The sequence below is a fragment of the Solanum lycopersicum genome, chromosome 5 (genome assembly GCF_036512215.1).
Source record: "Solanum lycopersicum chromosome 5, SLM_r2.1".
Classification (NCBI taxonomy): Eukaryota; Viridiplantae; Streptophyta; class Magnoliopsida; order Solanales; family Solanaceae; genus Solanum; species Solanum lycopersicum.
In genome coordinates this window covers 49,232,869-49,304,957 of record NC_090804.1, presented here as the reverse complement: position 1 = coordinate 49,304,957, position 72,089 = coordinate 49,232,869, and the positions used below count along the sequence as shown (strand labels likewise).

The following is a 72,089-nucleotide window of genomic DNA, read 5'->3' as shown; positions in this document are numbered from 1 at the left end:
AGAAAACAAAAATTAATAGCACACTAGGCTAAGGGAGGTTGTCATTCGAGTGTAGTTGATATTGAGGAGGGTTAGACGTGTTCTTAGGTGATGTTTTCGGAAAATAATTCAAGAGTTAAAATTCAAAAAGGTATGGTTTTATCTCTTGGTTCTCCAAGAGAAATTTCTTTCTACAAAATTCAAACGTATGAAACTAAGGTTGTCCCCTTGAATGTTGAACTCCTTGTCCCTAGTCTCCTTCTGATTTCAATCTAAATTAGGTTAGAAATCATGTAGTTGGTATGGTTTCTGGTAGATAAGTGTGAAATGTGATATTCTTTGTGATTTTGTGGTTGGAAATAGAAAGCATGTTCAATGATGTCAACCGAAAATGATGTGGTGCAATATGTAAATGTTTGGTGTTGTTATTCGTTTTAAAGTCTTAAAAAGGTTATTTTTATGGCTGAAATTAACGTGCAAAAACTTTTATAAAATCATGATGTAAATATGCTGGTTTGAGTGCAATTCTTTATCGAATTAAATCTTGAAAATGCACCTAAAGAACTAACTAAAAAACTACTTAAAACGTCTAAACATTTAATGTAAAAGACGTGAGAAAATAGGTGGCGAAAATTTCGAGCATCTTATTAATGAGTTTCGTTCAAGCTAAGGAGAATTTCATTCTCTAACAAAATGAATTAAAATATTTGATATGACTAGGAATTTATCCTGTGACCTCACCATGTTGAAAATTAATTGAATAAGGTGAGAAAAAGGGAATATGGCATATGGGACTGGAACCTATGACCTTTGCTGGAAAATGAATAATGAAAAGAAAAGAAATGAGAGGAGTCGGATTCTAACCCACAATCTCTGAGAAAGTAATGAAGAAAGGAAAAAAATAAAAAAAGAAAAGCAATGAGAGGAGTCGGATTCGAACCCAAAACCTCTCAGGCAGTAAAGGAGAAAGGAAAAATCAAAAGAAAAGGAATGTGAGGCGTGGTATTTGAACCCACGACTTCTTAGGCAAATTTAATGAGAAATAAAATGCAAATAAAAGAAATGTGAGGCTTGGGAATTGAACCACAACCTCTAGGACGTAAGGGATAAATAAAAATAAAATAAAGTAAGGCTTTAGGGGCTCGATCACACAACCTCACTGGTAATGCATAGCTAAGTTAAACTTTAAATAAAAATAAAATAAGGAGGTTGTGGTGGTTCGAACCCACAACCTCAAAGTCCCTAGCGAATTAAAGAAAAACTAAAGAGAGACTGTGGGGGTTTGATTCAACAACCTTATGGTCTATACGAAATTGGAAAAGAGGAATTAAATTTTTAATGAAAAATAAAAGGGGTTGTGGGGGTTCTATACCACAACCCTTCCACCAAATAAGAGGATAATGCAAGGAGAAAAATAAAGATAGAATGTTGATGTTGGGGCTGGATCTAGGGTCCCAATGTCATTAAGACTAAAAATAAAGTCAAGGAAAAATGTAAGTATTGTCCAAGGGGTTCGAATTTGGGCTCCTTTGCCCAAATTCTGTATTGATTTATGAGTCATACGTGAGTTAAATCTTCAAGAATAATGCTGCCCATTTAGATTGAAATCGATATCTTGGAAAACATACAAGATGCATAAGTCTTGTACTACATAATCTTAAAAATATATGAATCACTTAAACGAACTATGAATGAAGCCTGATGGCTTATATGTATAGACCCATAAGTCTAGCATACATTTAAAAATAAGTAAACCTAAGATGTATGTAATGAAATGATGTAACCCTAGAAGGGTTAACTACGAGTGTAAAATACACTTAATGGCCAAGTGCATTGGCAAACGATGAAATGATTATTATGTAGTGAAATTATGAAACCCTAGAAGGGTTAAATAAGAGTGTAAAACACACAAATGGACAAGTGCATTGGCATTTGATGAAATGAACATTCACTCAAAAAATTGTGAGTAATTATGAAGAGAAAATGTGCTAATGTTGATGAATGTTGTGACAACATGATATGAGTCTAATTTAAAAGATGAGCTCAATCTCAAATGAGCCTAAGTAAATGTTACCAAAATGTACTCACCTATGAGAGTGTAAACTTAATGAAGAGATCAGTCTCTTTGAACACTCTAATGAAAGTATTGAGACTAACACACTTAATACTAATGATGAGATGAGAAATCATCTATTGAGCTATGATTTCCTCATACTAGAAGCTAGCTTCCAGGACGGATGAGTTGGATGTAATAGAACTTTATACTGAGCATCGATAGAAAAGCTATGAGCGGTGATGCCTTCTTTCGGGAAGGACGGAGGTTCAGGTAACTCTCATAATATAAGACTGTCCGGCATGCCGGGTATGGGTCTCTATATATATCCTAGTCTTCGAACCTATACAACCAATATAGGGATCTTGTGGGGTTTAATTCCCATGTACGCTAGCATTTTTCGGGTCACTTTGGCGGGAGATTCCACCTCTTTCAGGTGTGGGGTTTCGTGACATTTAATTTCATAATGCTTATATGATCTATATCGGTAAAAGTTAAAATTCCCAATCAGTTAATGAGGCCAACCTGAAATGATGCATGTAATGAAATGAATGATACTAAAGATATTAGGATAGGATAATCAGAAGGTGAGTTAGATTCAAGTAATGACATTAATTCATTCTTGTTCATTGCACAAAAAACCCGATGAAAGTCTTAAACTACATCCTAGGTATAACTGGTGTTTACACTGGCCCATGAATGAAATCAAATGAAGTACATATGAATGAATAAAGCAAACTCTGTGTTTGCTAAAGTAGACTCCCTACTTGAGGTCCCATATGTTGAGCCCTCATTTTTGGGAAGTCTTAATGTCAAGTCCATGATTCCAAGGTCCCATGGCATACAAATGAATGATATGAACAATGTTATGTGTTATATGAATTATGATATATGCTATGTGAAATACGTTATGTGCTGTTTGCAAAATGATATGTTTGATGATACATGTAACAATCATGGCATGACTTTCCAAATCCGAATTTGGCAGGTCCATTGACTTTCCTAATCAAAATTTGGCAAGTCCACTGACTTGACTTTCCACAAATCATATTGTTAGAAAAGAGCTATTCTTTCTCACGCATGTCCTTTGTGTGTTATTGCATATACCCATAATTTGTGTACTAATTCCATGCAAACATCTACTTTCAGGTGTAGGCACAAGTGGACATTAGATCTTACAGTACGACGTTGCATCTATCCAGACGTGGAGCTTTCATCCTGACTTGGTAGGTACTCATGCTTTCTAGGATGCTTTCCCATTTACATTCTATCTTAGTTTTAGGATTGAGCTAGTGGACTATGTTCCTCTAGCGTTTCTCTCCCATTTTTGTTAAGACATTGTATTGGTGCCATTTTGGCAAGTACATCTTTATCATTCTAATAAACTGTTTCTTTCATTTGATGATCTTAATGTTAGATGGTTGATGATGAACAATTATGTATGTAGTCAAATTTTTAGTAAGCATGTTAAGAAACTAAAAGTTTCAAAAAATTTTTCTAAAATTAACCTAGACGAAGTAAGAATAACATAAGTAGGCTTGTCTGCAACCTCTGAAAGGTCAACGATGTCGTTCACGTGTGGGGTCTAGACTCCAATCGTGACACTGCCATCCCTGGCCCTGAGATCGTACATGAGGTTATGGAGAATGCGAGAATGATTAGAGATAGATTGGCTACTACTTACAGTCATCAAAAATCCTTTGTAGACAACGGAAAGAGAGCTCTAGAATTTGAGGTTGGTAATCAATTCTACTTGAGGATATCATCCATGAAAGGGGTGATGAGGTTTGGTGAGAAAGTTAAGTTGAGTTTGAGGTATTTACGTCCTTATGATGTCTTGCAGCGAGTAGGAAATGTTGACTACGAGTTGATGTTACCTCAAGATTTGGTTTTTGTTCATCTAGTATTTCACGTTTCATTGCATAAGAAGTGTCTAGTCGATCCAGCATCCATCCTTGTTATTGAGGGGTTTGGATTTAATGAGAACCTTTCGTATGAAGAGGTTCCTATTGAAATTTTAGATTGTCAAGTGAAGATACTGAAGAACAAGGAGGTTTCCGCCGTGAAAGTCCTATGGTAGAACCACCTTTTTGAGGGAGCAACATATGAGGTCGACATTGATATGAGATACCGCTATCCTCATCTGTTCCATTTCCGAGGTTTGATATTGTTTTCCTAAAGTCTAATTTATGTTCAAGAAACTCTAAGTTCTAAGTGGTTTAGTCAACTTGGTGTGATAGGTCACTAATCGTATGTTTTATAATAATACTATATGAGCTAAAAAGAAGTTACGTTTGCAATTTATGTTGCTGTTTTTGAGTAGCATATATATGCTTTCTTTGTTGCATGATTTTTGAGGTGCATTAAGTTAAGTGTGATTGAGAAGGAAATCCTTCAAAATCAAATATGATGGTTTAGATAGGCTTGAATGGTATGCATCATTCAAATAAGAGTGAATCAAATTTTCCCAAAAGATAATCATTTAAGTATGATGAAGTGACTTACGAAAATCACCCTCTTTGTTCAAATGATGTGTAGTTTCAATCGGGGACGAATGTTCCTAAATGGGGGGGGGGGGGGGGATAATATGACAACCCAAAAATGACTATCCTAAATAAGACCTAAATGTACCTACAATGTTGCTATTCAATTAATAAAAATAAGATTTTTAATTATTCAAAATGGGTGAAAGCTCAGCGGTAAAACCCAAGTTTTACTGAATCTCCATACTCAGATTCGAGCTGAGTTGGAGGCATTAAAGTTTGCGATTTAGGTTCTGCAAATAAGGAAAAATACGGTAGGGGCATTATAGTAACTTACCATGTATATTATAATCTAATTTTATCATTTAAATTGTGTTGAATAAATCAATAACAAACCCCAAGAAAAGGGTTGCACGACTCCTACTAGGAGTGTCCTTCATGTACACTATTAATTAATTATATATCCACAAAACATTTTTCAGCGTTATCTTTCAATTCAAAAACAGAAAAATAAAATAAGTCTACTGTTCTAAGAGTTCACGGCATTCATCTATCAAAAATGAAAAGAAAAATTCGTACACCTAACTGTTTTAAGAAATTACGTAAAAAACTTCACTTGTGAAAAAGAAGCAAGGCTGAGAAGAGAGGTTTGTGCGTGGGTTAGAATATGTTTGTGGCTGATTGTCAAACATGAAAAAGCTATTGGTTTTCTTATCCCTTGATCCCTTTCCTAAGAGCCCCCTAAGGCTCAGTTAAAATCAAATCTAAAAATTAAGATCGTCCCCGTTGCATGCCCCTGTCATTAGATTCCACGAAGGATTGATGCATGCGTTGGTATGACTTCTGGTAGATGATATTAGGAATGATTGTGATTGTGATTGTGTGGAATGTGTGTTCTCGGACAGTTTATGAATTTATTATGTACGCCCTAATGTTTAATGGTACATGTGCACAAGTATGCTATTTTCCGTTATTATGTTTTTATGGTCTACTTGAAGAAATTGTGAATTATGTTTTAGGTAATATTGTGTATTTAAAATCAAGAAGAAATCGTGATGTCCATGAAAAAGAAAATGAAAGTAATGTCCTTAACGAATTGGTTAAAAGTTCATGTAAAACTCCAATGCAAGAAAGTGAACTGAAGACCTATACTAATTGACTAAGTCTTGTCTAACCACTTGAAAAATAATAAAGAAAAAGGGATGTTGCCATTGAGGGTGGAACCCGAGATCTCAAGGTCCTAACACTAACAGAAGAGGCCTTGAATTTAAAGAAAAAAATAGTGTGAGAGAGGGTATTCAAACCCGGCTCCTAAACCAAGTGTTAGAGACACATAAACTGACATAAAATAAAATAATAAAATTGAGGCCACTGGGATTCGATCCCGGATAATCTCTGCCGAGTATGTGAAGATACCTAACACTCTAAATAATTTAAAAAATATGCTGCCCAAGATATTCAAATACGGGTTCTCTTGACCGAAATCGTGAGGCACATAAGTCTTACATATAATAAAATAAAAACCAGCCACTAGGGATGTGCTTGGGTCCCCTGGCCGAATTTGAAAGATGCATAAGTCCTGCACAATATGCAGTTAGATGATCATGAAACACTTAGCAAAATATTATTAACCTGAAAGGGGTACTACCATGACAGTAAAGTACACTAAAGGCCATGTTCATAGCATATGATGTAAGTTAATGGAAAGATGAAAATATGAATGTTCACGTAATAAGGTGAGTAATTATGCTAAACTATGATGCTAATGAAAATGGCGAAAACATGTTAAAAGTGTAAGATGAATGGTGAGACAAGTCTCAACAAAGTAGATGTAAAGGTCACCAATATTACTCACCTAAGAGAGCATTGAATATTAAGAGACAAGTCTTAATCACATTCTATATGTAAGTGTAACAAAAATTAACACTTAACACGTAAAGAAGAGATGAGAAATCATCTAATGAGCTATTACTACCTCATGGTAGAAGAAATCTTCTATTCTGTATGAGTTGAAGGTAAAAAAGGAACTTTAAACAACACACTGATAGGCTAGTTATGAGTGGTGATGCCTTCTTTCGGGAAGGGCAGAGGTTCACATAATTCTAATGAAGATGAGACTATACACCTAGGTGGGTATGGGTCTCCCTAAATACCTCAAAGTATGAATGATAATGAAATGAACGATACTGGAGGTGTTTAAGCAAGACAATCAGGAGGTTAAACCGGATTCAAGTAATGCCATTAGGTCATTCTTGGAAATTGCACTTCATGCTCCTGATGAGAGTCTTAAACATCATCCTAGGTATAGTTGGTGTTAACACAAGCCTATGAATTAATGAAATGAATAATGTGAAGTACGAATGAAAAAATTAAGTAGACTCACTGTTTTCTAAATGAGGCCTTTAGGTTGAGGTCCCGTATGTTGGGCCCTCACTTGACATGTCTCAATGCTACGTTTATGATTCCAAAGTCTCGTTGATATGAAATAAAATATCTATGAAACATGAAATGTATGTTATGTGAATGTATATATGTAGTATGTGTGACATAATCGTAGTATGACCTTCCTATTACGAATTAGGAAAGTCAAGAAACTTGACCTTCTAAAAAGACATATTGATTAGGAAGAGCCATTGTTGTTCATGCATTACCGTTATGTGTTGCTGCATGTACCAATACTTAGTACAAGTTTGTACTAAATCCATACAATATTACTATTTTAGGTGCACGCTCAGGTGGACGTTGAAGGTATCATTGTACTTGTTCGTGCTCAGAGATTTCATCCGGACTTGAGGTCCTCTTGCATTGCAGGATACTTGACTTTACATTTCTTGTTTAGTAGTAGGTTTGAACTAGTAGAGTATGTCCCACTAGTGTTCCTTTCCTATATTATTCAGACACTGGTAATGATGCCATTTTGGCAAGTATTACATATGACATGATATTTTATTTCTTTTAAGTTGTATGTTTCTATAACTAGTTAGTTGATGTATGAGAAATGAACATCCTTACAAATACGCGTTTATATGTTTACAACATGAAATCTACATGTACTTCAAATATTAACAAAAAGTTTTAAATATATGCTAAAATTAAATGTATGAATGTGACAAATGAAAGAACAAGCATGTATGCAACCTCTAAGAGGTCAACAATGTCGGTTGTGACTTGGATCCTAGAATCCGGGTCGTGACATATATATAGACTAAGGGTTATATTAAGTCATTTATCAATCGCCCGAACCAAATTCACAACACAGAACCCAAAACCTCTCACCTCTCTCAACTTTCTTTCTCCCCAATTCCTCCATTGAAGAAGGAAGAAAACTTGAAGAAGAAGTTCAATTTCTCTAGGATTTAAATTCAATTTCGTGGATTAACCTTAATTAAGGTATGTGTTCTTCACTCTTGGGATTCCTTTCCCTAGAAGATCCTTTCAAAGTTGATTTCTAAATTAACCAATTCCATGGGGTTTTTAAATTATAATGGTCTTTCTTCAAACTTCAAAGTGATAATAATTTGTGATTTACTATAATTTATTGTGTATAGATGATTGATTAGTTGATGTCAATTGATGTAATTTATGTAAATTATGTTCCCTTCCACAAATTCCTCAAATCTTTGATCTTGGTTATAAATTGATGGGAATTGAAGAATGATGTGATTATTAGGCTTGTTATATCTATTCTAATTTATGTATGGATTAACTAGGATAAAGAATTGTTGGGATTGGATATAATTCGTTACTAATTAATCATGAACCCTAATTCCCCTGATCCTAGGTTATGAATGGATTTTAACTGGGATAGTGATGATGAAATTAACTTAGTTCTTGTACTAACTACAATTGATTGATTTTAGTACACCTATTACATAGATGTAATTGGTTGATTGATGGCAAGACCATGATTATGGCTTGAGGAGGAGATTGAGTTAGTCTTTATGAACCTAACCTTTACTTCAATTATGATTACTTATGTCTAGTGATGAAGTTAAATTAAAGTATACCTTATGGTGAGATTTCTAGGGTTGGTATGATGTTGAATTTAAATGTGCTGACTATGTGATTATGATATTATGCTTAAGATGAAATTATATAATGTTGGTCATCAATTGCCTATGTGCTTTGTTAGGAAATGGTGATGATGATATGCTAATCTTACATATAAGGTTTTCCATGGAAGGATGTTCTTATACAACTCCTAATGATATAATGACTATGAGTATACAAGGGATTTGACATTAAGACCTAAAATAATTAATGATTTATGAAGAAATATATTTCAAAAGGGACATAGCTTAGCACCGAGTAAGCTTTACAATGGGAGGTATTTTCTTCACATAGAGGAAGATTCACTCTATAGTTCCATATGAGGTCTTCACTCCCCTATTAGGCACGGTCACCCAATGGATTTTCACGAGATGAGGCTCCAATGCCATAGGCATGTAGAGGGTTCAATATATGTCTCGAATTTCTAGAAATATGTTTCCATCATAAGAACACTAGCTAGATACACCTAGAAAGCTATGTTTATGTTTGGATCTAATTTGGTCGATAGACAACCTTCCATCGGTGTAAGGTTTTACAACACCGGATTCGACACTTATCTCTTGTGGACAATGTCGTTGAAGGAAAGATTTCCCAAAAGTAAAATGAACTAATAGACCATACAATAACTAAGGTGACTTGAGAAGTTTGACTTAGCCTAGGTAGGGATATGGAACTCTACCTATGCCTTTCACTAGTTGGCCTTGAGGGAATCCTTAGGACGTTGTTCTTGCATTCTTATAATGCATATACTATAAAGATGTTTACTTTAAATTTTGTGGATCCTTTATGATGTTAGTTTCATTGATGAAAATGCTATTGGTCTATATTGGTAAATATGATGGTGACTCGTATTGATGCTATGTTATGTTGAGTTGGACATTATATGTCATCATTTGTTTGAGTTACTTGACTGAGTAAGTCTATGAGGCTTTGCTTTGTCATTTCACTTGTAGGCTAAATGGTGGGTTATGAATAAGAGTCTTTCCTATATTATTAAGTAATAAACTCCTGTATATGTTGACTTTATTATTACTTGTTGATGTTGGTCTTGTGTGTTACATGGGTTTCACTTATGGATTATGTGATTATTAACTTATACGGGTTCTTGATTGTGCATAAGGCTTTTCAAAGTACTTTAGCATGGTTTTGATAAAATTTCTTCTTTAGCATGATTTCAATTGTTTTATGTGTATATACTCATACTTATTACAAGTGTGTACTAACCAATCTCTTATGTTTACAACAAATGTAGAATTGGGTTGTTGATCTTAGTTGAAGTCAATTTAAAGACTACTTGGATTGTTATCTTTTAAGTTCGGTAGGTCCTCACTTTCTGACGATGATGCGGTTATCTACATATTGAATGTTGTTTAGTCTTAAAGACACTTTGTTGAATGTCTTCCATTTTTGTAGTATGATTGTACAACCTATATTTGGCTATAATTGATGATGTAAGGGCTATGCCTAAATTGTGATACTCTTGTCTAGATGGTTTCATATGAGACAATGTAATAGACTTCTTATGAGACTATCTTATACTATGTATGTGCAATAAAAGTACAAGACTATTTGATCTTCTTATACGAATGGTCTATGTATATTCCATACAAATACCAATTATGTTTAAGCGAGAGGTAAAAGTAAACCTCAATTGTAGAAGAAACGAAAGTTTTAAATTTTCCGCACATTTAACTCATGATATGTAATGACGATCAATAAGAGTCTAGTCTTAGTTCTCTTTGAGGACGATGACGCCGGTTAAGTCTAGGGGGTGCTCCGCGGATGTGACATCATCACTATCCCAATTAACAGTAATTCATAAACTAGTGTTAGGGGAATATGGTTCATCATGAATTCTTCAATAAATAGATCCAAACAGAACAATACATTACCCTAGGCAGTCCATGAATAAATTAGTATTGATAAGAACAAGTCTAACAATCAATTTATTTTTAATACCGATTAATTCCTAAGAAAGATCAATGATTTGGGAATTGGGGAAAGGGGACAAGATGTACATGAAATGGCATCAATTAACATCAATTACTCAACAATTTACACTTAATTAGTCATAAGCAATCACAATTTATTATCAATTTGATGTTACGAAGAAACTCATTAGAATAGAGAAACCCTTGGAATAAGGTATTTTAGAAATAAAATTTGAGAGGACCTCTTAGGGAAAGGATACCCAATAGTGAATAACCCATACTTTAATGAAAATTAATCCACGAAATTCAAGTGAAATCCTATAGAAATTGGTCTCCTTCTTCAAGTTTTCTTCTCCTTTCAATGGTGGATTAAAAGAGAGAGCAACTATAGAGAGGTGAGAGCTTTTGCGTTGATATGAGGATTTTATTTGAGTGAGTAAATGCGAGAGAAAACGTATTGAAAATAAATATATATACCCCGCATGAAATATAGATAAGACCCCTCACTTATGTTAACCCTTTAATGAAATCAAACTTCAAATCCAAATTTTATATTTTCGTCAGGAAATAAGTAAGCGACCTGCCCTTGACGCAAACTTGATATTTTACCAAAAGCCACCCTAGTGTGCGACGCAGACTTTTTTCATCTATGTGTATTTTGGCGACTGTAAGTCAAGTTTGGGTTCTTTCGTGGTCCCCTAGAGCGACCCTTGGGTGGTCGGACATAAACATTTTTTACTACATGTATTTACCTATATAAATTCATTAAACAAGTTTTAGACATCATACACAATTCCTAAACATTTCCAAAACATAAGGACGTTTCAGTAGTTCAATTAGACTAGCTTCCTGACGTCTTAGACGTTTCCGGTCGTTTTGATACTTAAACTTCCTCAATGATTTATATACATAGTTTATGAATTTAAAATAGAGCCTTCACCCTTAGACACTGATGTTAGGCTCCAGATTAGGTCTTAGACTTTCATAGAGTTACATTATCCCCCCCCCTGGAACATTCATCCCCGAATGACACAAAATTCTTTTGGCAGGAAAGGAATGACTCAAGACTAGCATCCATACCAACAACAGTACAATACAACTTAAATTAGAATATCAATAAGGGAATTTACACATAAGAAGACTCCAATTACTACACATATAGCTCTACGTCAAAATATGAGGAATTTCATTCTAACAAAAACATGAGTTCAACATACAATATATGAGTCAACTATACTAGAACATAATTTACCAACATGCTTAACATCATCAAAATTATTATCCATATAAAAATTCACAACATAACTCAAAACAAGAAGAATTGCAAATTTGCAAGCGTAAAAAAATATTTTACTGCAATTTCACTGTAACATAAGCATATTTTGCAAAACATCACCAAAAATCAAAGAAACTTCAAATTTAGTCATTTTTTCATTATTAGGAAGTACAAATAACCTTTACCAGTAAATATATGACAATAATGGAACTGCATGTCGGCTTTGGCCTCACATATTGCTCCCTCAACTAAGTGGTTTCTCCATAATACTTTTGCGGAGGCCACCTCTTTGTTCCTTAACCCCCTCACTTGACGTAAATGATTTCAACCAGAACCTCCTCATAAGAGATGTTATCACTCACACCAAGACCTTTAGTAGGAATAATGGACTCGGGATTACGAATGCACTTCTTAAGTATGGATACGTGGAAAATGGATGAACCGAAGATAGTTCACTAGGATGATTAAACACATATGAAAGCTTGTAAAACCTTTGAAAAATTTCATAGGGACCCACATAAAGAAGACTTATCTTCCCTTTCTTGCAAAATTGAACCACCCCTTTCAAGGCGAAAGTTTCAAATACACCTTATCACCCTCTTTGAATTCAAGCTCTCTTCTCGTATGGTCGGCATAAGACATTTGCCGACTATAGGTTGTTTTCAAACAATTCCTTATGATATAGGATTTATCTAAGGTCTCATATATCAAGTTTGAAAGAAGCAAAAGACTCGCCAAGCTCAAAAAACCCAATAAGAGATCTACACCTCCTAGTATAGAAGGCTTCATAAGGAGCAATAAATACGGATGAATGAAAGTTATGTAACACTACTAAAGTCTATGACGTGTTCTAGAGCCTAACGTTTGTGTCAAAATCTTTAAACATGGTTCTAAGGTCATAAATAATGAATACAATTTATTGATAATGTTTATAAATCAAAATGTTGAGGAACGCCCATAACATTCGGTGAACTAGTCACATGGACTAGTGTGGTGCTTTGATGGTTTAAAAGAAGTGTTGATGGTTTTAACTTTTGTGTGATAATGAGAAAGAACTTTGGTGTCAAGGAAAAATCAAAGGAAGCAATTCCAAGTTGGGAGTACCAACCTTCGAAAATTTAAATATGCTACTTTACTCATTGAAAATCCTTATGCTTCATCAAGAAAAAACATACGACTAATAAAGGCATATTCATAAAGTCAAAGAAAAAAACATACTTGTCAATATACTTTAACACATAATTTAATATTACCCCACCATCAAGTAAGTACATCACAATCATGGATAAGAGTTCATCATATTGTAATAAAGTAAGACTACTACCCATGAATTCTCACCAAGTAAACAAGTGGAAGGACCAAGAAAATCCCCATAACCTTACTCAAAAATGTAACCCAACAAGAATCATAACCAATACCCAACTATACATAATCTAACCCTTAATGATACATAACAACGTACCTTAACAATATAGACCAAATACATGTTAATACCAATAAACATCACCACATGACATCACTTACATGTAGAGTCAACATACTATCATCATTTACATAATTATCATATATATACATAATATAAACCTCCTAAATCTTCTATAAAGGAAAACTAGTGCAAGGCATAAGTAGAGTCCCATACCCATAACTAGGATAAGTCAAACCTCTCAAGTCACCTTAGTTAGTTTATACTTGATTAATTCATTTTATTTTAGGGAACACTTGACTTAATCGATGCATAGCACAAGATCTAAGTGTGGAATCCGATCACAGAACCCTACACCTAAAAAGTCAAACTACATGCCAAGGTTGTACTAAAACATGAAATAGCAATTACATAGATCTACTAGCTACTAATTCTATGGGGGAAACATAGTTCAAGAACTAGGAGATATTGTTAGGACCCTCTTTATGTTACATTCATTATAGTCTTTAGTATCAAGTGTTCATTATTGATCCTACCTTCCCTATGTGGGAAGGGACACACCTCAATCTACTTTACTCCGTGTTAAGCTAGGTACCTTTATTGAAATGTCTTTAGGGTCCTTATTTAGTAATAATAACTTAGTTTAGGTCATAGGGTCTAGCCCTTGTATAATCATTTTCATCATATCTAAATAAGAATTGCATGAGTACAGTTCTTTCATCACAATTCATATAAGTGAGGTTAACACATTTCATATCACTTCATAATAAGCTACATTGGTAAGTATCACCATCCTTGTGACATTTACATCATAATCAACCTCACAACCATACTCGAGACATTTCAATTCTTCAGCATGTAACCCTATTAGTTCTAATGTAAGGCATACTCCGTTATAACATCATTGCATAATCACAATTAACCACAAAATGATGTAAAGAATAGGGATCATAAGACCTACCAAGTTTTCTTCATAATTCTTTATCAAGGTCTTCCCATAAAACCTTAGTTCAACTAAATTAGGTCATAAAGTAATCATAATTCAATAACTAACATAATCACATTGCTAAAAAAATCACTACATCACAATTCGACACTAGATCAAAGATTTAAATTAGGTCAATTCATCATAACCTAGATCACTTTTCATGAACTAGAATGAAATACTACAAATAATTATAATTTGTTCATGATAAGTTTAACAACATCATATAATAGCAATTCAACCAATAACCAAGTCAATTGAAATAATCACAACCTAATTCATATCAAGATCAAACCTAGGGTTAAGGGTTGAGGGTCATGTTCTACAATTTAGACCAAACCACCAAGAATTTCACTAATGAATTTAAATTACATGTTAATTTATTCATTGTATCCTAATAAAATCATAAACAACTTACTTAAGAACATAACTTTTGAGATTAGATGGAACCCACTTGAAATCTCAATTTTTAGATAATACTTTCAAGGAACCCTTTGAGGAAACATGTCACAAAGGTGAATAGATCTCATACCTAAAAGTTTGGTGAAACTTTGAAGGTGAAATAGTCCCTTTTAGACCCCCAAATGTCTCCCCTAGATTATATTAAATGGTGTCTTCCAATAGAGAGAGAAACAAGCGAGAAGGAAGAGAATTTGTTTTTGAGAGTTATGCTTACCCTAATGAAGGTTGGGTTCTTTCTATAGGAGGTTAACTAAAACAATTAGACTTACTTAAGCCTATAATTAACCAACTAATTCCTTAAATAATTAAATGAACTAACTTTAAAATGTGCAGCAACCTTGACCCTCACATACGAAACCACGATCGGTGGTCCGTCTGTTTGTCGACGACTAGTCCACCCTTAGTCCTGCAAACACGTCGGTTGGTCAGCGACTTGTAAAGGAGAGGGCTCCATAAATTTCTCAAAGTGTGGGATGACGGTTGCAATAGATGCCCCGTTGATCCACACACTAACCGTTTATAGCCTCTTGTGGTTTCACACTGCCCAAGCAGTGTTGCCTCCTACGTAGTAGGGTATTTTTCAAGGGCCCTCAGATGGTCCTTGGGAAGTCGTACCCGGATGTTTTCACCATATATCTACTATAATACATGTTATACACCCTTCCACCATATTTCATGCATTTTCGACTCCTAAAAGCTAGTCAAATAGGCCTAGACAAGCTAGTTCCTCTTTGAACGAAATTTCCAAACGTTAGGGACGTTCTTGAAAGTTTTTGTTTCTAAACATTCTACACCACCTATATTCATGAAAATGTACTTAAAAACTATTTCTAGACCTCATGACAGTTATTTTAGGGTTAATGACACGCCATGGATTTTCAAAGTGCTACATTATCCCCCCCCCCCCCACCACCACCAAGAACATTTATCCCTGAATGACACTAAATTTTTTTAGGGGAAGTAATAGACTCAAGACTAGTAGCCCAACCAATCAACAATATAAAAAACACATATACCATAACATTCCACAAGGAAATTAAAAACATCAATGACCACACATAACACTCAACCATTTCATTATGAGGAATTCCCTTCTAACAACACACATGAGCTCAACATATTCTACATCAGTCAATTTCAATAAAGTCAAACTTTATCAACATGCTACAAAACGTTTCATCAAGACTCACCATATAAGCATGCACAACATAACTCAAACAAGCCAAAAGCAAAAAATCATGTTCTGGTGCACTATTAATTGTAGACGACTCACTGCAACATTTTCAAAAGTGCACATTTTTGCAATACTTCACCAATAATCAAGAAACATCAATTTTAATGTCATATTAATATTATTAAAAAGAATGACTAACCTTAATTATCAAAAATATGAGGTTAAGGGGTCTTCGTGTCGGCCTCGGCCTCCCATATTTCACCCTCAACTAGGTGATTTTTCCATAACAATTTTACGGAAACCACCTCTTTGTTCCTAAAACTCATTGCTTCTTTATCAAGGATATTAACCGGAACCTCATCATAGGAGAGGTTATCCATGACACTAATACTATCAATAGAAACAATAGGCTCGTGATCACCGATACACTTCTTTAATATAGAAAAATGGAAAAACGGATGAAACGAAGCCATTTCACTAGGCAACCTCAATTCATAAGCAAACTTACCAACAATTTACAAGATTTCATAGGGACCCACATAACGAGAAATCAACTTCAATTTCTTTCCGAATCTAACCACCCCTTTCATAGGTTAAATTATTATATGCACCTTATCACTTTCTTCAAACTCCACATCCCTTCTCTTATGATCGCCATAAGACTTTTACCGACTATAGGCCATTTGAAACCGGTTTCTAAAGCTATGTACTTTCTCGAAAGTCTTATAAATCAAATTGGGACCAAGACGTGAAGCCTCACCCACTTCAAACAATTCAATATGATACCTACAGCTCCTACGGTACAAGGTTTCACAAGGAGCCATGGAGATGGATTAATGAAAGCTATTATTATACGCAAACTCCACCAAAGGAAAATGATTAAACCAATTACCCTTGAATTCAATAATACAAGATCTAAGCATATCCTTAAGGGCTTAAATAGTACATTCTATTTTACCATCCATTTGGGGATGAAAAACAGTACTCAACTTCACCTTAGTACCCAAACCTTCATGGAATGACCTCCAAAACCTAGATGTGAATTGTGCACCCCGATCAGATATGATGGATAAAGAAATACCATGGCGACACACAATCTAATCTATGAAGATCGTGGCATAATATTTCACTGAATAAGTAGACATGACGGGAATAAAGGGAGAAGACTTAGTCAACCTATCCACAACCACCCAGATAAAGTCATATTGCTTTTGAGTACGAGGTAAACCCACTATAAAATACATATTGATGTCTTCCCACTTTTAATTAGGAACTTGGATTTCTTGTAGTAAGCCACCTGAGTTTAGATGTTCGGCTTTCACTTGCTTGCAATTTGAACACATAGTAATAAATTCCGCTATGTCCTTCTTCACACCTTCCTACCAATATATTTCCCTAAGGTAATGTATCATTTTTTAATCCGGATGAATGGAGTAGTGGGACCCTTGGGCTTTTTCAAGGATCCAGTTCCTCAACTCATCTTCCTTAGGAACACACAATCTTCCTTTTCACCTAACTATCAACCCCCATAGGGAGAACGCCTCATTAAGCTTTCAAAGGACCAATCCCTTGTATTTAATCAATGATTTAACGGTGTTGTTTTGACTTCACCTCAACTATCAATGATGACATGGAGTTATAATGAACCATGAAACCACCATTTAGAAAATTTTCGAACCTCACACCGAACCTAGATAACCTATGAACATCTTTCACTAGGTAATTCCTTGCTTCATCTATGTGAGACACACTACCCATTGTCGTAAGACTCAGAGCATCCACAACCACATTGTCCTTGACGGGGTTATAAAGGACACTCATGTAGTAATCTTTCAATAATTCTAACCAACTTCTTTGGCATAGATTCAACTCCTTTTGGGTAAACACATATTAGAGACTCTTATGGTCGATGAAGACATCGACGTGGACACCATACAAGTATTGCCTCCATAGTTTAAAGGCAAACACTACGAACGCTAACTCAAGGTCATGAGTTGGATAGTTTCTCTCATGACCTTAAGTTTCCTTGAAACATAGGATATCACCTTCCCATGTTTCATAAGAAATTATCCCAAACTCACTTGGGATTCATCAAAATACACAACAAAACCTTTTGTACCCTCTGGTATGGTCAACACCAGAGCGGAGGTAAGACTATCTTTCAAGGTTTTGAAGATCTTTTCAAATTCCTCTGACCACTCAAACATCTTACTCTTTTCGGTCAAAGTAGTCAAGGGAGATGAAATAGACACAAAACAATCAAAAAACCTGCAATATTAACCAGCTAGACCCAATAAGTTTCTAATGTCGGTTTGAGTTAATGATATAGGCAAACTTTTAACCGCTTCCATTTGCATTGGATCAACCTCAACTCCTTTACTAGAGTTTATGTGACCAAGAAATGTCACCGACCTCAACCAAAACTAACATTTTCTATACTTGGCAAACAATTCTTTTAAGGTTTTGCAATACCACCCTTAAATGACCCATGTGATCACCCTGATTTTTCTAATTTACCAAGATTCCTTCAATGAATACAATGACAAATAAATCTAGGTAACATCAAAAAACTCTATTCATTTGTTCAATAAACGTCGCTGAAGCATTTGTGAGACCAAATGATATTACTAAGAGTTCGTAATCACCATATCTATTCTGTAACTCCGTCTTTGGTATGTCCTCACCTCTTACCCTAAGTTTGTGATACCCCAACCTCAAATCAATCTTAAAAAAGTAGATTGCCCCTTGGAGTTGATCAAACAAGTTTTCAATCCAAAGGAGATGACACTTATTATCAATCGCGACCTTATTGAGTATGTGGTAATCAATAAACATTCTTAACGACCCATTCTTCTTCTTTACAAACAAAATCATAGCATGCTGTTGAGAAATACTAATACTTATGAATCCGTTGTATAGTAAATCTTTGAGTTGATCCTTGAACTCTTTCGGTTCGGTCGGAGCCATCCGATAAGGAGGAATTGAAATGGGATTTCTATCCTATAGACCATCGATACCAAAATATATTTTTCCGTGAGTGGAATACAGGGATGATAGTTAGGGAAGACCTTCGGATATTTTGTAATCATGGGGACCAACTCAAATGGGAAAAATTTTAGAACTAAATCTTGGACTATTACAATATTATATAGACAACCTTTAGAGATCATTTTGCATGTTTTTAGACGAGAGATGATACGACCTCTAGTATAGAATTTCCGCTCTTCCATTTTACAAAGGGTTCATTTGGGAAGTTAAACTTCACCACCCTTGTCCTAAAATCAATAGAGGCAAATAAAGCATGCAACCAATCCATACACAAGATAATATCAAAATCAAACATATCAAGTTCTACTAGTTCAACATAAGAAACTCTATTGGGAAAAATTATTTGACAAATTCTATACACCCTTTTTGCAACTACCAACTCACCCACTGGACAAGACACTATAAAAGGTTCATGCAAAATATAGGGAAAACATCAAACTTTTTAGCTACTAGAGGGGTAACAATAGATAGATTAACAACGGGATCATGTAAAGCATATGCATCAATACAGAAGACTTTTAACATACCGGTCACCAAGTCCAGAGAAGTCCCTTTCTTACCCCTAGAACGGAGAGCATAGAAGTTGTTCTTCTTTGGAGCCTCAGTTGAACCACTTAATTGAGTTTGAGAAACACCTCTATCCTTCCCCTGTCATTAGGTCAATCTTTGACCTTATGTCCACGTTTTCCACAACAAAAATAATTGTTCGTCCCTTTGAGGCAATCACCATAATGCTTCTTGCCACACCTTGCAGAAGTTGTTTTCCTAGTTTTTGAACTTTTGTTCCATCCTATTTGAGATATGGGGTTAGAAAACCTATCATACCTAGCCTTAGGGAACTTAGATGGAACATGGCTAGAAAACTTGTTCTTGAACATAGGCTTGTCTTGAATTTCAAGCCTGTTCATAGAAGAACCTCCATCAAAAGATCTTGCCCTCTTAGCCCTTTCCTCTTCAACTTGTTTGACATGAACTAAAAGAAGAGAAATGTTCATGTTATCATGTAGCATAGCCTTATGACACTCTTCTTGCAAATCATCCGACACCCCCTTCACAAAGAAACACATTTTATGTCTTGGATCGAAAACCAAAAAAGAATCATATTATGAAAAATAAGTGAATTTCAAGGAGCATTCATGAACACTCATATCTCATTGGCGAAGGTTGATGAACGCTACCACTTTATATTTCCTCATCTCCCTAGTAAAGAATCAATCAATAAAAGCTTTATTAAAGATCTCCCAAGTCACTGGACCATCCCTTAATGGCCTATTATCCCTCCGTTAGACATATCTTACTTGAGCCACATCCTAATGTTGATAAGTGGCTAACTAGTCCTTCTCAATAGTGGATAACCCCATAACCAATAGTACCTTATAAGCTTTATCAATTAACTCTTAGGGGTCTTCTTCAACCTTATACCCATAGAATGTAAGAGGATTCTTTCTCGTGAAATCCCTTAAATGGGATTCAATGGTAGTGACTTGTTGATGAGCTCTGGGTACAACCTCCTGATTAGCTTGGGTCGTCATAGCTTGAGTTTGAACACTTGTGGCTTGGGATTGAGTAGTAATGGCTTTGGCCATTTGAACAATAATAGCCCTTATGTAATTCTCCTCCAATGGTGGAGGATTAACCGGATCTTGATCAACATTAACATCCTTTTCAAGAGGAGAAACTTGATCATCACGGGGGCGGGGGGGGGGGGATCTCCCACATTGGAAATCTCTTCTTCAATCTTGGGATTGCTTTCCCAAGAGGTCCTCTCAAAGATGAAATTCAATTACTCAAATTCTAACGGTTTTCCTCTACAAAAGGTTTTCTTGTAAAGTCAAAAATTTATGATTGATTATGTTGAATTATGTTTTCCTATGACTAATATAGTATATAATATTGTGTAATTGATATTAATTATAGTAATTGTGAAAAGATCATGTTGTTTCCCCAATTTTCCCAATTCTTGGTTCTTACTTGTAAATTTAGAGGAATAATGAATGTGTTTATTATTGTAGTCATCTTATTTAATCTATGTGCAGACTATTGACTTGTATTGTTGGGTTTAGAGCTAGTTCTTGAAAAATTCATGATGAAACCTTTTCACGTAACTCTAGGTTGTAATCTTGAATTGAATTGTATATTATTGTTGCAATTGGTTTGGTTAGTTCGTGAATTAATTTCCTATGATGTTATTATGCTATATCATAAGTAGTATGGAATATTACACCCATTATGGGGTTGAGTATGAGGGTTGATGGTAAGAAATTGATGTTGGCTTATTAAGAAGACTTGGTCAGTCGTGTAGTCTCAACTCTTTACCTCAATTATGGTTACTTGTAACAAAGTGATGATGTTGTATTGAAGTATACCTTACATTAGGATTTATAGGGTTGTTTTAATGTTGAATTGAAATGTCTCGACTACGGTTTTGTGAGGTGTGGCCTAAGATGTAAATCTTATAAGGATTGTGATTACTTACCAATGTGTCATATGATGAATGATTAGTCAATTCTGCTAACCTCACATCCATGAATTGTAACGAAAGGAAAATACACATGTAATTCTTATTGATCTATGATGATGATGATTATATAAGGGATAGACCTTATGACCTAAAATTCATAATAAATGTTGAATTAAAGACATTTTAAAAGGAACATTAGCTTAGCACAAAGATAACTTGACATTGGGAGGTGTTGACTTTCCATAGAGGAAGATTCACCCTATAGTTCCATATGAGGTGTTGACTAACCTATGAGGGATACTCACCGTATGTATTTTCATGAGAGGAGGCTCAAATATTTAAGTTGCATGTGGAGAGTTAATACCTATATCTTAGTTCCTTAATTCATATTGCCCCAATAGGAAGACTGGGTAGTAGATCAACCTAGAAAGCTATGCTTATTAAATATTATACTTTGGACAGTAGAACACCTTACATCAATGTAAGGTTTTTGAAAAATGGATTTCACAATTTGCTCTTGCGTTCTATATCGGTTAAGGAAAGATTTCCTTAAAATAAAATAAAGTACAACCAACCTAGGGTAACTTAAGAGGCTGAACATAGCCTAGGTAAGGGTACGAGACTCTTCCTATGCCTTGCAGTTTCCTATGAGGAAAACCTTATGTGGTTGTTCTTATGTATGTATATGCTTATAAATGTATATGATGATCTTACATGTGGACGACACCTCATGATGTTGAATTCACTTGTGAATATACATTCTTCTCTATATTGCTAAAGTATAAAGTTATGTACTCTTAATGATATGATATGTCGAGTTAGACATTGGTTATGATTTTAGTTAGGTTTTCTTAATTAAGTAAGGTTATTGGGCTTTGTTGGGTCATTGCACAAGTGGACTTAATTGGGGTCATGATTAATGGTCTTGCTTTGGTTATGTTGTAATAAAATTTTATTCATCCTTGTGTTTATGACTTGATCTTTGAGTTGTATTTGATTATATTTTCATGTATATTTATGTGCATGTTACTTGCTTTAAACTTAACGTGGTATGGTATTGTATAGTACATGTTATTGACTTGATATATATTTAATTATGAGTTGCATTAGTTCTTTAATATGCATAAGGCTTTTCAAATCTAAACTATCATTTTTTAGTGACCTGTCATTTTTTAGCATTATTTGACATTATATGTGCATATGGTCTCATACTTAGTATATGTGGTGTACTAACCCCATTTTCTCCCTTTTCCGCAATATTTTATGTTCCAGTTGTTGAAGGCTTTTGACAAAACTTTCAAGAAAACTTTGGATTTCTTAATCATACAAGTGTGGTAGGTCCTCACTTTCTGAGGGCAATACCAATAATAAACTTAAGATGTTTTTTTAGCTTTAAGACTTCTATGTTCTTTCCTTTTTATTTAAGTATGAATTGTATAGCCTATATGTGGCTTTATTACATTTATGTATGGGATATTCCCAATTTATATACACTTATTTTAGTTGGTTATGAGATGAGACATTCTTTTAAGACTATGTTAAGTATCTTATATATCTGTGTGCAATAAAAGTAGAAGACTATGTAATCTTCTTATATGAAGAGTCTATTTATACTTAATATGAATATATATTATGTGTATATAGAGTTCTATGAAAAAATCAATGTAGAACTAATGAAGAGTTTTAAATTTTCTGCATTTTTACCTATGAAAGTAACTATGTAAGCTAATAGGATAGTCTTATCCACAAAGAGGACGACGACACCGGTTACGTATAGGGGGTACTCCCAAAATAGTGACAAACATAATACTAAAGCATGAGGTTGAATATCATTAGGGTCATTGTCTCTCTCTACAACGTCTATGTGGATTCATACTCATACTTGTGAAGTGTGCCACACATATGAAAAAGAAACTATATGATGCTTAGAAAACTCTCACTTTTATGGAAAAGCAATGTCGTGCCTCGAGAATATTGTACTCTATGTGACTTTATCATCTAATTCTTTTATTGTGACTATAGGAAATGCATACTCAAAGAAAAGCGGCACAATGGATTAAGGAAGATATTGCCAGTGCGGGAGTTCCTCCCCGTTGTAATCAAGTCCCTCCTCTAGAAGAAGTTGCTAATGATAACCAAGCTCCAATCAACCCCCCACCTTTGAAGGATGGTGAAATAAGGGCTGCCTTTCTCCGAAAGGCTCAAGCCATTACTACACAAGCATAACACGTCAATACTCAAACACCAGCCATGACGGCCAAAGCTAATCGGGAGGTGGTACCCCAAGGAAACCCACATGTTTGCACTATGTCCTCCCTTTTGAGGGATTTCACTAAGATAAACCCCGTACTTTCTATGGGTCCAATGTTTTGCAAGACCCCCAAGAATTCATTGATGAAATATACAAGAGTCCTTATGATATGGGGTGGACTAGTTCGTGAGAAAGTTGAGTTATCCACTTACTATCTCAAAGATGTGGCAAAAATTTTGTACGTCCAATGGAGAGACAATAGAACTTTAATGGGTCGACCGTGACACCGGAGATTCTCTAGAAGCATTTTCTTGATTGGTTCTTTCCAGTAGAGAAGAGGGAAGCCAAAGTTGAGGAATTATGAGTATACTTTTAATACAATTTAAAATTCACGAATTTGTCAAAGTATGCTCCTTCATTAGTTTCCGATCCTAGGGATGAAATGAGTCGCTTTGTGATGGGGGTGTCAGATGACTTGAAAGAAGAATTTTGTTTGACTATGCTACATGACAATATTAATATTTCTCATCTCATGGTTCATGGTAAACTATTGGAGGAGACAGTAATTAAGTTAAAAAGTAGGGATGCTCAAAGGGCAAGATGTTTTATTGGTGGTTCTTTAAAATGTAGACTTGATATCCATGATAAGCCTACGTTCAAGAAGAGTTTCTCTAATAAATTTCCCTCTAAGTTACCTAAGGATTGTAATGATAAGGTTCCTTAACCTAGGTCCCAAAAATGAAAGAGTGGAAACTTACATAAAGACAAGCCTACTTGTACAAAGTGTGGAAACGGTCACTTTGGTGCCACGTCACTTTGGTGATTGCTTAGTTTTAATGGGCAATTATTTTAGTTGTGGTAAAAGTAGGAAAAACTTTAGATATTGCTTAAATTTTTAGGGGAAAGACATGGTTGGTAGTCAAGATCATGAAAGTGGTTCCAATGTTTATGCTCTGAAGTAGAACCTCTTTTATGCTCTCCGCTCTAGGGGTGAGCAAGAAAATTCCCCCGACGTGGTGACCATTATGTGTAAAGTATTTTTTATTGATGTATATGCTTTAATTGATTATGGTGCTACCTTGTAATTTTGTACTCCTCTAGTATCTAAAAAGTTTGAAATTTTGCCTTATAGTTTGAATGAACCTTTTAGGGTGTCTTTCCTGGTATGTGAGTCGGTTGTGGCAAAAGAGTGTATAGAAATTGTCCTATAATTTTTCCAAATAATGTTATTGATGTTGTACTAGTAGAACTAAATATGTACGATTTTCATGTTATTTTTTGTATGGAGTGGTTTCATGATTGTTTTGCCCCTATAGATTGTACAACGAGTGTGGTGAAGTTAACTTTCCAAATGAGCCCTTCTTAGAGTGGAAGGGGGGAATTCTATTCCTAGAGGTCATATCATTTCAATTTTCAAATCTTTTAAAATCATATGTAATGGTTTCTTATACCATATAGTAAGATTCAAAGATTTAGACTCCAAAATTTCTCCCATTGAGTCTATCCCCGTAGTCAGGGAATTTCCAAAGTTGTTTCCTAATGACCTTCTCAGTATTTCTCTGAATGGGAAATTGATTTTTGTATAGATTTGCTACCTGATACAAATTCCATTTGGTTCCTCCTTATCGGATAGATTCGGTGGAATTGATAGAATTGAAGTCTCAACTCAAGGACTTTCTAGACGAGGGCTTTATTCGGCCTAGTATTTCTCCATGGGGTGCTCATGTATTGTTTGTGAAGAGTAAGGATTGTTCCCTTAGAATGTGCATCGATTACAAACAACTCAACAAATTCACAATCAAGAACAAGTATCTTCTTCCTCGGATTGATAATTTATTTGATCAACTCCAAGGTTCGAGTTACTTTTCCATGATTGACTTGAGATCGGGATATCACAAACTTAGAATAAGTGGTGAAGACATTTTCTAGACGGCATTTTGAACAAGATATGATCACTATGAGTTCTTAGTAATGTCCTTTGGTCTCACTAATGCTCCGGTGGTATTTATGGACCTAATCACTAAGGTGTTTTGAAATTAACTAGATACATTTGTCATTGTCTTCATTGACGACGTCTTGGTATATTCAAAAAATGAGGGTGAACATATGGATCATTTGAGGGTGGTGTGGCAAGTGCAAAACGAACACCAATTGTTTGCCAACTATAGAAAATGTGAGTTTTTGTTGAGGTCGGTAGCGTTTCTTTGTCATATTTTGTATAGTGAAGGGGTAGAGGTTGAACAAAGGAAGATCAAAGCTATAAAAAATTTTCCTAGGACTTCGGCTTCTACGGATATTAGGAGTTTCTTAGGTCCAGATAGTTTTTATAGAAGGTTTTTAGGCGAATTTGCATCTATTGCTTCTCATTTGACAACCTTTACCAAAAAGAGTTTTAAATTTGAGTGGTCGGAGGCATGTGAAAAGAGCTTCCAAATGTTAATAGATAGACATGCTTCTGCTGCAGTATTTACTCTACCAGCGGGTACTAAGGGTTTTGCGGTCTATTGTGACTTATCATGAGTCGTGTTGGGTGTGTTCTTATGCAACATGGCAAAGTTATATCCTACGCTTCTAGGAAACTCAATGTTCATGAGAAGAATTATCCAACTCATGTCCTTGACTTAGCGGCCTTGTTTTTTTCCTTGAAAATATGGAGGAATTATATTTATGGGGTTCATGTTTATCTGTATATAGATCATAAAAGTCTTTAATATTTATTCGCTCAAAAGGAGTCAAATCTCCAACAACGGAGATGGATAGAGTTGTTGAAAGACTATGACATGAGTTTTCTCTATCTCCCAAGCAAGGCTAATGTGGTAACATATGCTTTAATTAAGTTGTACATGGGAAGTGTGTACGATGTTGAAGAGTCCAAAAAAAACCTAGTGAAATATGTTTATAGGTTGGCTCATTTAGGGGTTCAAATTGAATGTTGTCTAAATGGTGGTACATCATAACTCTGATTCATCTTTGGTGGTAGAGGTGAAGTCTAAGCAACACCTTGATTCACTATTGATGGAGTTAAAATAATTGGTTCTTGGTAATATGAATGAGTCATTCTACCAAGGGGGATTGGTGTTGTTGATATCAAAGAAGATTGTGTGTGCGTAATGTGGATAAATTCGAGAGTAGGATCCTTGAGGAAACTCATGGGGACCATTAGTGAGTTCATCTGGGTTCTACAATGATGTACTATGACCTTAGAGAAGTGTTTTGGTGGATGGTCTTAAAAAGGGATATTGTGGAGTTCTTTGCAAAGTCTCCCAATTGTCAACAACTGAAGGTGGAGCACCAAAAACTGAGTGGTCTACTATAAAAAAAACCATTTGCTACTTGGAAGTTGGAAGATCTTAATATAGATTTCATAGTAGGTTTTCCTCGAACTGTAAAATATTATGAATCGATATGGGTGATAGTGGATAGATTGACCAAATCCGCTCACTTTATTCTCGTTTAGTCTACTTGTTCGGCAAGAGAGATTATGCAACGATCTATATTGACTAGATACTGAGTCTTCATGGGGTTCCTTTGTCCATTATATAAGATAGAGGTTCTCAATTTACATCAATATTTTGGAGATCTTTTGAAAAGGGTTTGGGCACTCAAGTGAAGTTAAACAACGCTTTTCATCCTTAAACAGATGGTCAAGCGGGGCGAACTTTTTAAACTCTTAAAGATATACTCAGAGCTTGTATCATTTATTTCAAGGGAAATTGGAATGAGCTTTTGCTTTTGGTGGAGTTCTCATATCATAATAGTTTTGATTCATCCATCTTTACGGCTTTTTATAATGATTTATATGGTAGGAGGCGTAGGTCTCCTATTAGGTGGTTTGAAGTTAGTGAGTCTTCTCTTCTTTGTCCCAATTTTATTTATAATACTTTGGAGAAAGTTCATCCCATAAAGAACCGGTTACAAACAATCTATAATTGCCTATGAAAGGGGTTGTTAGATTTTGCATGAAAGCGAAGTTTGTCCTCGTTATGTGGGTCCCTACGAAATCTTTCAATGTGTTGGTATGGTTGCTTATGAGTTGAAGCTTCCTAGTTAACTATCTTTGATTCATCCGGTTTTCCATGTTTCGATGCTTAAGAAGTGTATCGATTATCCCTAATGTATTCATCAAATTTAGGGTCTTGCTATGATGGATAACCTCTCTTATGAGGAGATTCGAGTTGAAATCAATGATCATCAAGTGAAGAGGTTGAGTAACAAAGAGGTGAGCTCCGTAAAAGTGTAATGGAGTAACCACCTAGTTCATGGAGCAACATGGGAGGCCTAAGTTGACATTAAGTCCCGTTATTCTCATCTCTTTACTACTGAAGGTTAGTTATTCTTGCTTATGATGAAAATAATGACTATATTTGAACTTTTCATAATCATTTGTGTCATAACAGTGAAGTTATAGTGAAAATTTCAACATTGACTTAAAAATTTGCAATTCTTCTTGTTTGAGTTATGTAATGCATTTTGATATTATGAGTCTTCATGAAATGATATTGAGTATGTTGGTAAGGTGAGTTTTTGCATAATTGACTCATAAACATGATGTTGATCTCATGTTATTGAGAAGGAAATTCTCCATATGGTTATCTATTGTTATTTGTTGGGCTCCTAGTCTTGAGTATACTACTTTCTTCCAAAATATTTTAGTGTCATTCAGGGACGAATGTTCCTAAGGGTTGGGGGGGATAATGTAACACTTTAAATTCAAAGACATGTTCTAGATCCTAATATAAGTGTCAAAAGGTTTAGACACGGGTCTAAGGTCATAAATAATGAATATAAGTTATTTAGGGAGTTTAAAAATCAAAACATCAAGGAATGCCCATGACAGCTGGTGAACTAGTCACATGGACTAGTATCGTGTTTTGATGGTTTAAAAGAAGTGATGATGGTTTTATCATAGTGTAATGATCACGAAGAATTTAGGTGTCAATGAGAGGTCAAAGGAAGCATGACCAAGAGGGAAGTGCCATCCTTTGAGGGCAAGCCAATGCTATAAGGCAAAGGATGCCCAAGAAAGGAGGCTACTCCCTCACCCTTCAGGTGCATGACCACGGCTTGTAATGTAAACCAAGCCAAGGTGGGGAGCTTGTGAAGAAGATTTATCCATCGTGGAAGTTCCTATGGAATCCTAGCTACTTCCTAAGACACCACGAGTCACTCTAAGACTCGTGGTTAACTCGTGAAAAGGCCTTAGTAAAAAGGGTGGTGAGTTTGTGAGTAAATGGGAGCTCCTGTCTAAGAGCACCGCGAGCCACTTGATGGATCGTGGTTCATCCTCACGGAAAGTTCAAGCTCCTTCATGGTCTTGCTTTTTTTTTTGGAGAAATGGAGGTGCTCCTGCCTCCACTCTTCACAACCACCACCACGACACATCAAGCTCTTCAAGAGTTGTTAAGTGGGGCGTGAAGTGGGACGGGGTCTCACATTTAAGTTAAGTTGGACTTCACTTTTCAAAGTCAAACTTAATGAGGGGTAGTTTGGGTATTTTATGGGTTGAATATATATTGACTTTAGTTCCATTTTCATTTTTCCCACTCAAATCATAAACCCATATCCCTCTGACTTTTCTCTACTGTCTCTCTCTCCATTCATCCTCCATTTCCCTAAATTCTAGCTTTTACTTGTATATTGAAGAGGAATAATGAATGTGATGATTATTGTAGTCATTTGGGCTGCCTAGGAAATTGTATTGTTGGGATTAGACCTAGTTCTTGAAGAATTCATAATGAACCCTTTTCCCCTTAACCATAGGTTGTGATATTCAATTGAATTGTACATTATTGTTGCAATTGGTTTGGTTAGTGTGTGAATTACAATCCTATGATTTTATTATGCTAAAAATCAGTGGTATGGTGATATAACACCAAATGTGGGGTTGAGTATCAGGGTTGAGGATACGACCTTGATGTTGACATATGAAGGAGACTTGGTAAGACTTGTAATATCAACTCTTTACCTCAATTATGGTTATATTTGATTAAGTGAATGTTGTACTGAAATACACCTTATGTTAAGATTGATAGGCTTGGTATAATGTTGAACTGAACATCTTGATTATGGTTTGTGAGGTGTTGGCTAAGATGTAAATGTTAAAAGGAATGGTGATGACTTACCAATGTGCCTTATAATGAATGATTATATAACTGTGATAACCTCATGTGTATGAGCTGTAATAAAAGGAAAATACTCATGCAATTCTTATTGAGCTATGATAATGATAATTATATAAGGGATAGACCATATTACCTATACTATGTTTTGATAATAAAGGATGAATTAAAGATTTTTCAAAAGGGATGTTAGCTTAGCAATGACAGAACTTTACATTCGGAGGTGTTGACTTTCCAAATAGGAAGATTGACTCTATAGTTCCACAGGAGGTGTTGACTCTCATATGAGGGATACTCACCATATGGATTCTCATAGGAGGAGGCTCCAATTTCCAAGTGGCATGTCAAGAGTAAATAGGTATCTCTTAGTTCCTGAAACTATGTCGCCCCCATAGGAAGATTAGCTAGTGGATCCACCTAGAAAGCTATTTTTGTGTTTGGTTCTACTTTTGTTGATAGACTACAATCCATCAGTGTAAGGTTTTACAATACCAGATTTCACACTTAGCTCTTGTGGTCTATGATGGTTAAGGAAAATGTTCCCTAAACTAAAATTAATTAATCAATTACAAACCAACTAGGGTGACATAACAGGTTTGACTTAGCCTAGGTAGGGGTATGGGACTCTACCTATGACTTGCACTCGTTTACCTTGAGGGAAGCCATATGAGGTTGTTCTTATGTTTGAATATGCTTATTAATGTATATGATGATCGAAAATGTTAATGAAACCATATGATTTTGACTTTACTTGTGAATATATGTTTTGTCTATATTGCTAAATTATTAAGTAATGTACTCCTAATGATAGTTATATGAAGTTTGACATTGATCATGTTTCTAGTTAGGTTTACTTGATTAAGTAAGGTTATGGGGATTCTCTTTGTCATTGCACAAGTGGACTTAATGAGGGTCGTGAGTTATGGTCTTTATTTAATTATATTGTAATGAACTCTTATTCATGCTTGTGATGTTATGACTTTAAGTTAGTGTTGTATTTGATTTATGGTTTCAAGTATGTTCATCTGCATGTTACTTGCTTTTGACTTAATGTGGTATGGTATTGTATATCACATGTTATTGACTTGATGAATATGCATTGATGACTTGTATTGGTTCTTGAATATACATAACATTTTTCAAATGTAAAATACCACATTTTAATGAACTATCCTTTTTCGCATGATTTGACATTATATATGAATATGGTCTCATACTTAGTACATGTGATGTGCCAACCCTATTTCCTAAGAATTTTGGGTTCCTGTCTTGAAGGCTATTGACACAATTTTGAAGAAGACTTGAAATTTCTCAATCTTTCAAGTTGTGTGGGTCCTCACTTTCCGAGGGCAATGCCAATATGAAACTTATGAAGGTGTTTTTATCTTTAAGACTGCTATGTTCTTCCTTTTTATTTGAGTACGAATTGTATAGTCTATATGTGGTTTTTTTTGATTGATGTATGAAATACGCCCAATTGATATACTACTGTTTTATATGATTTTGAAATGATACACTCTTTTCAGACTTTGGTAAGTATCTTATATATCTATTGTGCAATAAAAGTAGAAGACAATGTAATCTTTTTGTATGATGGGCATATGTATACTTGATATGAATATACATTATGTGTACGGACAGGTCTATGTAAACCACAATGTACAAGAAATGAATAATTTTAAATTTTTCTGCATTTATACCTATCAATGTATTAATGTAAGCTAAGAGGATTGTTTTAATCCTTAAAGAGGACGATGACACAGGTTACATCTATGGGGTGCTCCCCGGATGTGACTCTATTGTTATATGAGAACTCCACCAAAGGCAAGTGCTCATCCCAATTTTCCTTATAGTCAATGATATAATCTCTAAGCATATCTTCAAGACTTTGAATCGTACGTTCCGCTTGACCATATGTCTGAGGATAAACATCGGTGTTTAAATTCACTTGAGTACCCAAACCTCTTTTTAACGACCTCAAAAACCTAGATGTAAATTGAACACCTCTATCAGTTATCATGGAAAAATGAAACTCCATGAAGACTCACTATCTTTTGAATATATATCCTTGCATAATCTTCCGCCTAATAAGTAGACTTAACAGGAATAAAGTGAGAGGATTTGGTCCATCTATCCACTACTAACCATATAGAATCATATTGATTTCGACTTCAAGGCAACCCAACTATGAAATACATTTAAATATCTTCCCACTTCCAAGTAGGAATTTGGATTGCTTGTAGTTAACCACTCAGCATTTGATCTTCGCCCTTTACTTGTTGACAATTGGGACACTTTGTAACAAACTCCGCAATATCCCTTTTAAGGCCATCCTACCAAAACAGTTCTCTAAGGTCATGTTACATCTTTGTATAATCTGGAAATATAGAATTATGGGCCCCATGAGATTCCTCAAGGGTCATAATCCTTAAATCATCCACATTAGGAACACACAATTTTCCTTGATACTTGAGAACACCATCCTCCCCTTGGGAGAATGACTCATTCACCTTACCACGAACCAGTTGTTTCAACTCCATCAATAATGGATCAAGGTGTTGTTGAGACTTCACCTCAACCACCAAAGATGACTCAGAGTTACTATGTACTACCATACAATCATTTAGAGAACATTCAATTCTAACCCCTAAACGTGCCTACCTATGAACAACATTCACTAGGTTTCTCTTGGATTCTTCCACATAGGACACACTTCCCATAGACAAATGACTTGAGTATTCACTACCACATTAGCCTTGCTGGGGTGATAGATAACACTCATGTCATAGTCTTTCAACAATACTAACAATCTCCATTATCGGAGATTACACTTCTTTTTGTGAATACATATTGGAGACTTTTCTTATCCATATACACATGAACATGAAACCCATTGAGATAATGCCTCCATATTTTCACGGAAAATAACACGACCGCTAACTCAAGGTCATGAACATGAGTAGCGTAGAAGCATAGGCTATAACTTTTCAATGTTTCATTAGAACAAACGCCAACAAGACTTGAGATCCATCAAAATAGATCACAAAAAAACTATGTTCCCTCCGGTAGATTCAATACTGAAGCGGAACTAAGCCTATCCTTCAACATTTGAAAGATCTTTTCACATGCCTCATACAACTCAAATTTAACATTCTTTTTGGTCAAGGTTACCAAGGGGGAAGCAAGAGATACAAACCCCTTGACAAACCTTCTAAAATAACCGGCTAGTCCTAAGAAACTCCTAATATCCGTAGCTGCCGAGGGTCTATGCTAATTTTTAACCATTTTGGTCTTGCTTAGATCAACTTCTACACCTTCACTACATATGATATGACCATCAAAAAATACCGACCTCAATAAAAACTAATATTTAAATACTTGGCAAATAATTGGTATTCCTTAAGCACTTTCAAAATCACTATCAAGTGATCCATGTGTTCACTCTTATTTTTCGAATATACCAAAATGTCGTCAATGAAAAATGAATCTAGGTAATATTGAACCATCCTAATCATTAGGTCCATTAACTGCGTCGGAGCATTAGTTAGACCAAACGACATAACTACTGACTCATAGTGAACATATCTAGATAAAAATGCCGTCTTGGGAATATCTTCACCTCTCACCCTAAGTTCATGATATCCCGATCACAAGTCAATCATGGAAAATAAACACGAACCATGTAGTTGATCAAACAAATAATAAATACGAGGGAGAGGATATTTGTTCTTGATTATGGCTTTGTTGAGTTAACGATACTCGATTAGCATTCTAAGAGACCCATCTTTCTTCTTCACAAACAATACCGGAGCACCACATGAAGAAATTCTCAGACTAATAAATCCCTTGTCTAGTAAGTCTTTGAGATTACCCTTCGACTCTTTTGATTCGGTAGCAGCCATCCCATAAGTTGGAATTGAAATAGGATTTGTATCTGGTTGCAAATCAATACGACAATCAATTTCACGTTCGAGAGGAATACGTGGAAGATTATTAGGAAAGACCTCTGTAAATTTCCTCAATACGGGAACCGACTCAATGGAAGGTGTTTTGGAGTCTAAATATTGGACTCTTACCATGTGGTATAAATACCCTTTAGAGATCATCCTACAAGCTTTTAAAAAAGAAATGATACGACCTCTACGAATAGAGTTTTCCCCCTTCCAATCTAAAACGAGTTCATTTGGAAAGTTAACCTTCACCAACCTTATCCTACAATCTATCGAAGCAAGGCAAGCATGCAATTAATCCACACCAAAAATAACATCAAAATCAACCATATATAGTTATACTAACTCCACATGAATAACTCTATTGGGCAACATTATAAGAAAATGTCGATATACACTCTTAGAAACATGCAACCAATCCATAAAAAAAACCACATCGAAATCAACCATATATAGTTATACTAACTCCACATGAGTAATTCTATTGGGAAACATTATAAGAAAATTTCTATATACACTCTTGGCAACCAGAATTTGATCATCCATAGAAACTTCTTCAAGTGGAGGCACTTGGTTTTCTTGTGCTCCCACATTAGCGATGTCTTCCTTGGACATTCGTGAAGCTACTCTTTGGGTATTCATACCTACAACCACCGTAAAAGGTTTAGGTGAAAGCACACAGTGAGTACACTTTAGAGGCACGACATAAAATTACAAGAAGATGAGACTTTCTTAAGCATCACATAGTTCCTCATTCATATGTGTGACACACCTTGCAATTATGAATAACAATATACATACACATGGATTCATGAGACATCATTCCTAATGATATTCAACCTCACACTATGATACAAATTTTGTCTCATCGGGGGAGCCCTCCCTAGACATTACAAGCGGTATCGTTCTCGAAGAGGACTAAGATTAGCCTCATAGCTTACATCATTACATTCATAGGTTAAAAATATGAAAAATTTAAAACATTTAGATTACTTCTACATTTATGTTTCCTTAGACCTCTCGCTTACACTTTACATATACGTATACATATATACACAGACTCTTCGTATAAGAAGATCACATAGTCTTCTAATTTTATTTCATATACATGGTATAGGAACATATTATCATAAAAATGTCTATAATATGTCTCATATTAAAAAATCTAGAACGAATTCCACAATTGGGTTGAACCCATACTCATTACAATTCGGAGACTTATATGGTTTATTCAACAATTGTCTTGAAAAGAAAAGTAATGAACAAAGTGTCTTATTCTAGAACAATATAATTCGGTTGATAATGGCATTGTCCTCATAGAGTGAGGACCTACTGAAGTCTTGACAAACATCGTAGTAGTCTTCAAAAGACCTTCTATGAGCTCAACGGTCGGATCCTATATTTGGAGTAAACATAAAAGATGTGTTAGTATACACTTGTACTAAGTATGAGTATATGCACATAAAACAATTGAAATCATGATAAAGAGGTCATTTCATTAAGACATGCTACACTTCTTTTGGAAAGCCTTATGCACATTCAGGAAACTAATACAAGTCATTATGTCATATTCATCAAGTCAATACCATGTATTATACATTACCAAACAAACTTAGTCAAATCAAGTCACACGAATATCAATGTGCTTGAACCCATAATCAAATATAACTCTATTATTAAGACATAACATCACAAGCATGAATAATAATTCATTAAAACATAACAAAATCAAGACCATTACTCATGACACTCATTAAGTCCACTTGGGCAACAAGTAAGCAAAGACCTACAACCTAACTTAATTAATTAAACCTATTAAGAAACATATCCAATGTCCAAGTCAACATAACATATTATTAAGTGTACATAATATCATTCTTTAGCAATAGAGACCAAATACATGTTCATAAGGGTAACCAACATCTCATAGTGTCATTTACATGTAAGATCATCACATTATCATCATTTATATTTATAAGGATACATATAAATAAGAACAACATCCTAAGGATTTCCTCAAGGAAACTAGTGCAAGGCATAAGTAGAGTTCCATACCCCTACCAGGCTAAGCCAAACCTCTTAAGTAACCCTAGTTAGTGTTATCTTATTGCTTCATTCTTACTTTGGGGAACAATTGCCTTAACCAACATAGACCACAAGATCTAAGAGTGGAATCTTGTGTTTTAAAACCTTACATAGATAAAAGGTTGTCTATGATCCAATGTAGAACAAAACATAAATGTAGCTTTCTAGGTGGATCCACTAGCTAGTCTTCCTGTGGGGGCAACATAGTTAAAGGAACTAAGAGATATGTATGAATTCTCTATGTTCCACTTAGCAATTGGAGCCTCATATAATGAGAATCCATGTGGTGATTATCCCTCATATGTGAGTTAACACCTCATGTGTAACTATGTAACGACCTGTTTAGTCGTTTCGAGCAGCAGAATTACTTTTGATAATAACTAACTGTGTCGACGGATCACACAACGGACCGTCATGGTCACGACGGACCGTCGAGTGTCTTCGTGCCAAAACACTAACTCTGAAATTTGGGTACGGGGAATCAACTCTTTCAACTTCGCGATGAAATTGCAGCACGGACCGTCGTAGATACGACAGGCCGTCACAAACCTTTTTACTGAAGTTGAGTCTCTGAACTCTGTGACGACCCTGCAGGACGGACCGTCACAGGAACGACGGGCCATCACGATCGGCCTAACCTCGACTGGGTCGGATTTCTGCTAAAAGTTTTTAGGGGTGTTTTGGACTGTTTATGACATACTGTATGAAATTAGTGGGGAATTTTAATAACTTATTTACTTGGGGGTTAAAGAGATAACCTTGAAATAAATAGTGTGTTGCTTTTATCATCTTTTATTCTTGACTATATGATAATTAGGGTAAAAGAAAAAGAATCAGTAGAAGAAAAATAAAAAGAACAGAGAGAGGGAGAACGAGCGAGAAAAGGGAGAAGTGAAGAGGAAAGCAAAGGATTAAGAATTAGCTTACTTGATCAGGATTCTTCGGTGGAGGTTGGTTATGGTTTATTCTACTTAATAGTAAACTCTAAATAGTGATTTATATGTATTGGGTGGTATTGTAAAGTCTTCTATATGCTTAGTTGTGTAGTTGCATGAATGTGATTATGTAAATGGTGATGGATTATAATGATGATACTGCGGAATCTTAAAAACCTTAAATCCACTCTATTAATGATCATGCCGGGATAAAAAGGAAGGCTTGATGAACTAAAAGAATGAGGTTAATGGATCGGGTGTCACAAACCGACACGTAGTATTAGGGGATTGGGTGTCACGAACCGACACGTAGTATTAGGGGATCGGATGTCATGAACCGACACGTAGTATTAGGGGATCGGGTGTCACGAACCGACACGTAGTGTTAGGGGATCGGAGTGTCACGTTGCGACACAAGAGGAATAAAGAGAATGAATCTTGAATTATGGTAATATACTAAAACTTAAAGAACCTTTTTACCAAATGAGTATGGTGTGGAGGCTTGAGTCCTCATAGGTGCTCTTTGTGTTGTTGACAATTGTTCTTGTACTTGTTGTTGCCACCTGTTGAGTATTGTAGTTGATTTTATATTATTATTCGATATATATTGCTTTCTATTATGAGTTGGCCGATGATACCTACTCAGTACGTGTTCCTTGTACTGACCCCTACTTGTATTTTTCTCTTTGTTATTTGTGGAGTGCAGCAAATGTATCATCGACTTCGACTCGTCCGCAACTCTAGCCAGTCTTCAACATATCAGATTTCAGGGTGAGCTATTATTCTTGGCTCGGACTGGATTCTTTCCTTCACGTCTTGATATCTTGAAGTTCGGACATGGACCATCCCTTTACTTATTTTAGTTTCTTAAATACTCTTAGAATTAGAAATTTGAGGATAGATGTTCTTGGTGTAATGGCTTCCAGGTTTTGGGAATAATAGTTGATAAACTTTTAGAAGCTTATATACTGGTTATATTAATAACATTTTGAGTCTTCCGCCTTATATTTTGTTCATTATGCTTGAAATGGTGGTAAATGTTGGGGTTTAGATTTGGTGGTTCGCTTACATAGTAGGATAAGTGTAGGTGCCACTCACGGCTCGTTTTGGGTCATGACAAACTTGGTATCAGAGCATTAGGTTTGTTGGTCTCATCACACAAGAACGAGTCTAGTAGAGTCTTAAAGAACGGTAGGGGGACGCCCTGATTTTTCTTTGAGAGGCTATAGGACTTTAGGAAAATTCTGTTCTTTCTTTATTTCGTGATATTACTGGGATCCTATTGGTATCTAGGTGATACAAATTGGTATCTTACCATCTTCACTCTATTTCGCAGATGGTTAGAACTAGAGCAACAACTGTGCCAACACCAACACCGGCAAGACAGGGTGTGCCTGAGCCAGCCACTGGGGCTGTAGCTCGAAGAGGAGCAGTGGCAAGAGGCCGTGGTAGAGGTCGCGGGAGGACGTCCTGTAGAGGAAGAGGACAAACACCTGGTCCTGCTAGTACTAGGGCGGTGACTCCTCCACCGACTGATGAGGTAGTAAGAGAGGGTGAGGAAGAGGAAAATGATCAAGTGCAAGATGAGGATTTACCACCCCAACTTATCCCAGAGATGATTAACCAGGTTCTTGCTTATCTTAGCGGGTTATCTGATAAAGGTCAGACTCCTCCAGTGTTTTGTGCACCAGCACCTCAGGTTCCGAGAGTACAACATGCAGCTACTGTGGCTCCCTACATGGATGCATCATTGGAAATAGGCATGTTTCCTCGATTGACTACAGGGCCTATAATGACGAGTGATCAGCATGAACTTTTCACTAAATTTTTGAACTTGAAACCTCCTGTCTTCAAGGGTGCTGAATCTGAGGATGCCTATGATTTTTCGGTTGATTGTCATGAGCTCCTACATAAGATGGGCATAGTAGAACAATTTGGCGTTTAGTTTTTGACCTATCAGTTTCAGGGGAACGCCAAAATGTGGTGGCGGTCATATGTTGAGTGTAAACTAGTACAGGCACCACCTATGACTTGGGCATCATTCTCTAGCTTATTTATGGAGAAGTATATACCCCGGACTCTGAGGGATAGGCGGAGAGATGAGTTCCTTAGCCTAGAGCAAGGCAGGATGTCGGTTACTGTGTATGAGGCTATGTTTCGTGCACTATCCAGGTATGCCACCCAGCTTTGCTTCAGTCCACAAGAGCGGATTCTCCGTTTTGTGAAGGGATTGAGGTCATATTTTCAGATTCCATCCTTACAGGTAGCTAGTGCAGCAAAATCCTTTCAGGAGGTGGTAGATTATGTGATAGAAGTGGAGGGAGTGAAGCTAGACGACTTCACCATGGCATCGACATCTAAGAAGTTTCGTAAGGGAGGCGAGTTTGAAGTGTGAAAAAGGGAATAAAGGTATTCTTCCTGGATTTCAATAATTTGATATTAATTATAATTTGATTCTATTTTTATTGGTATGGTCCGCTTATGGTGGTGGTGTTATATGTTTTACTTGCAATTGACATGGCCTTGTCGGCGTTATTTTATGCAATGTTATGGGAATGGACTTATTGGAATCTAATTAAAGTTATGTGGATGTTTGTGTAGTTTGATTATGTGAAGCATGACATTATCTATCTACATTTGAAGTTATATGGTCATATAAATTTTCTTCTAGTTATGTTGCCTTAAGTGATCATGTTAGACTTTGCCTTGACATTATGAGTATAGTGTTAAGTTAAGTCTCGGTTAGGCGTACTTGGATTAGTGAGTCAATGTGGAGTACATTAATGATGTTATGATGATATATATGATGACTTGAAGATGTTAGGTGGTTTCTAGGTGTTTCAAGAATGACTTGCATTATGAGTTAAAGTGAAGTATGTGATATCTTGTACTGGTTGACTTGTATATATCTCTTACTCTTGAATGTATGAATGACATTTGACTTCAAATGATTATATGAGAGTCTATTATGTGAAAACCTTGACTTAAGGGTATGGTAAAGATTGATTAAAGTGTAAGCTGTAATGGTATTCTACAAAGTAAAGGAATAATGGACTTAAGTTTAGTTGGTTTGAACGGCATCATATTAATCCTTAGGAAAGTCATCATAAGCTTCTTGTATCCATTATGAGGTAGTCCTAGTGGACCTTCCTTGGTTGGGTAAATGTTATTGGGTAATGAACATGTTATAATACACTTTTATGTGAAACTATTGTATGGATTACTACATGAGAACAAAGGCTAGCACCAAGTGAGTATGGTAAGGGAAAGTAGTTCTACTTAAATATGAGATTAAAATACAAATTATTTCCTTCATATTCCTTTGACATGTTCCTACATGGGATGTGTCCAAGTTCTACCATTGGCAAGTAGAACAACCTCATTGGAGTAGGATAGAACTCCTGGTTCCATGTCTTGCTATCATGGTCTATGTCGGTTATTGCATATTCTCATCATTTGGAATACCTATTAGAATATGATGAGATTATGGAGTTTACGTGGTGGTACGGGACTCTATCTAGATATTGCACAATAGATTTTGAGAGTGTTATATGGAGTTCCTAGGTCTTGTCCAAGACCATTATTTGAATGTCCTTTATGTGATGTATGATTGTTAATGAACAAATAAACTAATGACTTATGTTAAGAAGTATTTAAATAAATGAGTACCTAATATAAAGTGACTTAAGGATTTCTTAGATAAAGTGTGTAGAGGTCATAAGGGATGATCTCTTCATGTCTTATCTATTGAAATCTTGAGAATAACTCTAGTTAGGGAAAATGATTTATTTTGTGGAAAAGATCTAAGACTTATGTAGTCTTAAGGATTACTTAGGTAATATTTAAGAGGTCACTATGGATTTTATCTTCTTTATTTACATAAGTAGGTCTTTTGATAGACTTTTTGAAGAGAATGCCATATCATGTATGTGTGGATGATTTATCTGAGCATGATTCTATCTTAGGAAGTCTATAGGATCTCCTAAGTGTGTGTCTAAGGGTTTGTATGGTCAATCTCTTCATAACTCACTCAATTGTGACTTAGAGTTCACCTTTGATAGAATAATTTTACCTTGATGTTTATGATTGCTTTGTAAGTATGTATGTGAATCATTATAAGTAATCTTAAGGGTCGTTTAGGCACATTTAGAGAGGGTGTATGGGCGGTCTGTCTTTGTGGGACTTAAGGGGATTTTAGGATGACTTTAAGTGAGGATGTTACATACCAGAAGTATCTTATGTGTTTCTAAATTTATTTAGAATGTTATTATGATTAAAATATGATTTTAAATGAAAAGATGCATATTTCCAATAAAGTCCGTTTTCATTATTTTTATGCATAATTCATACTTAGTACATGTGGTTGTACTAACTCTATGCTTTTATCTATCTGTATAGTTCTTGGTAGGTGAGGAGCTTTTGAGAAGTTAAAGTATGTCCTTACTTGACTAGAGGGCATATATGTCTTTTATGTTTTCATTCAAAGTATTGCAATAGACTAAGTATTTCTATATTCATATTTTGAATAATGGGTCATGTCCCATGTATTCTTGTGTCTTAAGATTGTGTAATTTAGAGTTAGTATTTCCTATTACTTTTATATTAAAGATATATGTAAGGCTATATTATGTTTTGTGAAATGTTTTTATTCCGCACTACTTCTCTCTATGTATATGGAATGAATGATATGAAAGAGGCATGTCTAAGAACTCTAAGAGTTCGATGACGCTGTGCCCGAATCCGAGATTGTTCCCTAACTTCTATGGTATGAATTAGGGTTGTGACAAATCTTTGTATCACAACATAGGATAGTGAAAAAATTATTAGGATTCAAGAAGTCTAATTAAGTCACGTCTAGTAGAGTCTTGACAATCTGTGTGATTCGCGAAATGTCTCTGTGCGAGAGGCTATACGACGATAAATTTTCCCTTCTACTCTACTCCTATGTCGTGCGGTCGAGTAAATTGTTATGAATATCCTTCTTATGAGTTTCCTTGTGTTTTCTAGGATATGAATACTAGAAGATTGGCCGCTAGAAGGTTGGAAGAGGAGAGGGCAAATGAAGAGGTTCTCCCTCGAATTGAGCAAGTTGAGCAACTTCCTCAAGGTGGGCAAGGAGTTCAAGGTACTCAAGATGCCGAAGTCACTTCCAAAGGTAATCCTATTCCTAATGTTGAAGGAGGTATTGAGGTTCTAGAGATGTCTACCTTGGAGATTAGAGAGGCTTTGATTACTATAGCCCGAGGTGTGACTATGCAAGCTAATTTGAATATGATGCCCAGGGTTGTGGAGAGCATTATGAAATCTAGGCTGAGAGATTTTTTGAGGATGAATCCTCCTATCTTTCTTTGCTCTAATGTAAATGAGCATTCCCAAGAGTTTTTTGATGGAGTGTTCATAATTTTTAGTGCTATGGCGGTTACATCTAGCGAGAAGGCAGAGTTGGCTTCGTACCAATTGAGATATGTTTCTCAAATTTGGTAAACTCAATGGAAGGAAAATAGGCTGGAAGGATCGGGTCCTATTGAATGGGAACAAATTAAGGAAGCTTTTCTTTGTATATACTCTCCCCGAAAGAGGAAAGAAATTAATATGGAGGATTTTATCAATCTCAAGCAAGGCAATATGACTCTTGAGGACTACTCTTTGAAATTCTCAACTTTTTCTAGGTATGCCCCTTCTTTTGTTTCTAATCCAAGATATGAAATGAATCGTTTTTTGATGGGGTACCTGACTTAGTGGTAGAAGAATGTTGTACCGCTATGTTGCATGATGATATGACCCTATCTAGGATCATGGTGTATACATAATCAATTGAAGAATCTAAACATAAGAGGATGCCTAGAAGTTTCAAAATGAGTGGTGCTAGTGTTCAATACTAAACTAGGCTTAAGAAGAAGGTTCAATCCCAAGTAGAATCTAGGAGTGCTAAGTTCAAGGTTGAGAAAGAAGGTGGTTCCAAGGATGGCAAGCCTACTTTTGAAAAATGTGGCAAGAAACATTATGATCAGTGTCTATTGGGTACCGGGAGTTGCTTTAGTTGTGGTAAAGACTGGCAAAAAATGAGAGATTTTCCTATGATAGCTTATAGAGGTAGAGAGGGTAAGAAAGTTGCTTCTAGTGTTCCAAAGGATGATGCTTCAACAAAGAGGCATTTCATTGCACTCCGTTTTAGAGAGGAGAGGACGGATGAGAAGGAGAGTGATGATGATGTTGGTATGTTATCTTTTATTTGTTAAGATATGAGTTCCTTTCAGGTTGGGGAGTATGGTTTGTAGGTTGAATAGAACTCCTTGAACTTTTTGCTTTTTCATGATGTTTAGGAGTTCCGTTGAAATTGAATTTCATAAACTTCTTGCATTATGTGTTTTATGAAGCCATGTTTATGTTGTAAGCTGTGGTTTTCTAATGTTAGTTTCCATATTAGCATGTCTATATCATGAATTTCTTAAAATGTTGATTTTAAAAAAAAATGCTTAAAAATTCTGTGTTGTCTCTAGAAACTGCATACTGCCTATTTTTTTTTTAGAAAATAACTCGTTGATATTTTTGCCTAAAAATATTGTAATGTTGTTAGAATTGATGTATATGAGCAAGGTATTTAGCATAAAATGAGTTTTTACTAATTGGAATGAAGAATGTGAGTTTTGTATCATAATGAGTTACCGAATGATTTTCTATATTCTTGTTGTGTTGTGAATTTCTTGACTATTTGAAATTTATGTTTTCTTGTTTATTATGTGTTGTATGATGTTATTAACTACTAGTTGAGTCTCTAATCTTTGAAGTGGTCGGAGAGTGGCAAGTGTAATTTGAGGACGAATGTTGTCCATGTGAGAGAGTTTGTATGACCCCGAACATGACCTAGGTTAACTATATTATAACATGTTTTTATTGATGTAATAAGGTGTGTTGGAAGTCAAATATCAAGGGATGACTAAGACGTTTGACTACTAAGTCACCCAAATGTCTTAATCATCGTTCTATGTGTTTATGTGTGTTTCATGATGGTTTAAGGTTCTTAAATGTGTTATTTTATCATGTATAGAAGTGGTTAAAGTTTTGTGAAGTTTAGAGGTGAAACTACCAAGAACATCCAAGGCGTGGCTGTGACGCCCGTCAAAGGGTTGCATCGATGCGGAATTAACCATGGGAGGGAAAGGAATCTTGGAAAGACACTGTAGCCAACAACAGAGGGATGTGACACCTTGTCATGGGTCTGACGGCCCATCCAGGGTAGGAATCAAACGCAACTGCCTTGCTGCGCAGGCTGCTGCCAAGTCAAGGGGTGAATTGGTAAATTCACCCCACTTCTAAATTAAGTCATGGACGGTTATTTAAGGGTTAATTGGGTATTTTAATTAAGTATATAAACGTTAATCACATCGAAGACTTCATTCTTCAAAATCATAAACCCAAAACTCTTAAAAAATATCCAAAAACCTCCACGGAAATCCAACTTGAAGAGGTTGCATGGTGAGGAGTTTTATGTCGAAATTTTTTATCAAAGTGAAGAATTATCAACCTTGAGGTATGACTTTTTATCCTCGAAACTATTTTCATCAAGGAGCTCAACTCTCAACATGTTTTTCAAAGTTTTCTGAAGTGAATTGTCCAATTTCATAATTCTACCATGGGTTCTTGCATGAATAATTTCTAAACATTGAATTATGATCTAATTATTATTATATTGATGATTCCAATCAAAATTACCTATGAACCCATGAATTTATACAAATCCTAGTTTTTGACTATTACGTGGGTTACTTGATATTAAGCTAATATTGATGAATTTTTTTTGTAGTTTTTCATGGGCTTTCTAATGATATAATAATTGTACTCAATTGTTATTTTATTCATCCTATATTTTAAAACCTAGATTAAATTGATAGAGATTTCATCGGATTTTATGATTATTGCTTGAATTGTTCGTTATGTCCTTGGGTAAGGGCCTTGGGATGTTGAATTGGACGATTTCACATTGAATAAAAGTGTAAATAAGGGGATGGAGGTATGCTGCCCGGATTTCTTTAATTTTATATTAATTATACTTCTATTCTATTGTGATTGGTATGGTACAATTATGGTGGCGGTTTTATGTGTTTTAATTGCAATTGATGTGGCTTTGTCGACCTTACTATGTGCAATGTTATGAGCATGGCATTATTGGCAAAGACTTGAAGTTGCGTGGCTAGTTGTGTAGTTTTATTGTGTAAGCATGACGTTATCTATCTACATGTGAAGTTATATGTGCTTATATGTATTCGTCTAGTTATGTTGCCTTAAGTGATCATGTTAGACTTTGACTTGATATTATGAGTAAAGTCTAATGTTATGTCTTGGTTATTCCTACTTGGATTTGTGAGTTTATGTGGACTACATTAATGATGTTATGATGATATATAGGATTACTTGAATATGCTCGAGGTGTTTCAAGAATGACTTGCATTATGAGTTCAAGTGAAGTATGTGATGTCTTGTCTTGGTTAGATTCTATATCTTGCTTGATGTATATATAATCATAAATATCCGATGTATTGATTTAGGTGTTAAAATTTTTAATCTTTATTGTATGAATGATATGCGACTTTAATTGTTGATATGAGAGTCTATTATGTGAAAACCTTTACTTCAGGGTAAGATTAAGATTGATTGAAGTGTAAGCCGTAATGGTATCCTTCAATGTAAAGGAATGATTGACTTATGGTAGTTGATTAAAAATACATCATATTAATCCTTAGGAAAGTCATCATGAGATTCTTGTCGCCATTGTGAGGTAGCCCTAATGGCCCTTCTTTAATTGTGTAAATGTGATTGGGTTATGAACATGTGATGGAACTCTTTTATATGAACCTAATATATGAATTACTCTTCGAGAACGAAGGCTAGCACCGAGTGAGTATGGTAAGGGAAAGTGGTTCTGGTTAAGTATGGACCTAGAATACAAAGTATGTCCTTCATATTCCTTAACCATGTGCCTACATTGGATGTGTCCAAGTTCTACCTTTGGCAACTAGAACAACCTCATCGGAGTAGGATAGACCTTCGGATTCCATTTCTTCCTATCATGGTCTATGTCGATTATTGCATATTCTCATCATATGGAATACCTATTAGCAGTGGAGGAGTTGATGGAGTTTAGGTGGTGGTTTGAGACGATATCTAGCCATTGCACAATAGACTTTGAAGGTGTTATGTGAATTTCATAGGTCTAGTCCAAGACAATTATTTGAATCTCCTTTATATGATGTATGAGTATTAATGAATTAAGGAGTATTTAAATAAATGCATACCCAATCTACAAGTGAATTAAGGATTCCTTTGCTAAAGTAAGAAGAGGGCATAAGGGATGATCTCTTTATGTCTTATCTTTGAAAGTCTTTTGTGGACATGATCTTATCCTTAGGTATTTTTAAGGATTATTTAGGTAATAGAAGAGGTCACTATGGATGTTATCTTCTTGATTTAATTTAGTAGGTCTTTTGATAGCCTTGGGGAAGAAAATGTCATATAATCTGTTTGTTGGTGATTTATGTGAGCATGATTCTATCTTAGGGAGACTATAGTATATCTTAACTGTGTGTGTAAGAGTTTGTATGGGCGGTATCTTCACAACTCACTCAAGTGAGACTTAGAGTTCACCTTTGGTAGAAGAATCTTACCTTGATGTTTATGATTGCTTTGTCAGTATGTATGTGAATCATTATAGGTAATATTAAGGGTCATTTAGGGACATCTAGATAGGGTGTATGGGAGGTCTCTCTTTGTGTGACTCAAGTGAATATTAGGATGAATTTGAGTGAGGAAGTTACATGCAAGAGGTATTTTATGTCTTCCTTTATTGATTTAGGATGTTATTATTATTAAAATATGATTTTTATTGAAAAAATGCATATTTCCAATAAAGTTCGTTTTCATGAATTTTATGCATAAACCATACTTAGTACATGTGGTTGTACTAACTCCATGCTTTTATCTATCTATGTAGTTCTTCATAGGTGAGGATCTTTGAGAAGTGAAGACTTTGACTTAGAGGAGCGATCAAGAAAAGTTGAAGTATGTCCTCACTTGACTAAAGGGCATATATGTCTTTTATGTTTTCATTCAAAGTATTATAATAGACTAAGTATTTCTATATTTGTATTTTGAATAGTGTGTCGTGTCCCATGTATTCGTGTGTCTTAAGATTGTGATATTGAGAGGTAGTATTTCCTATTAATTTTATATGAAAGAGATTTTTAAGGTTATACTATATTTTGTGAAATATTTTTATTCCGCCCTACTTCTCTCTATGTATATGCAATGAATGATATGAAAGAAGATTGTCTAAGAACTCTTAGAGTTTGATGACGCCGTGCTACAATCCGAGATTGTTCCCTAACTTCTACGGTACATTTTGGGGTTGTGTCAGAACTTGGTATCATATAATAGGATGGTGAAAGTAGTATTAGGAATCTAGAAGTCTCATCAAGTCACGCCTTGTAGAGTCTTGACCATCTATGTGAGTCGTGAAACATCTCTTGGTGAGAGGCTATAGGACGATAGAGTTTCCCTTCTTTTCTACTCCTATGTTGTTCGGTAGAGTAAATGTTATGATTATCCTTCTTCCGAGTTTCCATGTTTAATCTAGGAGATGAATACTAGATGATTGGACGCTAAAAGGTTGGAAGAGGAGTGGGTGATTGAAGAGGTTCCCCCTAAAGTTGAGCAAGATCCTCAAGGTGTGCAAAGAGTTCAAGGTTCTCAAGATGCCCAAGTTCCTTCCCAAGGTGATCCAATTCCTAATGTGGAAGGAGGTATTGAGGTTCTGAAGATGTCTAATAGGGAGATTAGATAGGCTTTGAATACAATATCCCGATCTCTGACTATGCAAGCTATTTTGAATATGATGCCTAGGGTTGTGGAGAGTATTATGACATCTAGGTTGAAAGATTTTGTGAGGATAAATCCTCCTATCTTTCTTGGATCTAAAGTATATTAGGATCCCCTAGAGTTTCTTGATGGAGTGTACAAATTTTTGAGTTCTATGGGGGTTATATCTAGTTAGAAGGCAGAGTTGGCTTCATACCAATTGAGAGATGTTTCTCAAATTTGGTATACTCAATGGAAGGATAATAGGACGGAAGGATCGGGTCCTATTGAATGGGAAGAAATTAAGGAAGCTTTTCTTGGTATGTTCTTTCCCCGAGAGAGGAGAGAAATTAAGGTGGAGAATTTTATCAATCTTAAGCAAGGGAATATGAGTGTTGAGGAGTACTCTTTGAAATTAGTAACTTTTTCTAGGTATTCCCCTTCTCTTGTGTCTAATCCAAGAGATGAAATGAGTCGTTTTATGACGGCGGTAGCCTACTTAGTGGTTGAAGAATGTCGTACCACCATGTTGCATGATGATATGACCCTATCTAGACTCATGGTGTATGCACAATCAATTGAACATTCAAAACATAGGAGGATGTCTAGAAGTTTCAAATGGACTGGTGCTAGTGATCAATAGCAAACTAGTCTTAAGAAGAAGATTCAATCCCAAGGAGAATCTCGGAGTGATAAGTTCAAGGTTGAGAAAGAAGATAGTTCCAAGGATGACAAGCCTACTCGTGCATATTGTTGCAAGAAACATTATGGTGAGTGTCTATTGGGTACCGGTAAGTGTTTCATATGTGGTAAAGATTGGCACAAATGAGAGATTATCCTATGATTGCTTATAGAGGTAGAGAGGGTAAGCAAGTTTCTCCTAGTGTTCCAAAGGATGGTGCTTCAACAAAGAGGCATTTCTATGCACTCCATTCTAGAGTGGAGAAGCCGGATGAGAAGGAGAGTGATGATGATGTTTGTAAGTTCTGTTTCTTTTGTTAATATATGAGTTCCTTCAATGTGGGGGAGTATTGTTTGTGGATGGGATAGAAGACATTGAATTTGTTGCTTGTGCATGATGCTTAGAAGTTTGGTTGAAATTGAATTTCATTAACTTCTTGCCTTGTGTGTTTATGTTGTAAGATGTTTTTAGTATGTAACTTTGCCTATTAGCATGTTTATATCATGAATTGCTTAAAAATTCACCGTTTCTCTAGAAACTGCATGCTGCCTATTTTTTTTGAGAAAATGAGTAATTAATTCGTTTGCCTAAAAATATTGTAATGTTGTTAGAATTTATGTATATTAGTAGGCTATTGAGTATAAAATGAGTTTTTACTATTTGGAATGAAGAATGTGAGTTTTATAGCATAATGAGTTATAAAATTATTTTCTAGTTTCTTTCTGTGTTCTGAATCTCTTGATTATGTGAAATTTATGTTTTCTTGCTGATTATGTGTTGTATGGAATGATTATTAACTGCTAGTTGAGTCTCTAATCTTTAAAGAGTTCGGAGAGTGGCAAGTGTTATTCGAGGACGAATGTTGTCCAAGTTGGGGAGATTGTAAGATCCCGAAGATGACCTAGGTTAACTAGATCCTACCATGTTTCTATTGATTTTATAAGGTCCTAAATATGTCAAAAATGTTGTATAGAGTCAGTAGCTAAAATATTAGGTGTGTTCGAAGTCAAACATAAGGGATGACTATGATGTTTGATGACTAAGTCACCTAAATGTCTAAAATGTGGTTCTATGTGTTTTTTTTTGTTTGATGATGTTTTAAGGTTCTTAAATGAGTTATTGTATCATGTATAGGTAGTGGTTAGAGATTTGTGAAGTTTGGAGGTCAAACGACCAAGAACGTCCAAGGCGTTCGAAAGATATTCCTTGAGTCGACCTTTAATGTCTAGGATAGTTTTGTTGAGTTTTACGTGTTCGTTTTGGATGAAATTGATGTGACAGGTGTTAAAATTATAGAATAATGTATTTGGGTTGGAAAATTTGGGAATATTATCCCGAAGGTCCATCTAAAGGTACTTGAGGGAGGACCAAAATATGTAGGCATTGCAGTCCCAGGCAGACCCCAAACGCCGGAGCAGTCAACATCCAGTCGTGGATGTGACGCCCCGTCAAAGGTTTTAGTAGATGTGTAATTAACCATGGGAGGGAAAGGAATATTGTACATCCACTGTAGCCAACAATGGAGGTTGTGACGCCCCGTTGTGGCTGTGATGGCCCGTCAAGGGCAGTCGTCGCACGCATCTGCCGTTCTTCGCAGGCTGCTGCCAAGTCAAAGGGTGAATTGGTAAATTCACCCCACATTAAAATTAAGTCATGGAAGTTTATTTAAGGTTTATTTTGGGTATTTTAATTAAGTATATAAAGGGTAATCGCATGGAAGACTTCATTCTTCAAAATCATAAACCCAAAACTCTTAGAAAATATCCCAAAACCTCCATGGAAGTAAAACTTCAAGAGGCATCTTGCTGATAGGTTTTGTGTTGAAATTCTTTATCAAAGTTAATAATTATCCTCCTTGAGGTATGTATTTTGATCCTTGAAACTCGTTTCATCAAGGAGACCAACTCTCTACATGTTTTTTAATGTTTTCTGAAGTGAATTGTCCAATTTCATGAATCTACTATGGGTTCATGTATAAATGATTTCTAAACATTGAATTATGATCTAATTTATACTTCATTGATTATTCCAATCCTATGAAGCCATTAATTTGGATGAAACCTAGTGTTTGAGTATAACGTGGGTTACTTGATATTAATCTAATATTAATGAACTGTTATATCGTTTCTTATGCACTTTCTAATGATATAAGAATTGTATTCAATTGTTATTTTATTAATCCTATATTGAATTGATATAGCTTTCATTGTATTTTATGATTATTGCTTGTATTGTTTGTTATGTCCTTGGGTAAGGGCCTTGTGATGTTGAATCGGACGATTTAGCATTTAATCAAAGTGTGAATAAGGGAATGAAGGTATGCTTCCCGGATTTATTTAATTTGATATTAATTATACTTCAATTATATTGTGATGGGTATGGTCCACTTATGGTTGGTTTTATGTGTTTTACTTGCAATTGATATGGCCTTGTTGGAGTTACTTTATGCAATGTTTTCAGCTTGGCCTTATTGGTACCTACTTGAAGTTATGTGGACAATTGTGTAGTTTGATTATGTGAAGCATGATATTATCTATCTACGTGTGATGTTATATGTGCATATATATATTCTTCTTATTATTTTGCCTTAAGTTATCATCTTAGACTTTGACTTGACATTATGAGTATAGTATTAGGTTAAGTCTTGGTTATTCCTACATGGATTTGTGAGAGTATGTGGAGTACATTAATGATGTTATGATGATATATATGATGACTTGAAGATGTCAGGTGGTTTCTACGTGTTTCTAGAATGACTTGCATTACGAGTTTTAGTGATGTATGAGATGCCTTGTCTTGATTGACTTGTATATCTTGCTTGATGTATATATGCTATGAATACACAATCTCTTAATTTAGGGTGTTAGAAATATTAGTCTTTATTATATGAATGACATGTGACTTTAAATGATGATATGAGAGTCTAATATGTGAAAAACTTGACTTATGGGTAAGGTTATGATTGATTGAAGTTTAAGCCGTAATGGTATCCTTCAAAGTAAAGAAATAATGGACTAAGGGTTAGTTGACTGGAACAACATCATACAAATCCTTAGTAACGTCATCATGAGATTCTTGTCGCCATTGTGAGGTAGAAATAGTGGACCTTCCTCAATTGGGTAAATGTGATTGAGTTTTAAGCATGTTATGGAAGCCTTTTATATCAAGCTAATGTATGAATTAGTCTATCAGAATGAAGGCTAGCACCGAGTAAGTATGGTAAGGTAAAGTAGTTCTACTTAATTACGAGACTAGAATACAAAATATGCCCTTCACATTCCTTAACCATGTGCCTACATGGGATGTGTCTTGTCCTACCATTGGCAAGTAGAACAACCTCATCGAAGTAGGATAGAACATCAAATTCCATTTCTTGCTTTCATGGTCTATGTCGATTATTTCCTATTCTCATCATATGGAATACCTATTAGCATTTGAGGAGTTTATGGAGTTTAGGTTGTGGTATGGGTTGATATACATACATTGCACAATTGATTTTGAAGGTGTTACATGGAGTTCCTAGGTCTTGTCCAAAACCATTATTTGAATGTCTGTTATGTGATGTGTGAGTCATAATAACTAATGAACTAATGACTTATCTTAAGGAGTATGTAAATTAATGAATACCAAATCTAATGTGACTTAAGGATTCCTTAGCTAAAAAATAAAGAGGGTATAAGGGATGATCTCTTTATGTCTAAACTTTGGAAGTCTTGAGAATGACTCTAGTTATGGAAGTTGGTTGATTTTGTAAACATTATCTAAGCCTTACGTAGTCTTAAGGATTATTTAGGTAATCTTGAAGAGGTAACTATGGGCGTTATCTTCTTGACCTACTTAAGTAGGTCTTTTGATAGACTTTGCGAAGAGAATGTCATATCATATATGTGTTGGTGATTTATGTGAACATTATTCTATCTTAGGAAGTCTATAGGGTCTCTTAAGTGAGTGTGTAAGGGATTGTATGGGCGGTCTCTTCACAACTCACCCAAGTGAGACTTAGAGTTCACCTTTGGTAGAAGAGTCTTACCTTGATGCTTATGATTGCTTTATAAGTATGTTTGTGTATCTTAATAGGTAATCTTAAGGGCCATTTAGGAATATCTAGAGAAGGCTAATGGGTGGTCTATCTTTGTGTGACTTAAGTGAATCTTAGGATGACTTTAAGTGCGGAAATTACATGCTACATGTATCTTATGTGTTTCTAAATTGATATATGATGGTATTATGATTAAAATATTTTTTTTAAATTAAAAGATGCATATTTCTAATATAGACCATTTTCATGATTTTTATGCATAAGCCATACTTAATACATGTGGTTGTACTAACTCCATGCTTTCATCTATCTATATAGTTCTTGGTAGTTCAGGAGCTTTGAGAAGTGAAGACTTGGACTTAGAGGATCGTTCATGATAAATTTAACTATGTATTCACTTGACTCGAGGGAATATATGTTTTTTATGTTTTCATTCAAAATATTGTAATAGACTAAGTATTTCTACATTCGTATTTTGAACCACGGGCCGTGTCCCAATTATTCTTGTGTCTTAAGATGGTGAGGTTGAGACTTAGTATTTCCTATTACTTTTAAATTAAAGAGATTTTGAAAACTATATTGTGTTTTGTGAAAACTTTTAATTTGCACTATTTTATGCTATGCATATGTAATGAATGATATGAAAGAGGCTTGTCTAAGAACATTGAGGGTTCGATGACGCCATGCGACAATCCGAGATTGTTCTGTAACTTTTAGGGTATGGGTTGGTGTTATGATAATATGGCCAATTGATATTTTCTTGTTTTCGATGATTATGAGATGAGACACTCATTTAAGACTATATTAAGTAACTTATATATCTATGTGCAATAAAAGTAGAAGTCGTTCTAATTTTCTTATACGAAGGTTTTATCTATACTCGATATGAATATATTAAGTGAATGTGAGAATTCTATGTAAACCTTAAGATAGATATAGAATTTTTTTTAAATTTTCTGCATTATTAACCAGTGTATGTAATGATTTAAACAAAGAGGCTATTCTTAGTCCTCTCCGAGGAAGACATTGTCGGTTACCTCTAGGAGCTGTTCCTTGGATGTGACAGTATAGAACACACCGAGATTCCCATTTCAGAAGGTCTACTTAGTGCAATGTATTGATGAAGTCTCATACCACCACTTACCCTAGGTAGTAAATTCACTTAAGAGACTTAGTTCATTTATTCTTTTGGGCAATTAGCCTTAACCGACATAGACTATTAGAGCTGGACTTGAAATCCTGATACTCTCCTTATCGAGGAGTACTCATCTCAAGAGGTAAATTATAATACAACATCTAAACTCACGAAGTGTAACAACCCCCTTTTTATATTCTATCTGTTCTAGGCATGACTCTTCCATGGAGTCTCAACATTATATATTATAGCTTAAGGACAACAAGTGAGCACCACCTCTCAACTCACGAAGAGCACACATCCTCCGAACTATCTTAGAAATCTCTTGGGTCATAGTGAGTTTGCTACTAAACACTTCATATCAAATCACGAAGAGTGTTCACCCAAAAACTCCCCTTAATCACATTTACTAAGTTCATTTATTACTTAATGTGTGAGGGTGTGTACATATGAGCACACCTTGCACATAATCACTTTTTTCGTTAATGAATTCTATACATGCTTACACCTTTATTCATTATTTCTCATACACTAGCATGGTCAACATATACACATACTTCATTTAGGCATAATCTAAGCAAGACGTACAATTCAAACTTCATAATGCATATAAACATGAAAAATCATCATTATCACTTAATATTACAAATTAGGCCTTAAAATCCATACTCACAATACATACCAAATATACCCAAATTACATCAACTAAACACTGCCACCATGAAGGTGGACCATACTATTTAAGAACATTTTATAATATGGGTTATACAATATAACACTCACCATTTAACAAAGCTTTCACCACCTATAACCAATTATTCAATATTTCATCATAATATGGCCCTTAGGGTAGTATCTAAACCATATTAACAACTTGAGGAAACAAAAGTGCATACCCTACACAAACATGGTCATCTAACTCATTTCTTAAGCTAAAAGATGGAAATATGCATAAGCATAGTTCATTAGGGTTTGGACAATAAAATAATCAATTCTTACAAGTAACGACATATTTGAATCATTAAAATACTTGTACATGAGTACCATGCTTAGAATCAAAACTAGGAGAAGTTAGAGTTTTAAAACCCTTTTTGAAATCTTTATGAAATGACTTCTATAATGGAAGAAGGTTCAAAGATGACTACCATACCTCAAAAAGAAGGAAATCCACTGATTTATTTATGAAGAAACGGTCCCCACTAGCCCTACTACATCTTCCAAGAGTCTTAGCTCCAAAGGTGACGAGAGAGAGTTTGAATATTTTAAATGAGGGGTCTTAACTAGCTCTAGGAATTAAATAAAATTTATTATACTTTAACAAAACCCTAAAAATATAATCCTAAGTTCATAAAGGACGTGGGGTGAATTTAGAAAAATCCCAAGCCAACAAAGTGAAAACGCGACATCTTTTATAGGACCCATCAACAGACCCAAGCAACTGGGAGTCGACTGAACGACGGCCCGTGTTGCATGGTCATCATTTGGGTCTGCAGCTGCAATTGGAGTGTTGAGCTCCCACGGAAATTCTTGCCCTACGACCCAAGATTATGGGGTATCGTCTTGAGTACGGCTAGTAGGCTGCAAGGGTGTCGTTTGAGCAGTCAAGGCCGCTTGGTTGCCAAGTCATGGGTCCTCTTCTATGAGACTTCATGGGTCCTAAGTGGAGTCCTACCCGGAAGTTAAAACCCTATTATAAGTCATATAGGTCTTAGGAACATCCCACCTTAATTTTGATTAAAAAGAACACATAAAACTCAGTAAAACACAACAAGGTACACAATCACTTTCTAAGACACACCTTCAAGACATCATGGACGTTCTTTGATGTTTGACCTTCATACGTCACAAAACTTCACACACTATCTAAGAACATCCTTTAAACTCATTTTAACATAAAATTAGCTCATGGAAAATTCACTAAGCTCTAGTTCACCTTAGTTCATTTTTGGGTATTACACTAATAGAGTGGTTTGGGTAATGGAAGAATCAGCAACATCCAATATAATTTGAGTCGCACAATCAGGCACGAGATTAGAACCAACTTAGATAAGTTGGGAAAACCCAACGTCCAGCAGGCAGACGACTTCAAGATTAACAACGTGAACACTTAAAATACTGATAATCATTTTGTCTTAAACCCTCTGTCACCTGGGCATACATTCATGGTGACGATTAGCTTGATACAAATGCTTACTGTGAGGGGTTTATTCTCAGTATTTCCATCGGAGTAGCAACATGCCCATATATCTTAATTGAGGTATATGAGCAGAAGTTGTTTTTAACATAACTTAGATTTGAGCATGATTGGGTTGCGAGTGTTTCCTATTTAACTGACAGGAGATGCCACCATATTATTTTCTAAACTACCCTACAAATCCATCTACACGTGGAACCAGTTGAGAGATGCGTTCTTAGCAAACTATTATCCAATGTGCAAAAATCTCAACAACCATCATAAGGTGAACAACTTTTTGGCATTAGTTGGAGAGTCGATGAGTAGCTCTTGGAATAGATTCACTGTGTTTGTGAGAGATGTCTCAGACAATCGAATCGATGATGAGTCGCTAAAAGAGTACTTCTACAAGGGTCAATATGATAACAAAAAATCAATGCTCAATACTATTTCGGGTGGCTCCTATGTAGAATGTACATATACTGAGATTGCAAAGAAGTTGGAGAAGATATCTTGCAACAACTATTACACCTTCAAAATGAACTAAGGTATCAAGAGTATCACATGTTCCTAAAAAGGTTAATAATATTTTAATAAAATGTTTTTTGATTATATAATTAATTTGAATAGGTTTGGATGTCAAACGTACAAGGAGTTCAGAAGTTGATGCTTAGATGTGCTAGTGTGTCCTGGTACGTTTGCCTTCTTTTTATGTCTTGTTTGAATAAAAAAAGGTGGAGTTGACTAGAGTATATTAATAGACATCTTAATGGTCAAAACTTCTAGGTACGACTCCCCGGGAACTGCTCTAAGGGCCCCCCAAAGAGAACCCAAACTTTAGACAAGGAGGCTTCCCAAAGAAGCGTGCATCAGTAGGATTGAGGAACCAACCTCGCGATGCACGCCCAACACGAGTCCTACTGCCTTAAAAATTATTTTTGGGAAAATTTAGAGGCTTCCTCCACGACTCGCAGACACCTCTCAGATTAAGTTGCGTCGCTTTAATGTCAATTTTGACATGTCTAAAAGTCCTAATAAGTATGAGGGTTTTTGGTAACTTTTGGGGACGTTTCTAAACTGTTTTTAGGAATTATTTGACCCATTCCCAAATATAAAATACCACCACCCATTAATATATCAAAATCCCCAAAACTCTGTTCTCTTCCCAAAACCTCAAAACCTCCATTGATGATAAAGCTCAAGAACAAGCTATGACAATGGATTCTTGGAGCTCTCATCTTAGATTTTAGTCGGATTTTAATGTAAAAGGTATGGTTATCCTTCATCTATAGATAACAATGAATTTATGGAGTCCATTCAATGTTTTTTCTGAACATGATTCTAAGTCATATCCTATACTTCCATCTAGCCATGAGTTCATTGTTAAAGTCGTCTTAAAACCATTCTAATGATGAATATACATTTAGCTACACATTTTATGATGAATTTCTATCAAATTTTATGAAGATCCCATGTACCTCCTAATTTCTCAAAGTTAGCCTATGTTATGGGTTTGTGATCTTTATTTCATGTTTACAAAATTGTGATTAAATTGTATTGACTTTCTTGTTGCTATTACTATCCATATCAATTGAATACAAATTGTGGAGAAATGAAAAAAGATGATCATTAGATTGAAGATTTTTTAAGTTGACCTATTTTCTCTAATTAGCTTACAATGTATACTGAATTGTGTTCATTGCCATGGTCAACTTACGGTGGAGATGTTTACATTCTTGTACATGTTTGTGTGTTATGATCATGTGCTTGAAGGCATTAGATTCAAAATGAATTTATACGATAATTTTCATGTTTAAGAAGTTGTAGTATTTAGCCTTGATTCTAATTATAATGTTCTAAGTTAATTTGATTTTATGTGAAGTGTATGAATAGCCCTAAAACTATTCATATGATCTAGGTGATGTTCTATGTATATCAGTGATTATCATGTAGGGTTAGGTTGTATGTATGGCTAGTGATGAACAGTATCCTTGTCGAATCACCCCTACCTATATGAACCCCTATATAAATGTGTGATTGAAGCATGCTAGGAGTCTTCTATTATAATGTTGAGTATGTTATTTCCTCCTATGATGTATTGTTGGTGTATCTAGTCTATAGTTTTAGAAAATATAGATGTGTTTGAATCACCCCTACCTATATGAACCCCTATATGAATGTGTGATTGAAGCATACTAGGAGTCTTCTATTCTAATGTTGAGTTTGTTATTTCCTCCTATGATGTATTGTGGGTGTCTGTAGTCTATAGTTTTAAAAAATATAGATGTGTTTGAATCAAGACATGTAGAATGTTGTACATGTTTTGTGGTCTTTAGAGGGTGGCTTCATCAAGGTTATGGTATAGACATTATGTGATCATATTGTCTAATGTACACAGATACACTTCATAAACGTCTATGAATAGAATAGATTTATAATGATTAAGGAATGGTTAGTTTTCCAATGCATTACTACCTATTTCTATGCATGTGAAGTATATGATTCATAAAGTTCTCAACATGTGTGACTAGAGGTGTTATGTGAAGGTAGATCTCACATTATATGCACACGCATATGATGTATGATTGTATAAATATGTGAAAGGACATTCTCACATGAATATGATAGTATGAATATGTTAAAAGATATCCTCACATGAAGTAGGGTCATGATGGAAGAAAATTTTTATCTTAGAATCCTTGAGCTATATGATGTATAATGGAGCAAGCTCCTAAGGCCTTCTTTATGACTTAATGCATTAAATGGTTAAACATATATTAAAAGGGGAGTTAGAGCCTAACACCGAGTGAACATAAAAAATGAGAGAGGGAGCTTCACGTTAGTAAGTCTTGTTTCCGACAAAGAAAACCTTCACGTTTAGAAAGTCCGAGTTCCCGACCTAGATATTGTCTCATGAGATGAAAACCTCCATGTTAGCAAGTCACGGTTTCTAGAAGCAATGTCTTTGTTCCATAAATGCGTTCCCCCGTAGGTTTTAGCCTAGTGTATCCACTAGAATACTTATTTTTGTATGAAGGTCCTACAATGGCGTCGAGCCCCATGTTTCATAAAAACGGGTTTTGTGCACGACCTAACAACTCTTTTCTGATTTTGAGTTTATGGAGTAGCTATCTAACGAATTAAAGCATTTTATGGAACCTATCTAATCTAACTATGTCTAGCTAAGGTCAACGAGCCATAGATCAGGATAAGGGTTAAAATTACCTTGAGGAGAAGGTGTTAGGCATCCCTCAAGGTCTACAAATGTGGGTCCCACACGTATGTCATGCAATCTATGTAAGGATTACAATTAAAAATCAACGTCACTTAATTATTATTTATCAATATGCTTGCTAAGTGATGACATAATATTAAGCAATTAATAAATTTTTATTATTTTTAGTTAATTTAAACATGCAAGGCTAGGTGATACCAATAAATAAATAATTAAACTCATTTTTAATTTAATTTAGCATACGAGACTATATGATATAAATAGTCGAACAAATAGCTCATATTATTATTTTAATTGATTATTTAAGCATGATAAAAAAGTTGGTAGAAATAATGAACAAAACAAATACTAATCAATTAAATAAATATAAATGAGGAAACAAAAATAGACTAATTGATAACCTAATAAATTTCTTACTTTTTTAGGCTACCCCAAATAAATTACTAAAGAATTAAGAATACTTCAATTATTTATCATTTGAGCATACGATCTATGTGATTAAAATATTGATAAAATATTAAGCAATTAAAAAAGAGATAAACAAGAAGACATAATATGCAGAAATAGTTATCATAGTAATTCAATTTTAATTTATTATACCGCACCAAAAAAGAAGAAGATGTGCAAAAATAAATTTTTAAAAAATTGAGTAAATTTTGGATAGAATTTTTACATAAAAAAATATTTGTTTCTTTATAGGGATGATGCCACGATATTGTTAATCGCGCTCCTCCACCATAGAAACAATTTTATTTTGAGGTCAGTCTTAGAAACATAATAAAAATTTATATTTTTAAGAGTATTTAAAAAGGATTTAGTTCGCATATAGACACATAAATATTTACATATAAATACACATAATCCCTTTTGAAAATCATGGGTAGGTGGTACTTCCAGGAACGCGGCTTAACTTAAAAACATTGGAATTAGACCTTGTAATTTCTTTGACTTTCCCACTAATAATAAGTTAGGAGATAGTACTTATAATTTATATTTATATTTTATATATATATATATATATAAATATATATATATATATATATATATATATATATATATATATATAAAACATGCTTTTTTTAGTTATTGTTCAATCCTCCTTTCAAACTCTGGATTGATTATGACATTTGTTTTAGAAATATATAAAAAAAAGCATGTTTTAAATCTTTGTAAAAAAAAAACTGTTAGAGCATTAATGTAGTCAATAAATTATATGCAAATATTTTACTATGAAATATATTTAAGAGTAAATCAATTTGGTAAATGGAACAAATGATTTTTATTTTATTTTAAAGAGCAGTTATTGATTAGCAACACAATATTAATTGATTTATTTATTTAAAAGTGGCAGAAAAATAAGCACAACAATATTATTTTTTTAATAATATGCTGAAAATTTATAAGCCTATCAACAAGATTTTTAGGTGATCAATATGCTGAAAACTCACTAAAAGACAAAAAAATTATAAAGTCTAACCGATTAACATACTAAGCTTATTAGGATTTGATTTTAACATGCAAAATTATTATAATTTAATTTTTAGAAACTCATCAATAAGTTTACTAAAACATTAAACATGTTGAAAATTGGTTAGATTACAAAACCTATAAACAATAATTCTAGTTGGTTAAAATATTTAAAATCGCATTCCTATGGGCATGATTTCTAACTTTGAAAAATACGATAAACAAGTAGCATGTAATCCCCTCTCCTTAGGTGATCCCCCAAATATTTTATTTTATGTTGAGAGTTAGAGTTATAAATTATTACAAAGTAACAATTATACATAAGAACATCAACCAAATAAAATTGTCTTCTCTAATCTTCCTTCGCTTGGCGACTCTTGTAAATCTTGAATCTTAAATTCAAACTTGCTAAAAGGGTAATGTGACACAAATATATAATAATAAAAAAATAATCATAGCATCAGATATTCATAATAACCGATTGCTTTCACATAAACAACACAACAGAATAGATTAAAAAAACATCATTGTCGTACATAAAGGGAAAGGGTAATGAAACTAAATCAGATTCTTCCTTATTGTTTCATTTTTTTCAGCACACGAAAACATTCATAATTATGCAAAACCAAATTTAATCTAATGAAGAGGGTTAATTCATAATATAAATGTTAATTAAGAACACTAACCGGTTAAGAAGAAAAGAAAATCAATAATAAAGTATTAAGTAAGGTTTTCAATCCACAATAGCAACGCAACAATAAAAGGGCCGAAGGATGATTCAAAGATTTACTAGAGTTCTTACTTGTTTTTAACAATAGGGAGTAATATTTAAATTATTTCAAGAAAAGCAAGGAGAGAAAGCAAAGTGTAATGAGACAACTTGTGATAAAAGTGAATGAGTGTGTGAGTTGAGAGTTAGTGTTATTAATATATGGCAAAGATGCGAGGAGCATATAAGAAAAATAAATATTTTATCAATAAACTATTTCCTTATTTTCAAGGAGAGCAAAAATCAGAAAAAATATAATATTTCATTACCAAGATAAGCTAGTAAGAATAAAGTTAGGAAAAATAACATTATTCTCCCTTAAATAAAATAACCAAATCAGATATTAAATTAATACATTATTATTATTATTATTATTATTATTATTATTATTATTATTTTACCATATAAAAAAACTAAGAAAAATTATTTACAAATAGGGAAAGACATGAATAAATATCTTATTATTTTATTTTAGGAGAGCCAAACTTGGGAATATTATTTTCCTAAAATAAGAAAGTAGGAATCTATTTAATTTTCAAATAAAAAAATGGATTCAATTAATAGGTAATTAAAATAATAAATAAGCAAGAATCAAGTAAGACATATATTCATCAGATATTATAATTTGAAAGACAAATAAGCAAAAACGGAAGGAAATATTTGGAATTCAATTATTACAACAATCTTGTATTCAAAAGAGCACATAAATCCAAAAAACTTGTTTATTTATTTTTTAGCTCAACCTAAAATAAGACATCTAACCATCTAATCATCTTTAATAAAGGTAAATATAATCAATTAACAATAATAAATAAAGCAATAACATTAATTTTACCTTACCAAGAGCAATAAACATACAAGTCAACTTAGTATGAATTAATTAACAACCAGCAAAATCAAAGTCCATAATAAAGAAAACCTAAATCAAGCAATAATATTTTTTATCATAATTAACAAGTACTGGCATATCATATTTTCTTAATGACATATACTAATCCGAGTTAGCCGTATTCAATTAATAATCTTAGTATTAATATTAGTAGCACATGTAACATTAGAGGGAATTAGAGAATAAATAACTAAATTGAATATCACTATAAGCTATTAGTTGCAACTCCATTACTCTGACAGAACTAATAAATGGTGACATGTTAAACAATCATCGATGAATATTAACAAGTTTTATAGTAAAAAAAGTCATCAGATCAATATCATTAAGAAAAAGGGCATGAATCTTGAACAAAAAATTCTCACATAGATAGTTTTTCTTAACAATCAACATGTAATATAACCTCCAACTTAGAAAAGACAGTAGACAGTGATGGAGAAAAAAAATAGCTTAGACTTACATTGGACGAATCTGAACAAATCCATCTCATAACAAACATGAAATTTGAAAATCAGAACAAAGCCTCGCCGGAGCTTGCTGCTTCTTTGCCGGAAAAAGGTGGGGGCGAGTGGTCTTTTTGGTTGTCGTTAACGCCGGTTGCTGTTCTCTATCGCAGGCTGCCTAGAGATGCCCTCATCCGCTTCCCTCCTGCTTCTATACCTGCAGGAGCAGAAGAAGAAAGGGAAAACAGAGAGGGGAAACAGGGGAAGAAGAGGAACGATGAATGGAGGGAGAGGGGAAGAGGGAGGCGCTTGAGAGAAGGGACAAAGGGGGAGGTAAAGAGGGAGAAATGATGGATGCCATCAGCTTCTGGCTCACGCTAGAAAGAATGGGGGAGATAGAGGGTCATCGGTCGGAGAAGAGGAGGAGAACGGATAAGAGAGGGGGCGGAGTGTTGTGGCGTTTCGCAAACAAAAAGAAAAGGAGGGGAGAAAGATATTAAGAAGGGAGGTGGCGGCTGCGAGGGAGTGGGAAGAAGAATATGAGTTAAGCTTAGGTTTTTGTCTTTACGATATTAGAAATAGGAATAATAGGAGGATAGATCTTGACAGTACGATTTGTTTAGATGTACGGCTAGGAGTCGATCTAGGATTTGATGATTTATTTGATGGGTGACATTAAAAGATGAGGTCTTAAAATCAAATTTGATTGAATATGGAATGACTTAAATTGCAATTAAATTGACTAAAATTAAAACGAAAAGGTGACTATAATTGAAATAAAATTTTAATTAGAGTGGTTATAATTGAGTGAAATTAAAATAAAATAGGTTATCTTTTAAATAATTTTGAGAATATTAAGAAAGTATTATTTAATTAAAATAATACATATATTAAAATAATTTTTATACAATTGAAAATCACTTAAATATAAAATATTTGAAATTCATTAATAATTTTAAAACATTTTAATAATATCTACAATAATTTTAAAATGTAAAACATAATAAAATTAAAATTTTCAAGAATAATAGACTAAGAATTCTAAACTTTAAGTAAATTTTAAAATACGTATTTAATCCAAGAGTATTTCTAAAATGGGTCAAGGTCGGTCAAAATTGAGCGTCAACACATGGGAAGTAGTACCCTCTCTTTTAGGTGTTGGAGTAGAACACCGTATTCCATGTAGCTCACATGGTATATGTCAGTTATGGTTATGTATCCCGAATGTTAATAAATTAACTAATATAAGAATATGAATTCTAATCTAAATTCTTTGGGAAGTGTGCTTAGCATTGGGAGGATTATGGACCCTATCTATTCATTCCAATAGATGACTTCATGAAATTATAGGATTGGAGCCTCTGATGAAGTAAAGACCTATGTTATATATGACTTGTATGAATGCATTTTAAATTACCTTGTTATGTCAAGGCATGAATTATGACTATGCATGTGAATTACCCCTATGACTCCTAAGTCAGTTTACTTAGTATATGTGGGAATATGGAACTCCATGTGTACATTGCAAAAGTAAGCTTGTGAAGGGGTTATTATGGTAGTTTACCCATAGTATGAAGTAACTGAGTTATGACTAAGGTTTTAGATAAGGAAAGAGTCCTTCTATGATACTATTAAGTATGTGTCCTTATATATAGTTATGAATGAACCAGTTATGAGTTTTTAAGAATGTTATGCCTAGTGTAGGGTGAAAATTCTTGGGTACACTTTGTTGAAGTAGTATTACGGGATGATACTACACATTGCACTAGTGTTACTTAGGAGTTATCTTAGGTGATGGTCCTTGTGTGAAGTTTGTGTCTATGAGGTGCTTAATACTTTTTAATATATTTGGTCGTGTTATAAATCATATCACTGAAATACTATTATAATATGAGTTGAAGTTGATGCATCGTACTAAGTACACTTGAGGGTTACTTAAGGATAGAAGGAAGATAAAACAGATGTAATGCATTGTATGTACTGAACATGCTTCAGTGTATAATAAATAACTTTATATGTTATTAGGAAGAGTATCCATGTCTATATGATGTATGTGAACTATAGCGAGCTTATACCCGCCAATGTTTATGATGTTTACTAAATAGACAAGATGAATGATTTGTAACTAAATGTCCTCTTGAAATGAATGTTTTGCATGGTTTTCATACTTAGGCATTCTTGTACTAATACCATTTTTCTTCACCTTCCTGTATGTTTTCATTGCATTTATTTGTTGTTTGAAGTCCAAAAATAATTTCGTTTCCGCTAGATTCTTAATATACATGGTAAGGGTTAAAATATCTGGCTACGACTCCCGGGGGGCTACCCTAAGGGCCCTCTAGGAGGACCCTAACTGTAACGACCCGTTTAGTCGTTTTGAGCAACAGACTTCAATTCTGGAAAAACTGGCAGAAGCGACGGACCCCACGACGGAACGTCATGGGCACGACGGAACGTCATGGGCACGACGGACCGTCGCAGGGTCTCATTTCAAAACACTTAGAAAATCTGAAATTGGGTACTAAAAATCGACTCTCTGAACTTCGTGACGGAATGGCAGGACGGACCGTCACAGGCGTGACGGACCGTCACGGAGACTTTAGTGAAAATCCATTCTCTGAACTTTGCGACGACCTGCAGGACGGACCGTCGCAGGCACGACGGCCCGTCACAGGTTGCGCAAATCCCAGGCAGAATCGGATTTCCTTACACGTTTTAAGGGACGTTTTTGGACTATTCCTTCCTTAATTATAGATTTTGTGGGTTTATATTAATAACTCAAATTCTTGGGGGTTAAAAGAGGTAACCCTAAGTTAATTAGTGGAGTATTATTGCCATCTTTTACACATAGTTATATGGTAATTAGGGTAAAAAGAAAGGGGGTTTTGAATAAGAAAAGAGAAAAGAAAAGAGAGAGATAGATTGATCGATTGAGAGAGAGAGTCGAACAAGGAAGAAGAATATCAAAGCTTGGGAGATTGCTTGTTGATTCCAATTCTTCGGTGGAGGTAGGTTATGGTTTCTCTTACGATATTCGTAGCAAACTCTTAATAGAGAATGATATGTATTGATAATATTGTAAACCCTGCTATATGCTTAATTGTATGCTTGCATGAATATGATTATGTGATTGTGATAAGATAAGCATGATGAAAATATTGAATCCCAAATCTTGAAAAGAAACTTTAATATACATTATTAATGAGGATGCCTTGGTATAGAAGAAGGCTTGATGATTTAAAGTAATGGGATTGATGATGCCTTGGTATAGAAGAAGGCTTGATCAATTAAAGTAATGGGATCGGGTGTCACGAACCGACACGTACAATTAGGGGATCGGGTGTCACGAACCGACACGTAGAATTAGGGGATCGGGTGTCACGAACCGACACGTAGATTTAGGGGATCGGGTGTCACAAACCGACACGTAGAATTAGGGGATCGGGTGTCACGAACCGACACGTAGATTTAGGGGATCGGGTGTCACGAACCGACACGTAGATTTAGGGGATCGGAGTGTCACGTACCGACACAAGAGGAATAATGAATATGAGTGAGCGGAGTGTCACGTACCGACACAAGAGAATAAAGATAATGAATCTTGAAAGATTGGTTGTTATTACATTGAAATGTTAAGGTTTAGATTGGTTGGTTCGCTCACATAGGAGGGTAAGTGTGGGTGCCAGTCGCGGCCCGGTTTGGGTCGTGACAAACTTGGTATCAGAGCATTAGGTTCGTTGGTCTCATCACACAAGAACAGGTCTAGTAGAGTCTTAAGGAACGGTAGGGGGACACCTTTACTTTTCTTTGGGAGGCTATAAGACTTTAGGAAAATTTCACTCTTTCATTCTTTCTTTCGTGCTACTACTTGAGTCCAATTGGTATCTAGGCGATACGAATTGGTATCTGACCATCTTCACTCTCTTTCGCAGATGGTTAGAACTAGAGCAACGACTACGTCAACACCAACACCGGCCAGACAAGAAACAACTGAGCCAGCCACTGGGGCTGTGGCTCGAGGAGGAACAGCAGCGAGGGGCCGTGGAAGAGGTCGTGGGAGGACGTCCTCTAGGGGAAGAGGACGAGCGCCTAGCCCATCTGATACTAGGGCAGTGACTCCTCCACCGACTGAGGAAGTAATAAGAGAAGGGGAGGATGGGGAAACTGAACAAGTGCAGAATGAGGGATTTCCACCCCAACCTACCCCAGAGATGATCAATCAGGTTCTGGCTTATCTTAGCGGGTTATCTGATCAAGGTCAGGCACCTCCAGTGTTTTCTGCGCCAACACCTCCGGTTTCAGAAGTACAACATGCGGCTACTATGGCTCCCCGCATGGATGTTCCATTGGAAATAGGCACGTTTCCACGTCTGACTACTGGGCCTATAATGACAAGTGATCAGCATGAAATTTTCAGTAAGTTCTTGAAATTGAAACCTCCAGTCTTCAAGGGTGCGGAATCTGAGGATGCTTACGATTTTCTGGTTGACTGTCATGAGCTACTACACAAGATGGGTATAGTAGAACGGTTTGGTGTTGAGTTCGTGAGTTATCAGTTTCAAGGGAACGCCAAAATGTGGTGGCGGTCACATATCGAGTGTCAACCAATAGAGGCACCACCTATGACTTGGGCCTCATTCTCTAGCTTGTTCATGGAGAAGTATATCCCCCGAACTTTGAGGGATAGGAAAAGGGACGAGTTCCTGAGCCTAGAGCAAGGTAGGATGTCGGTTAATGCTTATGAGGCTAAGTTCCGTGCACTATCCAGATATGCCACTAAATTATGTTTCAGTCCCCAAGAGCGAATTCGCCGGTTTGTGAAGGGGTTGAGGTCAGAATTGCGGATTTCGGCCTTACAGATAGCGGCAACGGCAAAATCCTTCCAAGAGGTGGTAGACTTTGTGATAGAAGTGGAAGGAGTGAAGCCAGACGACTTAGCCACAACATCGACATCAAAAAGGCTTCGAAAGGGAGGTAAGTTTAATGGTTCTTACACTAGAGGACAGGGTTCGGGAAGTTACTCAGTCCGACCAATTCAGTCTTCACTACAGACTGTAGTTGGGGGACCACCTCAGACCGGTCAACACTTCTCCGACGGGCATATGATCGACTCCAAATAATGTTATGGATGTGGGGAGATTGGACATATTAGGAGAAATTGTCCCAGACCAAGTTACAAACCCCCAATAGCTAGAGGTAGAGGTGGTCATGGTAGAGGCCGTTTTTCTGGAGGGCGTGGTGGTCGAGGTAATAGTGGTCACCAAAACGGCATAGGTAATGGGCAAACTGGGGCCACTACATCACAACATGGTAGGGGCAACGGACAGACGAACGATAGGGCCCATTGTTACGCTTTCCCTGGGCGGTCTGAAGCGGAGGCATCTGATGCTGTCATCACAGGTAATCTTCTGGTTTGTGATTGCATGGCTTCTGTATTGTTTGATCCTGGATCCACGTTTTCTTATGTATCTTCCTCATTTGCTAATGGTCTAAATTTACATTGTGAATTACTTGATATGCCTATTCGTGTTTCTACTCTGGTGGGTGAGTCTGTGGTAGTTGAAAAGGTGTATAGGTCTTGTTTGGTGAACTTTGTGGGGAGCAACACCTATGTAGATTTGGTTATCTTAGAAATGGACGATTTTGATGTGATTCTGGGTATGACTTGGCTTTCTCCGCAATTTGCAATCTTGGATTGTAATGCTAAAACGGTGACGTTAGCCAAGCCTGGGACAGACCCGTTAGTGTGGGAGGGTGACTACACTTCCAATCCGGTCCGCATCGTCTCCTTTCTTCGTGCTAAGAAAATGATTAGTAAAGGGTGTTTAGCTTTCTTGGAACATCCCAAGGATGACACTACCCAAGTACCTTCGATTGAGTCGGTTTCAGTAGTTCGTGAGTTTCTGGATGTGTTCCCTGCAGATCTTCCTGGTATGCCACCGGATAGGGATATTGACTTCTGTAATTATCTTTAACCCGGTACTCGCCCCATTTCTATACCCCCTTATAGAATGGCTCCCGCGGAGTTAAGAGAGTTAAAAGCACAACTTCAAGAGTTATTGAACAAAGGCTTCATTAGACCAAGTGCATCTCCTTGGGGTGCTCCGGTTTTGTTTGTAAAGAAGAAGGATGGGAGTTTTCGAATGTGTATAGACTACAGACAACTACACAAGGTAACCATAAAGAACAAGTATCCTCTTCCCCGCATTGATGATTTGTTCGATCAGTTACAAGGTGCTTGTGTGTTCTCTAAGATTGACTTGAGATCCGGTTATCATCAATTGAAAATACGGACAACGGATGTGCCAAAGACTGCTTTTTGAACGAGGTATGGGCATTACGAATTTGTAGTGATGTCCTTTGGTCTTACGAATGCCCCTGCTGCGTTCATGAGCTTGATGAACGGGATTTTTAAGCCATATTTGGACCTCTTCGTGATCGTATTTATTGATGATATATTGGTATACTCAAAGAGCAAGAAGGAACATGAAGAGCATTTGAGAATGGTATTGGAAATGTTGAGGGAGAAAAAGCTTTATGCCAAGTTCTCTAAGTGTGAGTTTTGGCTAGATGCGGTGTCCTTCTTGGGGCACGTGGTTTCTAAGGATGGAGTGATGGTGGATCCTTCTAAGATTGAGACAGTGAAGAATTGGGTAAGACCTACTAATGTGTCAGAAATAAGGAGCTTTGTTGGGTTAGCTAGCTACTACCGCCGATTCGTCAAGGGATTCTCTTCTATCGCTTCTGAATTGACGAACTTGACTAAGCAGAATGTCCCATTTGTATGGTCGGATGAATGTGAGGAAAGCTTTCAGAAGCTCAAGACTTTGTTGACTACCGCACCTATCCTTACCTTGCCAGTAGAGGGTAAGAACTTCATTGTTTATTGTGATGCATCCTATTCTGGTTTGGGTGCAGTACTAATACAAGAGAAGAGTGTGATTGCTTATGCTTCAAGACAATTAAAAGTGCATGAACGTAACTATCCAACTCATGATTTGGAATTGGCTGCGGTAGTGTTTGCATTAAAGCAATGGAGTCACTATTTATATGGGGTTAAGTGTGAGATCTATACGGATCATCGTAGCCTTCAGTATGTCTTTACTCAGAAAGATTTGAACTTAAGACAGAGGAGATGGATGGAGTTACTAAAGGACTACGATATCACTATCTTGTATCATCCGGGGAAGGCGAATGTTGTAGCGGATGCTTTAAGTAGGAAGGCGGGAAGCATGGGAAGTCTAGCTCACTTGCAAGCTTCTAGACGCCCATTGGCTAGAGAGGTTCAGACTCTAGCTAATGACTTGATGAGATTAGAAGTAAATGAGAAGGGAGGATTGTTGGCTTCTGTGGAGGCAAGATCTTCCTTTCTTGACAAAATTAAGGGAAGACAGTTCGATGATGAGAAACTGCGCAGAATCCAAGATAAGGTATTGCGAGGAGAGTCTAAGGAAGCACAAATCGATGAGGAAGGTGTTTTGAGAATCAAGGGAAGGGTATGTGTACCCCGCGTCGATGGGTTGATCAACACTATTCTGAAAGAGGCCTATAGTTCAAGGTATTCTATACATCCGGGTGCAACCAAGATGTATCGTGACCTAAAACAACACTTTTGGTGGAGTAGAATGAAGTGTGACATTGTGGATTTTATTGCCAAATGTCCAAACTGTCAACAAGTAAAGTATGAACACCAAAGGCCCGGAGGAACACTTCAGAGAATGCCCATTCCGGAATGGAAGTGGGAAAGGATTGCAATGGATTTTGTGGTTGGTCTTCCAAAGACAATGGGTAGGTATGAATCTATTTGGGTGATTGTTGATAGGTTAACTAAGTCAGCTCATTTCATTCCGGTCAAGGTGACTTATAATGCAGAGAAGTTAGCCAAAATCTATGTCTCAGAAATTGTTCGGTTGCATGGGGTTCCACTCTCCATCATATCAGATAGAGGTACTCAGTTTACTTCTAAATTTTGGAAAACATTGCATGCAGAATTGGGTACTAGGTTGGACCTTAGTACTGCGTTCCATCCTCAGACCGATGGCCAGTCTGAAAGGACGATTCAAGTGTTGGAGGATATGCTTCGTGCGTGTGTGATAGAGTTTGGTGGTCATTGGGATAGCTTCCTACCCTTAGAGGAGTTTTCATACAATAATAGCTATCACTCAAGCATTGACATGGCTCCATTCGAAGCCTTGTATGGTAGGAGATGTAGGTCTCCCATTGGTTGGTTTGATGCATTTGAGGTTAGGCCTTGGGGTACTGACCTTTTGAGAGATTCGATAGAGAAAGTGAAGTCTATTCAAGAAAAGCTTCTAGCGGCGCAAAGTAGACAAAAAGAATATGCAGATCGAAAGGTTAGAGACTTAGAGTTCATGGAGGGTGAACAAGTCTTGTTGAAAGTTTCACCACTGAAGGGGGTGATGCGGTTTGGTAAAAGGGGTAAACTAAGTCCAAGGTACATTGGACCATTTGAGGTACTTAAGCGAGTAGGAGAGGTGGCTTATGAGTTAGCCTTGCCTCCAGGGCTGTCCGGAGTGCATCCGGTATTCCATGTGTCGATGTTGAAAAGGTACCATGGGGATGGAAACTACATCATCCGGTGGGATTCAATTTTTCTTGATGAGAACTTGTCTTATGAGGAGGAGCCTGTTGCTATTTTAGATAGAGAAGTTCGCAGGTTGAGGTCAAGAGAGATTGCATCCATCAAGGTGCAATGGAAGAATCGACCGGTTGAAGAAGCCACTTGGGAGAAGGAGGCGGATATGCGAGAAAGATACCCACATCTGTTTAAAGATTCAGGTACTATTTTTCGCCCTTGTTTTCCTTCTTTTGATCGTTCGGGGACGAACGATGGGTAAATTGGTATCTAATGTAACAACCCGTTTAGTCGTTTTGAGCAACAGACTTCAATTTTGGAAAAATTGGCAGCAGCGACGGACCCCACGATGGAACGTCATGGGCACGACGGACCGTCGCAGGGTCTCGTTTCAAAACACTTAGAAAATCTGAAATTGGGTACTAAAAATCGACTCTCTGAACTTCGTGACGGAATGGCAGGACGGACCGTCACAGGCGTGACGGACCGTCACGGAGACTTTAGTGAAAATCCATTCTCTGAACTTTGCGATGACTTGCAGGACGGACCGTCGCAGGCAAGACGGCCCGTCACAGGTTGCGCAAATCCCAGGCAGAATCGGATTTCCTTACATGTTTTAAGGGACGTTTTTGGACTATTCCTTCCTTAATTATAGATTTTGTGGGTTTATATTAATAACTCAAATTCTTGGGGGTTAAAAGAGGTAACCCTAAGTTAATTAGTGGAGTATTATTGCCATCTTTTACACTTAGTTATATGGTAATTAGGGTAAAAAGAAAGGGGGTTTTGAATAAGAAAAGAGAAAAGAAAAGAGAGAGATAGATTGATCGATTGAGAGAGAGAGTCGAACGAGGAAGAAGAATATCAAAGCTTTGGAGATTGCTTGTTGATTCCAATTCTTCGGTGGAGGTAGGTTATGGTTTCTCTTACGATATTCGTAGCAAACTCTTAATAGAGAATGATATGTATTGATAATATTGTAAATCCTGCTATATGCTTAATTGTATGCTTGCATGAATATGATTATGTGATTGTGATAAGATAAGCATGATGAAAATATTGAATCCCAAATCTTGAAAAGAAACTTTAATATACATTATTAATGAGGATGCCTTGGTATAGAAGAAGGCTTGATGAATTAAAGT

General features: G+C 35.6%; 1 protein-coding gene and 1 long non-coding RNA gene across 2 annotated transcripts in view; one reads left to right on the top strand and one right to left on the bottom strand.

The window, feature by feature from the left end:
* LOC138348867 (uncharacterized) overlaps window positions 1-4,112 on the top strand; it is a 7,301-nt gene extending 3,189 nt beyond the window's left edge. The window contains exon 4 of the mRNA XM_069298461.1: window positions 3,591-4,112. Coding sequence (XP_069154562.1) covers window positions 3,591-4,112 — 522 coding nt within the window. The remainder of the gene's footprint in view (window positions 1-3,590) is intronic.
* A 30,673-nt stretch (window positions 4,113-34,785) lies between these two features.
* On the bottom strand, window positions 34,786-62,893 carry LOC138348427 (uncharacterized). The gene is made up of 2 exons (XR_011221033.1): window positions 62,366-62,893; window positions 34,786-35,041 (listed from the first exon to the last, which is right to left on the bottom strand). It is a non-coding gene; the product is annotated as an uncharacterized lncRNA (long non-coding RNA).
* Between the last annotated feature and the right edge of the window lie 9,196 nt (window positions 62,894-72,089).